The following is a 72089-nucleotide window of genomic DNA, read 5'->3' as shown; positions in this document are numbered from 1 at the left end:
CAAAATACTTTGCACCACCCATAGACTGACAAGGCATGGGCCCACAGACATCCGAATGTACCAATGCCAAGGGCTCACTCATGCGTGGCCTACCAGACTTATGCGTAGACCTAGTTTGCCTGCCATAAAGACAATGCTCACATGAATCAAAACATGCATAATCAAGGGGTGGTAAGTACTGCAAACCAGAAAGCATTTTCATTCCCTTCAAAGACATATGGCCCAAATGGGCATGCCAAAGAGATACATGTGGGATAGAACCCACAGACAAAACATGATCAAGGGAAAAAGCTAATACAATCAAGGGGTAGAGACTGCCAGCCTTGGCACCTCTCGCAATCACAAGTCTGCCACGAGTGATCTTCCATGCAGAGTCTCCAAAACATACATGATATCCTGCATCATCAAGCTGTCCAGCTGACATGAGACTGCATGTCAAAGCAGGTACATGACGCACATCCTGCATAACAAAACTGCTTCCAGAAGGAAACTGTAGCCTAAGATCACCAATGCCCACAATATTAAGAGAGTTGTCATCACCCAAGCACACAGAACCCGAAACAGTACGGTATGAATGAAACCACTCTCGGCAAGGTGTCACATGAAAGGACGCACTTGAGTCCAAGAGCCAATACTGTGCATACATAGAGTGTATCTCTGTCATCTGCGAAGCACTAGAAGAAGTTGCTAGGATATAATCATCATCATCAACATTCTCAGGCTGCATAACATTGATCTCTTCAATTTTAACACTATACTTTGTAGGTACTATGTTGTGATTAGAAGACTTATCCTACACTTTGTCTTTCCCCTTATCTTTGCACCTTTCATTGCGCAATTCATGGCATTGTGGCCTAATATGGCCCTTTTTCCCACAATGGTGACAAGTAACATCTGCATTCCTACCACGGGATTTGCTACGTGACTTCCCAAGAGACTTGAACCGAGATTTCTGAGAATCCCGTCCATGGCCACTACCACTGCCATGCTTTCCATATCCATCACTCCTGCCTCTAAGTGTCATAGCATGAGACACACAAGAGGCATCCAAATTCTTACGGTTAACCTCTTCCTACAGAAGAGCACTCTCAACATCAGATAATTTCAAGGTAGCAGTAGAGGCAAATAATGCAGTGCGGAATACATCCCATGACTCATTAACAGTACCAAGCAAGAAAAGAGGAGTGACATCCTTTGCAAAAGTGATGTCCTACGAAGTCAAGTTCTTGAGTATAGCATGGAACTGGCTCAAGTGAGCAGACATAGTCACATTCTCCTTTATGCACAGATCCATAAGCTGCTTCAACTAATACATCTGACTCGTTGGACTTTTCTTGTCATAAAGATTTTGATCTTTTCCCACAACTGCCATGCACTCTATTCTTCCTCAAAGACATTATAGTGAACCTGTTCTGTGAGAAACAATACAATAGTGGACTTGCATAACTCATCAAGCTCAAGCCATTCCTCATCTGGCATAATTGCAAGCGGATGCCCGCTTAACCTCAAAGGTTTGATCTGCGATTTCTACTCCAACACCTGCCAAATCTGGCTCTTCCAATAAGACTAATTCGTACCATCAAGCTTAGTGATGTTGAAAATAGCATGATCAGTGGTGGATGAACTCGCCATAATGCAGGCTGGAAGACTGTAGATAGTTCAAATCTGCTTGCTGTTTACTATAGAAAATGACCCAAAAATCACCAAAATCGAGGAAAAATGGCGAAGAAAGTGGAATCAAAGCTGCTGTCCACCAAGTACTAGTGAAAGTACATCATTTCAGAGTGTTTCAGCATGAAAAATCCATGTCAGTCCATACATATATACTTGCTGTAATAAATTTTAGATTTCAGTAAAAGAGAGCTAACAGTGCCAAAATCGGATCCCAAGGCAATCAGATACTACCAAGACCAAAGCCGGCATCATGCGGGCATAGCATACACATATGACGGTCGATAAGCATGAATCCAACACCCAAGTATGTCATACAAACATCTGCCAGTGAGTAGGCACATCCCCCAAGCAACGGGGCAAAGTGTTTGTGCCACTACCAAAACTTAACACAAGTAGGTGTCAGTTCACAAAGATACAGATCCAAAACTGAGACTTAGCTCATAAGCATACAGTGAACCAAGACATATGATGTATCATCCCAAACGATAAGAAGTCCCAAAGTCTCAAGTGTCTGTAACTGCTCAATAGCATGTAATGGCTCAATGCATAAAAGTACCACCTACTCAATGTCTGATAAGCATTCAAGAATGCTCCCACTGGCACAAAAGCCGTATGTACGAGCTCAAGAGCTCAAGTCAAAGCAAGACACAGTGCCAATGACATAAGTCTAAGACAATACATCAATAGTATATCCCAAACATGTAGGCGGTAGAGCATCCGTAAGCATGTAAGACATCAAATACATCCCAATCCAAACTCTGACAAGCCAAGTAACATCCAAAATTACTCCAGATAATCCAAAATTCATCCAAGGTGGAGCTTCAATGAGCACTCAAGCTCAACGTATGCATAGGGTAATCAACCATGACATGAGCATCAAGCCGTAGGCAACGGGTATACATAAACCCAAGAAGCATTACTGTCAAAGCATATACCAATGTCAATAAGTGTGGGCTAAAATAAGTTCAAGCTTCCAAAAAGCATCCGGATTCAATGACAAGCTCAAAGTCGTCCCTTGATGATCAATACATCATAGCATAACCCAAGACATACATCTGGAACCAATAGGCATATATCAAAGATGAAAGATAGCTTCAACCCAAGAATATTCAGCATGCATTTACTATTATAAACTGTGTATTTCCAGCCCCAAAATCAGGCCAAAATCATAGCATTACATGTAGCTTCAATCCCCCAATCAATCGGGATGCAATAGGCATCAAACCGGTTATGTAGTCATGTCCAAACAAGCATATGCATACAAATACATGCTGTCGTAGACCTAAAATCTGTTGCAGAAGATTCTGTCATCAGAATTTGGCAAATTTGATATCATCATCATGTTCGGAGCATGCCAAAACCCCAACTTAGACTCTTATCTTGCCTGAATCGGGTTTTGAATGCCCGAGATATGACAAAAAGAGTGATTTTTTGGGCCGGATTTTGAAACATGTGCCAAAAAAACGTGACTGGCTGGGAGGTTTGCTATCCCACATGTCAACAATGGGGCCCAAAGGGGGCACAAATGAGGGCCAAAGAAGGCCTACACCAAGCCTCAGCAAGCCTTGATAGGTTGAAAGCAAGATCCAGGTGAAGGAAGCTCCAAGAGGTGTAAGCTATGGCTGCCCACAACTTGTTTACAACTTGTGAGGCCTGAGAACTGAAGTAAAGCCTAAAGAAAATGATCAAATACCTCTGATGTAATGCCCTAAAGGTGCCCGACAATGTCAGAAAGGTGCTCGCGAAGTCGGGGAGTGACAGGAGCTCGAAGGAGTCGGATATGGCTGCCGGGAAGGAGACCCAAAAGGGAGTGACGGATTGAAGGTTGGACTCGGGAGCTATGGTGGGAGAGCAAGAGCAAGAAAGGGAGAGACTAGAAATGGGAACTCCAACAGTCACAATGTGTGACCGGGCCTTCCTTTATTCAAACTTCCACTAAAAGAATAAAGAATAAAGTGATGGTGACAGGCTCCTGCCACCTGCAATGTGTAGTGGTGGTGACTGTCAGTGTAGTAATACACGAGCGGCTAGACGGAGGTGCCTTTACCCCCAATAGTGGTGTCGGTTGGCACCGGCACGAAGGAGAAAGGCAGGGGGTGTAACAGTGACTTCCCCTTGCCTACGGTCATTGGGGCTACTCTCACGCTGCCACTTGCTTTGACCTCATGGTGGGGACTCAAGGGGTTGATCTCTCCTCTTCCATGAGTTTCCTCAACAGATCTAAGAGTGGCTTCTACCAACTCAGTCAGTTCTTTCACCTTAGCTTGTTGGCTTCCTCCTCCGCCCTTCTTTGCCTTTCCTCTTTTGCCTTTTTTGACTCTTCTCTAACTCTTTCGAGTTCTTCCTCCTCCTTCCGTCATTGCTCCTCCACCCTTCTTGACTCTCTTCGAGCCCTCTTCACCTTGGCCCGCTCCTCTTTGCTCAGTCTCTCCTCCTTTTTTTGGCTCTTGCTGGTCTTCATTTGCTTCTGTGGCTTGGCCGTTTGAGTGAGTGGTATTGCAGGCTCTCCTTCATCGCTTGCCGTCTTTTCGCTCGAGCCTTCTTTCTCATGGTATGGTGAGCTTTGGTGCTTAACTTGCTCTTCCTCCACACCGGCATCCTTAATAGCCTCGTCAATGATTGCAGTGAGGACACCTCCGTATTTGACTATAGAGGCTTTTGTGGCAAGTTTATTTCTTGTGGATCGTGCGGTAGAGGCTGGAGATTCCCCACCAGCTGGTGCTGTGGGCTGGAGCTAGAAGGGCGACTGAACTCCTGATAGTCTTCTGGACAAAGCCATTCCAGTCCACCTCCTCCGGAACTCCTACCGCAATGCGTTCCAGCAGTGGCACGCTGATTCTATTCATGAGTGCATTGTATCTGTGACCCGAGAAAAGAGCGTGGATCATCTTAGCTTGCATCCTCATTGCAGGGTCTGGAATGTCAGCCAGACTGATTCCATCGACCGTGTGCACGTCCTCTTTTCTGACTCCCAGCATGGCATACACATCTCTTTTTGGGCGTCTTTCTTTTTTGGGCACAAGTCCCAGGGCTCTCTTGACAATGTCTACGTTAAGGGGCACTTTCACCCTTCTTTCTTGATCACCCGCCCTCACTGTGACCGTGCCATAGCTCCGTCCTTCATCGGAGCTCCTTAAGAAATCTGCGCACATGCTGTAGTCTACTACCTGTCTGAGCTTCTCTATGTACTTTTGGAGGTTACATTTGTCCACCAGCTCCCTCACGGCCGGCTCTTCCAAGATGGCTTCATCTAGATTCATGGTATGCTTGAATGTGAATTGGCTAAATCCATGCGTCTCGATGTTGATTCCATACTTTGTCAACTCCACTTCAGTGAATGGGAGTCTACCCTCTCCTGCCATGGTAGGTGCCTGTCATCACCCAAGTCAACGTTAGAGTTATAACTTGATTCATTCCTAAGAAAACCCAAGAAAGAATGTGTGTGACAGTTTGCCGTGCGGATTCAGAGGAATGAAACTTAGAAATAATTCACAACCAACATCTATTTCCTCCTTGCATTCTTTCCTATTTGAAATCAGTTGATCACTTTCAGCTTTTATACCTCTTGCTACATCACCTGGTTCGTCACTTAGTTGTCATTTTCCCTTCCCCCCCTTTTTCCCAAGTATTAAGGGAATCCTTTTTAGGATTTGTGAGGGGAGGAGGAAGGCTCGCATGGGCTGTGTGGGGCGAGCTACTTGGCCAACATCCAAGTATAAAGGTTAGGGTTATATTCAAACTGGGCACGACGATCAAGTTCGCATGGTTGTATGGAAGCTTGAGTGATGTAGGTCAAGACATCATGAAAGATGTCCCCGGAGTTGAGGCCACTAGCAACGTGCAACTCCTCTTCCGTGAGGAACTGGTCAATGTATGGGTGGGCCAATACCTGATCATCTAAGTGTATGTTGCGTGTAATGGCCAAAAATCTAAATGAAAGAGGTGCCACATAAGTAGGGTCGCGTTCAATCATTTTGATTGCCCTCCTTTGCTCAGCATTGGTCATGATACGGCGCCCTTTTTTCTCTACATTGGAGTTGTAAGGCATACCACAGTTGTAAGAATGGAGAAGTAGAGCTTGCAAGCTGCGTGAGCTTCTCCAATTCTCATTCAGGTGTAGAGCAAGCAGGCTTGCGGTAAGAGGTGACTAGTCCTCTAAGAACAGCTTGCTCCTTTGAGATTTCTCCATTAGCGATTAGCTCGGCCGCAATTTTGGGAAATTTGATAGTCATAAACTTGTAGTCTTCCCAGGTGCATGGCAATGCGTGAACATCAGAAGCAAGGGGTTCATCAAGAAGTCCTAAATCAAGCCTCTCATAGCTCCTAGCGAATGTGGTGAAGGTGTCATCCAACTCCTTAATGCATGCTACTACATCATTCCCTGAGGTCTCAGCGAGATCCTTGGCTGCTGAAAGGAAAGATCTTCTTTCGTATGAAGGCTTAAGACGTGCTAGTGGTGATGGCGCAATTGGGTTGGACAGTGGTGACTCCATTGCTTGCGTCACAAATGGGACTTTGCACTCTGGAGCATTTGGAGATGGTGCAGCGGGCTTCCGTGGCATAGGAGGCATGCTGCATTCTATTTGAGCCAGCATGGGGGCGTGCAACTCCTCTAACATGGATGGTGCTGGGGCATCCAGCTTGGGACAATGAATGTGTTGGGGGTCCTTAATCATCACTGGTGCTAGTTCGGCATTCTTTGCAACTTGTGCTTTGTATGTGCCAGCCTGTCCAGCTGGAGTGGGGTTGCTTAGAGTTGAGCTTCTTGAGTGTCCACCCTTAGGCACCCATATCGAGGGGTTGCCCTCATAGTATCCTTGTGCTCCCAGGAGATCTTTCGATATCCATCGTGGTGTGGCATTGCGCCTATGTCGATAGCATCTGGGCTGCCTCTTAGGCTGGATTGATAGTTTTTTCATTTAGAAGCATGTTTCTGCAGTCTACCAGGAGGTGGCCCTCGCCATTTTGGAACCTATGTGCACTTGGGCTCTTTGGCCATGTGAATGGCTTGGGTGGGTTTGATTCTGGCAGTTGGAGCGTGGGGTGAGATATCCATGCCCTTCTCCTTAGCCTTGGTCGTCGGGGTCTCTATCGGTGGCTATGCAGTTGTAGGAGGCGCAAGATGGCCCTTGCTGAAAGTAGTTACTATGCGCGCATTGCCTACAGCAAGATGGATGCGATCTAGGTTGTAGTCCACATTGCAGTTTGTCTGCTTTTTGAAAGTGCGGCCTAGTAGTGATTTATCACCGGTCCCCTTAGTATTTGGTAACACATAAAAGACAACTGTGACACTTTCAGACTCGACGGAGACAACCACTTGGCATTTTCCTAAGAGAGATTAAGTGTTGCCCCCAAATGGTCTAAGTTTCGTGTTTGTGCGATGTAATTTAGGTTGATCGATGTGTGTTCAATGGTCATGTGTCAAGATATTATGGTCGGCACCTTCGTCCATCAGGGCATCAAAAGAATGTGTTCGTTCTGCGGTGACCATGATTCGTAGGTAGGCGGGTGCTACTACTTCTTCATCTTGATCTATTAGTTTGGTAATTGTGGCAACGTAGACGTTGATAGGAGCTCTACTTGGCTTGTGCAATGGATGGGAAGGAGGATAGTACTTTTTCATGCGACTGCCATTGAAGAAGCCTATTCCTTCCCCTTTGGGCGTCTCCAACTCAACATTGCCCGTTCTACTAATTGCACGCACCTGGAAAGGTCCCAGTCCTCGAAATTTCATTTTCTGTTTGTGACCTTTCACCGAGTAGAGTAGGACAAGGTCTCCTTGATCAAAGTTTCACTAGTTGACATGCTTGTCAAACCACATCTTTCGTCATGCCTTCTCACAGATCAGAGCATGGGTGGCTAAAAGTCGAGTCTCTATGAGATGCTCTAAATCCACTAAGCTGTCAGTCCAAGCTTCTCTTCCCTCCCAATGCTCTTGAGGTGCTATTCTTAAGCTAGGGACAAAGAACTCTAAAGGTAGAATGGCCTCCGTTCCGTAGGTCAGCCTAAAGGGCGTTTGTTCGACAGCCGTCTTATAAGCTGTACAATAGGCCCACAAGGCTGCCATCAATTTATTATCCCAATCTCTTCGTGATGTGGATACTATCTTAGTACGCACGTTGACTAGGATTTTATTTGTGGACTTTGCTTGGCCATTTGCTTGATGGTAGTAGGGAGAGGACCTTCTATGAATGACTAGGAAGGTTGAGAGCACGTGGGATATTACTTCATTAATAAAGTGTGTGCCCTGATCACTCACTAGTTTGATTGGACAACCAAACCGTGAAAAGACCTGCTCCCACAGGAACTTCGTAGTGGTTCTAGCATTGTTCTTTCTAGTGGCTCTTGCCTCCGCCCACTTCATCAGGTAATCCATTGCCACAATGATGTAGCGTGCCTAGGATTATTGCACTGCATGACTAATAGGTCCAATGAAGTCAATGCCCCATTTTTCGAAGGGCCGTCGAGCTATCATGGGGGTCAACTCCATCTTATCCTTGTGTATGGGCATCTTAGTCCTCTGGCACTCGCCGCAGTGTTTGACAAACTTAGCAGCATCATGGAATAGGGTGGGTCACCATAGTTGGGATTGTAACACCTTACGGACGGTCATATCCCCACTAAAGTGCCCGCTAGCTATCCCACCATGTGCCTCTCTCAAGACATCGTGCATCTCGTGCTCACACACATTTACGCAACAAACCGTCCTGTCCCAACCTATAGAGTTGGCCAGCGATTAGTTGGTATAGTTGGATTTTTGAGATAAGTCTCCTTAGCCTGGCTTTCTCAATAGGTCTCTCAGGCATATCATTCTCTAGCACTTGGACTACATCATCGGCCCAATATGGCATCAAATCAGTCCTAAACAAGTCTCCTTCGCTAGACAGGCCAAAGAGATGTGCGTCCAGTAAGTCGTTAGGTATGCCTTGTCCAGCAGCTTCTCTTGTGGGTATGCGGGACATGTGATCCACCATGTAGTGCTACTTTCCCTTACGTACAACCACCACAGAGAAATCAAACTCCAATAAGAGAAGTAACCATCTCACTATGTGACCTATAGCGCACGGCTTGTTCACAAGATACAGCAAGGCTTGATGGTCAACGAAAAAGACGAAGGGTGTGGCCAATAAATAATGCCTAAATTTCTTTACATCAAACACCATGGCTAGCCCTTCCCTTTCTGTAGTGGAATAGTTCATCTCCGTTTCGGTGAGCTATCTGCTGGCAAAGCTCATAGGGTAATCAAGATTATGTTCACCAGGCTGGCATAGAACAGCTCCGATAGCAAATTTAGAGGCATCTATGTGTACATGGAATGTTATACTCTAGTTTGGGGCTCGTAAGATTGGTGCAGTGGTGAGAGCCTTCTTTAACTATTCATACGTGTGCTGGCATTCCTCAATCCACTCGAATACGATCAAAAGCTTGTACAATGGTTTAGCAATCAGCGCGTAGTTCAGTACAAAGCGTCGGTAGTATCCTGTATGGCCTAAGAAACACTGAACGCCCTTGTAGTTAATGGGTGGTGGTAGGTCAACAATGACCCTGACTTTTGAGAAGTCGGTGGCAATGCCATTCCTTGACACGTGCCCTAGGATGCATCCATGCTTCACCCAAAACTGGCACTTCAAGGGGTTCAATGAGAGTTTGTATAACCCACATCGTTCCAAGAAAGCTCTCAACCTCTCTAAGTGTTCGGCCCAATTAGAGTGTATGCACAAGTCGTTTACGAACACCTCTAACTCGTGTCGTAGCATATCCTTGAAGATGGTGCACATTAATCGTTGGAAGGTTGCAGGTGCATTCATTAGCCCAAAGGGCATAACGATGTAGGCAAATACACCCCACTCCGTGGCGAAGGCAGTCTTGTGCCTGTCGTCAGGGTGCACTTGCACTTGATTATAGCCAGAGAAACCATCTAGGAAGCTGTAAGCTTCTTTGCCTGCCCCCCTCTCCAGCATGTGCTCGGTATACGATAAGGGGTAGTTATCCCTCTTCGTAGTGGCATTAAACTTCTTGTAATTCACGCACACTCGAATTTTACCATTCTTTTTCATAACGATCACTATGGGCGATACCCAATCCGTGTGCTCAATCTGATATATAAATCCCGCCTTCATGAGCTTATCGATTTCTTCCTTCACTGCATGGGCATGTTTGGGATTCATAAGGTAAGGTCGCTGCTTCGTTGGCACCACATCTGGAACCATTGGAATATTATGGGTCACAACCCTAGGATCGACTCCTCTAAGTTCCTCCAAGGACCAGGCAAACACATCGACATACTCTCGTAGGAGAGCAACCAGTCTAGCCTCCTCATCCTTGGTCAGGTCATCAACGATGAACACAGGTCGAGGCTTCTTGCCTTCCCCTGCCAGGTCGACTTCCTTGACCCTGGTGAGTCCCTCAATTGGTTCACTGGCTTACCCTTGTCTCTTTGTTCCTAGCAAAACCACCACTCTATCACCCTTCTTAAACTTTGTGAAGCGTTTAGGGAGGTCCTGCAGCTTCTTTTGCCTATTTGCTTTTGAGTCTATAGTTTGCTTTCTGGCCTCCTCCCTTAACCGTCTGTGCCTTAGGTGGACTGGCAAGTCCCCTTTAGTGCATCTGACCTTAGAGGGTTGGGGTATTTCAGGATCACTCTCCATGCTGACTTCGGACTCTAAGTTAAACTCACATCCCTTGCTTGAGAAAGGAGTTTCACCAAGGGGTTGTATTTCAGTAGGTGAATCCGTCTTCAGTACTGGAGCTACCAGTGACTGTGCCACCCCGGCCTACTTGTAATCCATGGCTCCCATGTGCTCCAGCTAGGTCCTATCGCACTCCATCAGCATGACTCCTTTTTCATCCCAGCCTGCCCTTTGCCTTCTAGGCCTAGAGTCTACCTTGATCCATTCGATTGCTCTCCCTTCAGTGTCATATTCTGTCATGTCTAACTCCTCTCCACTCTTGTCCCCCTTAGAGCAACAGTGCTCGTACCCCTCATCATCGGAATCTTGCCCCTCTGATTGCTCGTCATCCCCCAGGTTTTCCTCTCCAATATCCTCTTCATCGGTGACTAAAGCCCAATTGTATAATAGGTTAAGATCGTGAATTTTGGTCCATTTCCACTCAGGCCCAACCAAGAGATCACTTAGGGTTTTAGATTAGCCTCCTTCTTGCCCTTCAGGCACTCCACGATTTCTTGAAGCTCGAGCTTATTGGTGGGGATATGGAACGAGACTGGTCTCCCTGGGTCACATGAGTTTCCTGCCATCATGCTGAGTGGCACAGTGGGCTCCTTTGCTGGCATGCTTGGTGATTTAGCAGCTTGCTTATATAGCTCTTCCTCATCTAAGAATGGTAGGTCAACGGTTGCCAAGACATGCATCCAATCTCGCTCGTCCTCAGGGCAAGGGATGTACTTGGTCAATGACCCATAGGGTTTTCTTGCTTGGGCATCACCTTTTATGGTCGAGATAGCATCGACATTGGCTGGGGTAGTCTGTCCATCTCAACCCTTACCACTTCCATCCTATTCCCCAAGAAGATGAGGTTGTTTCCCCAATCTTCAATAACTCGCGCGTTCCTCATCTAGGGTCGGCCTAGCAGTATGTCGTAATCCACATCCTTCATGACAATGAAGTTTACAAAAAATTGCACTCGTGCATTTCTCATCCAGGTTCGGCCTAGCAGTATGTCATAGTCCACACCCTTCATGACAATGAAGTTTACGAAAAATTGCACTCCTACGACCTTCACTGGCCAGTTCTTTAGGACCCCGAATGGTCTAACCTTCATTCCATTGGCCAATATAACATTAAACCTAGCCACTTCCATAGGTGGGTTTCCCCAGGCCTGTAGAACTAAGTGGCTCAAGACACTGACCCTGACGCCGGTGTCTACGATTCCTTTTCGTGTTGCATCCCCCAAGGCTAAGATAGGTAGGACTGCATGCCTTTCTGTGCCTTCCTAGAAAATGTTGATGTGCAGTGACCTTGGAGCTGAGTGTAGCATTAGACTTGGAATTTTTGTGACTACATCCTGCTCTTGCAAGTCAGCGACAGTATGCTCCCCCTTTCCCTCCTCCCAGTGCCTTAATTCTTTCCATAATGGAGGGTGCTGCCTAAGTACAGGCTCACGATTACTGGGGTGGTTACTAAAGTGGTGAGGAGGTTGTTGGGTGGTTGGCTTCCTCCTTGGTCACCATTCTTTGGCCATATGTCTTGGTCAACTTGTTGACAAGCTTCTCCTTGGTCTTGCCTCTATGGCATCTCTTGTGGTGTGGGTGCATTCCCCGATTGAGGTCGCGATGGCGAAACGGGTGTGCTCATACTAGATAAGTCTTCCATTTGGTCTTTCAGTATGGGCTCTACATCTTTAAGGTGTTCCTGGGTGTCCTTGACCCACTCCTTAACTTTGGCTATAGCCTCGAGTTACCGTCTGGGATGGGGGTATTCCCCTACCTTGGCACTTCCTAGTTCTATTGTCTTAGGAGCTGAGGTCTCTGCCTCAGTATCAGTGACCCCCTTTCCTGCCACTAAGGTTGTAGCTTCCTCAGTCTAAAGGGTAATCTTTGCATCTATTCTCTTTCTCCCTCTCCTCTAGCTTTTCTTTCCCAATGAGGCTGCATCTAGGTTACTTGGCCCAGGCAACAAGATGCCTGTTTGTTTTGTGTGAGCTCACGTCATGACGTACAGTGGGATGGGTGTATCCTCCCCATCAAAGGTCTCCACACCGAATAGTCCCAAGGGCACGAAGGGCACGTTGGTAGAACTGGCTAATGGCTTCCGTCTAGGACAGTCAGAAAATAGGTGTGTGGTCCCACACTTGGTGCATCAAAGGTCAGCTTTGTCCCGGTTTGCATGTTCCCTTTCCGGGCAGCGTGATGAAATATGGCCTGGATGACCACAAGTCTAGCATGAAATTGGATCTTGACTTGGTCCTCCAAAGCCTCTACCTCTTCCTCTGCCCAACGCCATCACTGGTACCAGTCAATAGTCCACCAAGACTAGATTACCTTCCTCATCATAGGAGATGTATGAATTCACATAGCTTTCCTCTTCACTAGGTTCTTCCACATAGTGAACAGGAGCATCACTAGGTTCACATAGCTTTCCTCTTCATTAGGTTTTTCCACATAGTGAGTAGGAGCATCACTCGGTGGTTGGGTTACATAGGGTCCTGGTGGTCTGGGTATGCCTGTTGGGTTCATCTCTAGCCTAGGAATGGCTGGTCTTGCGTCATTTGGTGCTGGAAGCGCCAGCTAGGCTCCCCTGCCAAAGAAGTTAGGTGGCATGTTGCCTAAGTATGGAGGGTTGTATTGCTGCGCATATGGGAACCTCCTAGGAAATTTGCAGTGCAAAGCGTCATGACCGAACCTACCACAGTTCAAACACGGCCTAGATCTAGGATCTTGACACTCGGCTAGGAGGTGGTTTCTACCACAGTGTATACACTGCACGTGAGTCTGCGCAGGCTTCCTTATCTGTTCTTGCAATCGTGCAAGCTCCATTCTTACCTCAACCAGCTCCTGGCCTTGGTCAACACCCTTTCCCTTATCCTGTATGCTAGAGTTCTCTCTCTCTCCCAATGCCATTGTTTGCTTTGAAGCTCTCTGGCTTGTACTGTCCCTACTGGAGCTCCTCATGCTTCGCTCTCTAAGCTGATCGTCAACCCTTATTGCCTCTTCAAAAACTCTAGCTAACACGTCTCTGTGTAGGGTGGAGTTACTAGCCAAGGCCTTGTAGAGCTCCTTGCTTCGGATTCCATTTATAAACATGGTAGACACAGCCTTCTCGTTAGGCCGCTCATTCGTCGAGATCCTCTTGAAGAGGCTACACACATGAGTGACGTAGTCTCTTACGTCTTCCTTTTCCCTCTGGCTGACATTCATCAACCGGATGATGAGGTTGTCAGAGTACCCTGCCTCAGAGAACCTCTTGATAAAATGGCCTTTAAGATGGGCAAAGTTCATGCGCTTGGCTGCATCTAGACTAGTGTACCAAATTCTCCCCTTATCACCTAAACATAGCCCGAAGGCTTGAGAGCGTTGTGCAAGGTCTGTGAGACTGTTTGCTTCACAGACTTGTTCGAACTGCTCCACAAAGCTATATGGGTCATTTCTAGGTTCATACTTTTCTAGTTGCTTTGCTACAATAGGGATCCTAGATTGCCCCTTTGCCCCTTGTGTGACCCCTAATCCCGAGAGTAATGCTGTGGCTAAGGCTATTGCGCTCTGCTCAGCGGACGTGTTGTCCATGAGCCGCCTGGCTACAAGTTCACTCAATGATAAGTCAGCCTCTACTGCTCGCTCTCTCTTTGCATTTGGTCCTGCTTTGGCTGCTCCAGCCAGAGCTAGCACACGCTAGGCCTCGTACATGTCTACATCTTGTTGGAGTTTCCTAGCCTTTTGCTCGTGGTTATAGGCAATCATGCTCTCTAGCACCCTTCTGATCGCCTTTCTTTCCTCTTCTTGGGTTGCTACCACTTCCTCTACTGGCCTACCCTGAACTACCATCCTAGTCAACAAGTCATACTCATTAACTAACTCCTGCACTATGACTGGGAATTCTCCCAAGTCTAGCCTCCTCTCCTTGTCCACCTCGTGATCCTGACATTGCTCCCACTTACAACTCCACAAGGTCATCGATCAACTTGAGTAACTCCGGCAGCGTCCGATCCTCTATGTTGTCACCTTCTGGATCTTCTTGTCCTCTTAGGGTCCTACTGATGGGGCTTTCTAGTAGCCAGCTATGTTTTGGGATCTTCTCCTAGTAGTGGGTTCCTTGATGTTATTATGTTTCCTGATGAGCTCCTTGTTATTGGAAGCAGTCGTCAATCTTATCCACAACTTGTGCTTCCTGCTTTCTAGTGCTCAGTGGAAAAACAGGCTTTTCCTTTCCTTGTAGTACACCTTAGGTGATGAAATCAAAAAGTGAGGTGAGGATGCACGAAATGCTCAATTCAAACTCCACTCTACCCCTCACGTTCGTAGCTTGATGTGGCTCTAAGTGTAGGTTCTGGCTAATCTAAATTTTTACTGAAAGACGTTGTTGCATTCTCTATTCTGCTTCAGGGTTGGTTAGTTGGTTGGTTGGTCACCGAATGTCACATCCAATTCCAAATTTGGTCTACTCAGTGTCTAGCTATTCAGGATGAATCTTTGGTTATCCTGTCTGGCCTCTAGCTTCTAAGGTTAAACTGGGTTCCCTGGGGGATCAGAGATGTGACCAAGGTGGCCAGGACTGTGGGACAGGTTTAAAAACCTTCTATTCAAACTCTGGTGAACTAGTCTGATTCTGGGAATCGGATGAACTGGTCCGATTCTGGGAATCGAACGGGCTTGATCTTGGGACTCGGACAGGGTGGTCAAATTTTATTTAGGTCTGACTTCCCTAGTTGGACGGGGGAGGTCCGACTACTGCAATGGGTCGAGTGGTCCAAGTCCGAGACTAGGACATGTGGTCTAACTTTGACATCGGGTCCGATTCTGGGAATCAGACGGGCTGGTCCGATTTTGGGAATCAAATTGGAAAAATGGTCTGGTTCAATTCTAGAGATCGGATCGGAGAATCGGATCGAAAAAGTGGTCCAAAGTCGGACGGTCCGACTCCAAAAATCGGGGAGTCCTATTCTGGGACTCGGATGCACTGGTCCGATGGCGCGAACGACGGCCCACAAGTTTCGCATGATGCCTCAAAGTCAACATCTACTCCACCGAATCATGTCGTGCCTTCCAAATAGATGCAAAGCAACAGAGGGAACCGCTTGCCATACCTAGAAGCGATGTGGCGCTCGAATCGATCAGCACTTCGCGATTTCCCCGTAGCTCTCTCTCTCTTGCTCTCTCCCTGGCTCTCAAGCTCACTTTCTTCTCAGAAGGCAGAATGTCAAATGTGGTATCCCTAGTTCCCTAGGCCGCTTATTACCCCATCCCAGCCTGCTGTAGACTCAGAAATTAATCTCGCACACTCTTCAAGCCAGATGTTTGAATCTGTGCCCCTACTTCCCTGTCTCCAGCAACAGCAAAACCCTTTTGTTTCCTTCTTTTTCCTATCCTAAACTTAACCTAATGCAACGGAAATCAAAAACAAAGATAGAGATGGATGGTCCTACTCTAATCTTCAACAACAAATCAAAATACTTACTTGCTCCAGGGATTAAAACCTCCTAAATCTCCTAACTATCTCAAGCACTGGTTCAGGCTACAAACCCTACTACTATGCTCGATGCGATGCGCGTGGCGCTCAAGGCTCGATTCCGTCGGTCCCGACAACGGAACCAAAATGGAGGGGAGCTACGGAGCTCTACCCTGAGACCTATGGACCGCTTATTGATCAAGCATTTCAAGCTGAGCGTCCATGGCTACCTCTCACATAGCTGACGCACAATGCCTACCTTACGGGTGTAGTGAGCTTACCTTGATGCTTGATCAAGTTCCCTCCTCTCTCTTGCACTCCGGTAGCTCCACGATCCTTGTGGCAAGCTCAAGCAACCTCAAGCCCCCTCGGTCAAGCTCCATCCTCCATAGCCACGCAAGAGAAGAGAAGAGAAGAGAAGAAGACAGGATGAAGAAAGAAGATGGGGAGCTTCTTCTTCACGATCCCTCACTCTCACACAATCACTCCCTTACTCCCTCACACTCCCTCACTCCCTCACTCTCCCTCAATCCCTCACTCAAGCACAAGCAAGAAGGCAAGAAACAAGAGAAGAAGAAGAAGAAGAAACTTTGGCCACACACAAGAATGGAGTTCTCATTCACTTTTAAACTTTATATACATGCCCTACTTTTCTGGGCGATCATCCCTACTTTTTACATGGCCGGCCATTAGCCTAGGCCCTCTTTTCCTATTTCCCACCATTCTAACTTATCCCATTCCCACTAATGCATACAATTTGCACAGGAGTGAGCCCATTGCTCTTTTTACAAGGATTTGAGAGCGCCTTCATATTTAATGGCACGCTTTTACTCTTTTCTTTTCTCGAAGTGACACTGTCATTAAAAATTTCAGGGTGGTCTGACCTCCATCTAGGGCCCCTTTGTCCTGTGCCTTTTTTGTTATCTCCTTCTTCCATTTTTCCCGCACTTCTGCTCCATTTTCCGTTCCTCTGTGCTGCGGTAAACAAGTAGCTCCTTTGAATGAGAAAAAGAAGGAAACCTTTCTTTGGGATGCACTAATAGATTCTAGCTTTAACTAGTTAAAACGGCTTCTCACTTCTGCTCCTATTTTGGTACGCTCATATTTTTCTAGAGAGTTTATCATACAGTGTGATGCTAGTGGTTGCGGCATAGGGCAACATGGAGTTATTGCCTTTGAGATCATAAGCTTACTGATAAGGAAATGGCTATGAACGTATATGACCAAGAGATGTTAACTATTATTCATGTGATAAAGAGATGGCAGAATTATTTATATGGTAGTCAATTTAGGATTCAAAGTGACCATAGGGTCCTAAAGTACTTTCTTACTTAATCAAATCTTACTCCTAAGTAGCATAAGTGGGTAATTACTTTGCAAAATTATGATTTTGACATCACTCATACAAGGTGTAAGGATAATGTGGTAGCTGATTATCTTTCTAGAACGGAGACAAGTTAGGTTTTAGCTATGATTGAGCTACATAGTGATTGGATTGAGGAGTCATAAGAGACCTATTTTTTGGATGATGAGCTTAGCCATGTATTTCAAAAATTATAGTTAGATCTCATGGGGAAAAACTCATATTATCAGCTTAAAAATGACCTAATATGGCTTAATGGCAAGATTGGTATTCCCTTTACTTCTTTTAGGCTAAAAACTATTAAGGAGTTGCATTATTCACCTATAGCTAGACATTTTGGAGTATGTAAGGCCTACCATGATAAGATCAACAAAAGTTTCCATTGGAAATGATTGTTGAGAGATGTTAAGGATTATGTCATGACATGTATACCTTGTCAGATAAACAAAGATAGCATCTATAAACTAAGTGTTTTGTTGTAGCCATTGCCTATCCAAAAGGAAAATGGATACATATTACCATGGATTTCATTACTGGCTTACCTACTACCAAAAGAAATGGAATAGAATTTTTGTAGTAGTGGATAGACTCACTAGGGTAGCCAATTTTATTTCTACCAAGACCCATGATAGGGATTCCAAGTTCATAAGAAAATTTTGGTAGGTGGTATTTAGCTCCATGGCTACTAAATTGGTCCCTTCTACAACCTATCCTCTATAGATTGATGGCTAGACAGAAAGGGTAAATAAGTGTTTGGAGACTTACCTTCATCATTTCTGTCATAATGTGTAGTGTGTGTGGGATTCATGATTACATTTGGATGAGTTTTCCCATAATAACTCCACTCATGCTAGTATTGACATTTCACCCTTTGAGGTTATATGTTTACAAGGTTCCCTTACCCATAGTTATTTTCAATGAAAATATTAACCCTCATGGGAAAGTGGAAATGGAAAGAATGTAGACCCTTCTTCAAGATCAAATGAAGATATATGTTGATGAGAAGAGGCAACCTTTATAGTTCTAGGAGGGAGAGTTAGTTTCACTAAAAGTACCCAAGTCTCATTACTCCACTTTAAAGGATGGATCCAACAATAAACTTGATCAGAGGTTTTATGGAACCTATAGTAACTTGAAGCATATTGGAGACTTGGCATATAGATTGGAACTTCCCTCTTCCAATAAGATTCATAATGTATTTCATGTTAGTTAGCTCAAACCGTTTTATGGTACTCAAGTGGAAATAATTGATGAGCTACTACATATGGATGAAGAATGCCTTATTTAGTACATCCCTGAGGAGATCATATGTCAACATGAAAAGAATCTTTTCCCTCATTCTATCATTGATTATTTGATCAAGTGGATAGGTTTGCCACTTGAGGAAGCTTCTTTTGTAACCAGATTCAATATTGGATGAGTTTCCCTACCTCTAGGATGCAATAGTAGCTAAGAGGAATAGTCAATAGGGAAGCTAGTTATGATATAAATAGAGCCTAGATAGTATTCTATTTTAGAATAATTTTTATGCTACCTAAATTTCAAAAATATGTCACCTACATAGGGTCAAAGTACTCTTTATTAACTACATTTTGGCATGTGGCATGATCTATTTTGATACTTTTATCAAAAGATATGACTTTTTTTTCTCAACAAGGCTTGTTTTTACATCAAGCTATCTATTCATTAGAGTGTTTATTTCATGAGGATCCAAAGGCTTCAATTTGTTTTTGAAGTATATATATGGTAGAGGCTTTTCTTTATGTCTTCATTTTAGTCAATACTTCTCAATGTCTTCATTCATTTCTCATCTTTTGTATAGCTGACATAAGAGTAATATTTTGTTTCATTCATCCTTCTTTGCCATTGTAAATTTGCTTTTGTGGCTAAAAACCTTTAGGAAGAGATGGATTGTAAGAGGTTGGGAAGACATATGTTTTAGTGATAGATCATTAATAATACCTTATCACAATGGCATATGTACAAAAGGTGTGAGACATGTAATTTTTGACATCTTTTTATAATAATACAATTACAATCTCTCATCTCACTTACTTGTTCACAACTTTTATGGCTTCACTCTCTTCTTTCCTATCTTTCTATTCTTTCTTTCTCCTCGTCACTCATTCTCTCTTCTCTTTTCTCCTTTCTCTTACCTCTCATCTCTCAGCCCTCGCATTGATAAGTGGTATAAGAGCATTTCATAGCTTCTCTCTCTTATTTCCTATCTTTCTAGTATTTCTCTCGCATCATCACTCATTCTCTCTCCTTTTTTCTCTCTCTTTTGTTCTCCTTTCTCTCACCTCTCACTCACCTCTTAGCCCTCTCCTTCACTCACATGCGCATAGTACACACACTCACTCACTCTCTCTCTCACACACACACACACACTCACTCACTCACACACACACACACACACTCTCTCTCTCTCTCTCTCTCTCTCTCTCTCTCTCTCTCTCTCTCTCTCTCTCTCTCTCTCTCTCTCTCTCTCTCTCTCTCTCTCTCTCTCTCTCGTCACCCACTAGATGCTCATGACAAAACAAATGTCATTGCCACCATCATTGAGAAATGGTGCAATGATGCCTCTCTCTCTCTCTCTCTCTCTCTCTCTCTCTCTCTCTCTCTCTCTCTCCACTAGATGCCCATGATAAACAAATGCAACTGCTACCATTGAGAAGCACTGACACAAAAAAATGCCCTCTCTCTCTCTCTCTCTCTCTCTCTCTCTCTCTCTCTCTCTCTCTCTCTCTCTCTCTCTCTCTCTCTCTCTCTCTCTCTCTCTCTCTCTCTCTCTCTCTCTCTCTCTCTCTCTCTCTCTCTCTCTCTCTCTCTCTCTACCCACTAGATGCCCATGATAAACAAATGCAACTGCTACCACTGAGAAGCACTGACACAAAAAAATGGCATCTCTCTCTCTCTCTCAGGACAAAGAAAAACACCACAAACCAAATGAGCAAACAATAAAGGAGAAGAAGCTAACCTTTTTTTTGTGCAACTTAATCACATGTTTCTCTTCTCTCACCATTCATGTGTGAGGCACGGCCTCGATTAGTAAGATTATCTATCCAAGTTGAGATAAGCTTATCTAGAAAAGTTTAAAATTTTTACTTTTATTCTAAAACCTTGTGCAGAGAAAATGAAGACTTGGGTCCTTCTGAAGGAGCAAGACCAATAACATGGCCATGTTGTGGCCTCACCTAGACCAATATGCCAAAATACATGAAATCAATTGAATAAAGGCCATTTCAACATTTCAAAAAGCTGTTTTAGCTGGGCTAACTCATGGAGTGGCCATAAGGCTATAGAGAGGCCTAAAAGTGCAAATTGGCCATCATCAAGGCGTGTTTAGCCTACCAAATCCCAACTAGCCACCACCACCACCATTGGCAAAAACACACAAAAAACAATGTCAATGTACAAGCCAGTTTGGCCTTTAAAAATGCCAAACACTAATAATTGGTTGACAATGGGGTTGTCTAGGCTTTTCAAAGGACTAAAAAATCATTTTATTTAAAAAACAAGAAACAATAATAAATAAAGAAATAAACGACCACTCATTGGGCCTAAACACAAATGATTAGTTGAATGCAAGTTGTTTATGTGTATATATATATGTATATATGAATGGATGCTTTAGATTCTAAGACATAATCTATTTTTCATAGATGCCTCTGAGCTTTGTATAGGCCTAACAATGGGCCTTAGACAAGAAAAGTCTACGTCTCATAAGGACAAGGCCCTTGCAGAAGGAGTCCACTAATGACCATTAGGCCTTTGACACAGGCCTTAAAGCCTTGGATATGACATTTTTTCATAAAGAATATTAACCTCGTGTTGATTAGCGACCATTTGACCTTGAGAATGGGCTCCATGTTGGACACACACACACACACACATACGTATATATATAATCTATTTTTCATAGATGCCTTTAAGCTTTGTATAGGCCTAACAATGGGCCTTAGACAAGAAAAGTCTACTTCTCATAAGGACGAGGCCCTTGCAAAAGGAGTCCACAGATGACCATTAGGCCTTTGACATAGGCCTTAAAGCCTTGGATATGACCTTTTTTCATAAAGGATATTAACCTCATGTTGATTAACGACCATTTGACCTTGAGAATGGGTTCCATGTTGGGTTTTGACCACAAAGAGACTGACCTTTTTTTGTTTTAGAACGGTTGCCAAATAGGCCAAACTATTATGCAAGGGTGTCATTGGCTCATCTTAGAGATCGAGGCATTGTACAAGCGTTAAGATCTATCCATTAGACCTTAGGACCTTCAACTCAAACAAAGGGCCAAAAGGCCAATACACAGGATCCAAAGGCAAGGCCATGAGGCCTTCTATTCAAGTAATTCATTCATGAAGTGCTAATATTGACCATAGAGGTTTGCACTAAGGCCCTTGGTGTGGAACTTTTGTAAAGACTTCCTTTTGGAAGATTGGTAGCAATCTTGGAGCCTTGGAAGAAGATTGGAAGAGAGGTAGGTCACATTGACTATCACCATTTTTTGGCTGCTACACTTAAAACTATATCTCACAATATTTGCGCAAGGCTCTCAAACACCAAGACCTTCATGTGAATGTGCAAGAGGCTATCATAGCCACATTGATTGGACATAGATACATTCCAAGGGAGCCCAAGTAATACAAAACAAAGTAGTTCCTTTAGGCCTACAATAGCTTCAGGATGTACATTTGCAAATCTATCATCCAAATCTACTTTTAAGATCGTTTTTTATTCAAACATAATAGAAATCAAATTCTAAAAAGAAGAAATAATTAATTGGCAATGTGTCTAGTTACACATGGTTTATTAATAATTTATAGCAATGCCTAATGATTGATGCAAAATATGAAGGGTGGTGCCGAAATATGGTGGAATTTTTTCTTAATGGTAAACACCATTCCCAAAACTTCCCTCTCGATCTTGTCGAGTACGTTTCTGCATTTATGAGTTGTCTACTTACAAAAGCTTATAGAAAAGTCCATGTTGGGCTCTCTTAGTTGGCATAGTACCACTCCAATGGAAAATTTAGAAGCATCAATATACACATGGAAGATTATCGACCAATTTGGGACTCATAAGATTGGTGTTATGGTAAGAGTATATTGGCATTCCTTGTTCCACTCAAAGACGTTGAGAAATTAGTTTAGTGGTCTATCAATCAATCCATAGTTTGGTAAAAATAACTTGTAGTACCCTACATGTCCAAGAAAGCATTAAAAACACCCTAATTATCACAAATCATGTGATGGAGGGATTGCTTGAGCTATTGTGCTATATACACACAATACTTGCAAGAAGAAGCTCACTCAAGTACACAAGAAGAGAGGTGGAGATCAAAATGGTTTTTCTTCCTTCTTCCTCAAAAATACAATATACATAAAGTATAGATAAGATACATCATAAATGAAAGTGGTTCACTAAGTCAAACAATGCATAACTATCTACATTAATTGATTGCTATAACTATGCCATTTGTAGGAAGGTGTAACTAACCAAATACAATAAGTCAGTGGTCATATGAGGATTCATAATGACTACCAATGTGCTAAGTCTAGACATGAGGATCCATGTAACCAAGTGGTCCATCATTAATGTCTGCACATGTTGAGCTTGCCATCTCAATAATAATTGATTAGTGGTAGGAGTTCACCCTATCACCTTAACTTTTAAGAAGTCTATACAATTCAAATTTTTAACACAATATATCCAAGAATGTAGCCATATTTAACCCAAAGTTGATACTTTAAGGGGTTTAAGGAGAGACCATATTGGTAGTATCATTCAAAGACTTATCAAAGTTTCTCCAAGTCTTTAGCCTAGTTGTTGTAAACACAAAGATAGTCTACAAACACTTCAAACCACTTTTGCAATATATTCTTGAATATTGCACACATGAACATAGTAGAGATATTCATTAAGACAAAAGGCATGATATATGGTAAATGTTGTTTTGTGTTTGTTGCTTGAGTGAACTTGCATTTAATAGTATCTAGAGAGTTCACCAAGTTATATGTGTCCTTGCCTACCACTCTTTTTAGCATTTTCCCAATGTAAAGTAAAGGGTAGTTATTTCTCTTTATTGTAGTGTTAGGTTTTTTTTACTTGACAAACACTCAAATCTTACCATTCCTTTTGATTACAATGATAATTAACAATAGATAAATTTTACATTCATTAATTAGTTCATCTCTTCTTTAATATCATATGCATGCCTAGGATTTATGGCATATGGTCTTTTCCTTACTAATGTGTTAAGCACCATGGAATGTTATGTGTGATAATGTTGGGATCTATTCCATCAAGTTTCTCCATTGACCATGCAAATATATTGGAAAACTATTTGAGGTGATTGACAAGGTTTTTCTCTTCATCCTTGATCAGAACAATCATTGTTAATCCCTTTTAACAAGGTTTGTCTCTTCACCCTCAATTGGGTTAGTTGTTAACCCTTCTACAAAGGTGCAACCAAGGAGTGTGCAAAAGAAGGCAAAAGAAAAATTAGAAAATAACAGAGGCACAAGGAAAGCATAATAGAAAAACAAAATTAATGTATGCAATACCATGAGTCTATGCATACCCTTTGGAAAGTAGTCATGCCTTATAGTTCTTAATAGATCTATCTTGACCTTATAAATCCATTTAACCAATAGCTTTCTTGCCTTTAGGTAAAGGCACCAACTCCCATGTTCAATTTTTCATAAGTGCAGCTACTTCTTCATCCATAGCACAATCCCAATACTCATTACCCACTGCATCCTTAAAACAAGTGGGTTCCACATCTTGCACAACCTTAGCCATGTATGTATAGTGATGAGCTACGTAGCTATCATATATTAATAGTTGTATTGGCTTTCTCACTCTACTTAACCTGTATGGACCTAGATCACTACCAAGTGCTTTAGCATCCTCTTGTGCCTTTTGTACACTAGTGTTTTAATAAACAAAATCCCAAAGTCCTCATCCAAGCTCCGCTTAGAGCCATCTGAATCAGCCTCAATATGAAAGAAACCCAATGATGCATTTGTCACAATAGGTGGGTCTCCAACTTTCTCTTTATCTTTTATTGACATCTGTGATGTACTTGGCGGAGTAACTTGTGACCTCAATTTTCCACTCCAATGTCTATCAATAGAACCATGACTAGCAAACTCTTTTGGTCCACTCAATGTCTATGAATGTTGACCTATTTTTTCCATAGCCACACTCTCATGCTCATCGACCCTAACTGTATTCTATGCATTATTGTACCAACTACTCATTTCATTAAAAACAACATCCTTGCTAACTCTTAGCTCATGTGTAATAGGGTTATAATGTTATATCCATTTTACTCAAGAGAATATACAACAAATAAACATTATTCTGCTTCGGGATCCAAATTGCTACATAACTCATTAGGATTATACACATAAGTAATACATCCAAATACTTTTAGATGGGATAGATTTGGATTTCTCCCCGTAAACATCTCTTCTCTTGTCATACAATGTATAGTAGCAGTGGATATCTTGTTCATTATGTATACAGTAGTAGCAATTGCTTCAGCCCAATAGTAATGAGGCAAGTTTCTTTTTAACACCAATGCACAAGACCCCTCTACCATATGCCCGGTTTTTGGCTTAGCAACTCCATTTTGCTGCAAAGCATATCTACATGTATACTACCTCTCTATACCATTTTCTACAAAAAATCAGAAAACTCATTGGAGAGATATCTACCTCCTCCATCTGACCTTAGGTATTTAATATGCAACCCTATCTCCTTCTCAACCAAAGCCTCAAATATTTTAAAGTAAGTAAATACCTCACTTTTCTCATGCATAAAGTAAACACATACTTTGTGAGTATGATCATCAATGAAGAAAACATAATACCTGAAATCACTCAAAGGTGCAACCTTTGTAGGACCCCACACATGAGAATGTATCAATTCAAGTGGCTTATTGTATACATGCTTCTCATTGGAAATGCATGCCTTACTTGCTTTCTAAATTGATATGCTTCATATACTTTATGCATCCCATCAACTCTAAACTTAGGCAAGCTATCCACAATCTATTTTGACTGCATGTCTTTTAGCCATTGCACATTCACATGACCAATTCTCTTATACCAAATTTCAATATAAGCCACAATACCTAAACTTTGTGCAAACATAACATCATCCATTTCATGTAGACTTACATTAACAATAAACCATTTGCTATCATCTTTCCCTTTTGAAATCAACATGCAATCATTTTTTAGGTCTTCTACATAACAACCATCAAATGTGAATTGGACTTGCAATCCCTATTCTACCAACTAACCAATAGAAACCAAAGTTTTTATAATATTTGGTACATGCAATACATCAGCTAAGTACTTAGTTTTGCCATCCTTCATACTCAAAGGGACATTTTCAACATGAATAATAGGGTGAGTTGTATCATCCCCTATCTTCATCACTTAAGAAACTGTAGCAAGCACACCATAGTTAGGAAGTATTTGCTAACATCAAAAGATTGAACAAGTTAGGGAGTGCAAACCATATCAGGAGTCAATACAAGGACTAACAAATGTAAGCCAAGGGAATAGACCACATTTCTCTTAGAAAATATTGAGATTATACTTGACCAAACACATTGAATCATTGTTTAAGAAACCATGAATACTTAAACTGAGAGTCAATGAAAGAAAACTATAGAGCCAATTTGCAAGGTGTAAAACTAACTTCCAAATTAAAGGGGTTTTGTCAAGGAGAGAGCTAAAAGGGGAGACAAAGAAGAGCAGATGAGAGAGAAAAGAGCAATAAGGAGAGAGAAATACTAGAAAGTTAAGAAAGAAAAGAGAAAAGCCATGGGAGCTATGAACAAGGAGTTGAGGTGAGAGACAATAATTACTTTATTGTCAAAAAGATATCAAAATTTACATGTCTCACCCCTTTTATACTTATGTCACTGTGAAAAGTTATTGTTAATAATTCTATATTAAAGCATATCTTCTTCCCATCTTCTTACAATCTATCCGAGCTCAAAGGTTTTTTCCCACAAAAGCAAACTCACAATGGTTGGGAAGGAAGGATGAAACAGAGTACTACTCTAATTTCAACTATACCAACTACGGAAAAATTAATGAAAGATTGAAGATATATTGACTAGAATGAAGACATAAAGATAAGTCTCAACTGTATACATGATCCCAATGTCTTCAAAAGAGATTGGAACCTTTAAGTCTTCAAGAAACAAGCTCAAGAATGAATAGATTGCTTGATATAAGAACAGAACCTACCAAACAAAATCTACCATAACTTTTGATAGAAGTATCCAAATGAAGCATGCCACATGTCAAAAAGAAGAGTACTTTGACACTATGCAAGTGGCATATTTCTAAAAATTTGGTAGAATAAGAACTATTCTAAAGTACACTGCTATCTAGACCCTTTCTACTCCATAACTGGCTCCATTGTAGCTATGCCTCAACATCTCGTAGGTAAGAAAATTCATCTAATATAGTTTCAGGCCTCCAAGAAGCTTCTTTTGGTGGAAAAACTCTCCATCTAACCAAATACTCAATGATAGAATAAGAGCAAAGCTTTTCTTAGTCTAACTTATGATCTCCTCAAGGAAATAGTAGTAGCTCATCAACTATATCCACATGAGTACCATAGAAGGACTTGAGTTGACTAACATGGAATACATTATGAGTCTTAGTAAAAGAGAATGGTTCCAATCTATATGCCAAGTCTCCAATGCACTTCGGGATCTTGTCCATAAAACCTGTGAGTAAGCTTATTAGTGAATCCATTCTTCAAGATAGAGTAATGAAACTTAGGTACTTTCAATAAAACTAATTCTCCTTCAAACTCCAAAGGGCTCCTCTTCTCATTAGCATACATCTTCATTTGATCTTGGGCCCTCCTAAGATTCATCGTACATTGTTGAAGAAGGGTGTACATTCCTTCCAATTCTTCTTTCCCATGAGGATTGATTTTCTCATTGAAAATGAGTGTGGATAAGGGCACCTTATAACCATACATGGCCTCAAAGGATAAAAATCCAACACTAGCATGAGTAAAGTTATTATAATCAAATTCATCCAAATGCAACTAAGAACCCCATGCATGCTGCACATCATGACAAAAATGGCAAAGGTAAGTCTCCAACTACTTATTTACCCTTTCTATTTAGCCATTAGTCTATGGATGATAGGTTGTAGAAGGAGCCAATTTAGTATCCATGGAGTTGAATATTGCCTACCAAAAGTTTCTCATAAACTTTGAATCTCTATCATGTACAATCACCTGTGGTAATCCATGTAATCTAAATATCTACTCCATAAACTAATTAGCCACCTGTGAAGCAATAAATTATGTCTTGGTAGGAATGAAATGGGTTGCCTTGGTGAGTCTATCTACTACCACATAGATATTATTACATTCCCTTTTGATAGTAGGTAATCCAATAATGAAGTCCATAGTAATATACATCCACTTGTCCTGAAGCATAGGTAGTGTCTACCATAAAATATCTGGCTTATGGTGGGTGTTGTCATTATTTTTGCTAACAAGGCATACACATCATTAAAAAATATTTAACATCTCTCCATATTCCTTTCTAATAAAAGCTTTTGATGATCTCATCATAGGTTGTGAAAACTCCAAAGTGTCTAGCTAAAGGCGAGGAATGCAACTCCTCTACAATTTTTTGCTTGAAAGAAAAGATAGAGGAAATAATAATCTTGCCATTAAGCCAAATTAGGCCAATTTTAAGCTGATAATGCGAGTTTTTCTCCATGAGACCTTGCGATAATTTTTGAAAAACTTAGCTGATCTCATCATCCAAAAGATAAGCCTATTGTAACTCTTCAATCCAATCACTATATAGCTCTATCATAGCTAAAACTTTACACGCCCACATATTAGAAAGAGAATCAGCTACCACATTATCTTTTCCCCTCGTATGAGTGATGTCAAAATTACAATTTTGTAGAGTAGCTATCCACCCATGTTGCTTAGAAGTGAGAGTTGAATAAGTGAGGAAATACTTTAAGACCATGTGATCACTTTGAATTCTAAATTATCTGCCATACAACTAATGGTGCCACTTCTCTAATGCATGTAAAATAGCCAACATTTCTTGGTCATAGACATTCATAGCCATTTCCTTATCCATAAGCTTGTGATTTTCAAAGACGATAACTCTACACTTCTACAACAAAACACCCCATATGCCATGGCCACAAGCATCACATTGTATGGTAAACTCCTTTTGATAATTCTGGGCATAGTAAAATAGGAGCAAAAGTAAGGAGTGTTTTTAACTAGTTTAAGCTACTATCTGCAAGTACATCCCAAAAGAAAGCTTCCTTCTTCAACCTGTCAGTCAAAGGAGCTGCTATAGCCACATAATGCTTAATGAATCTACGATAGAATATTAATAGACCAAGAAATCTGCTAAGTAAAGAAGTGGTGGTAGGTGTTGGCCAATCTCTAATACACATCACCTTCTTAGGATTAGTCTGTATCCATTTCTCACTAACAATATGGCCTAAGTACTCCACCTCAGTCTACATACAAGAACACTTTTTCTCCATAAAGAGCTTGTGATACCTCAATACATCAAAAACCTTGTTTATATGTATCAAATGATCTTGTAGTGTCTTATTGTAAATCAATATGTCACCGAAGAAAGTAAAAACAAACTGAAAGAGGAAATGATGTAAAATATTATTCATCAAACTCTGAAAGGTAGCTAAAGCATTAGTAAGCCCAAATGGCATCACTAGAAAGCGGTATAGCCCCCTATCAGTCCTAAAGATCGTTTTAACTTCATCACCCTCTCGCATACAAATCTGATGATATCTTAATCTCAAGTCAATTTTGGTAAGGAACATATCCCCGTGAGCTCATCAAGAAAATCATCTAGTCTAGAGATTGGATAGTTGTTCTTCACTATGATCTTGCTTAGATCCATGTAATCAATACACATTCTAAAGGATCCATCTTTCTTCTTCACTAACAAGATCAAAGAAGCATATGGTAAAGAACTAGACTCAATGAATCCCATCTCTAGAAGCTCCTTGATTTGCTTAGCTACTTCTTTATACTCACATTTAGATTATTTTTTAGGGTGGCTCATTGTGATTGGCTTTGAATTTGGCTCCAAATCTATAGGGTGATCCATTGCTCTCTTAGGAGGTAATGGAGTAAGCACTTCAAACAAATCCCTATACTACTCAAAAAGAGTTTTCAAAGTTAGATGATTAGCTAAATTATTGGACTGATCTTCAAACTCTTTATTTAGGCATAAAAAAATTTTTTGAGAGCGCCTCTTGTACTCCTTGAGTTGTTTAATGGTGATAAGCTAAAAATTAGATTTACTACGCACCCAAGTACAACATCTATAGGTCCCATTTCCAAGGTAATCAGGTTTACATTTGCTACTTGAACTCTTATGGATTGCTATAAATAAGTGGGGGAAGACAGTTCAACCTATCTATAACTAACTTATTCGCAAAACTATGTATATTGCTACTATCTATCAAGATAAACATATCCTTTCCATGAATGGTACCCTTCATACAAAGTGTATGAGGGCTCTCAAAACGTGTCCAAGTATCTAGAGATGGAACAAATAATAGCAACATGTGTCTCATCAAGAATCCCTCCCGAATCAAAATGATTACTACCACCAGGATCAAAAGAAAAAGTTTCATTAGGATCATAAAATTGTTCTCGTCTAACTTTCTCCTCAATATCCTCATTTTTAGTTGTAGTTATAAATGCATTTGTCTCATCATTATCATCCTTTGAATCTTTAAAGATTAATATACTATGGACCTTGGCTTTTGCGGTCTTATATACACACTTTGTTGCATAGTCGGCTCTATACTTCTCTCCACATTTAAAACATAATCCTTTTTCTCTCCTTTCTTTATATAGGTCATATGAGTAGACTTTGCATTAACATTAGTTGAAGTACTTCTAAATGTTTTGTCTCCTTATTTGAAATCCAATCTTGGACTGTTTGATATTCTAAAATTTCCTTGAGATCTTAAAGCATTGAATGATGGATAAATCGGCACTCTAAAGCTCCCACTTGGTGCATGATTTCTACCATAAACATTGCCAATGTATCACTATTTTAAAACAATCCTTGGCTGTCCAAAAGTAGGCTAAAATGTAGATTCTCCTTTATAGTTCCTTCCATACCATTCTACAAGTTCAATGGCTTTGAAAAGAGTGGTGGGGTTTTGTGCCATAACATTAGTAATAAAAAAGGTTCTAAACCGTACATATACTTGTGGAGTTTAGCTTCATTACTTATACTCTCTACATACATGGTGAGGTTGAGGAACTAGTTTGTATAATCTCGCACACTTAGGTCTCTTTACTCTAGTCCATACCATTTTTGTGTCAATTTCTCTTTTTCAAGAGGAGAAACAAAGACCTCAATCATAAGTTTCTTGAATGTATCCTAATTCTCTACCAGTATATTCTCCTTAATGTATCTCCACCAAATATGTGCAAACCCTTCCAAAACACATAATGAGACAAAATGAATTTTCATATCATTAGTCCTAGGAAATATATCAAAATAATACTCTAATTTTGAAATCTATTCCTCTAGGTCAAATGGTGAAGATGACTATCCATTGTACTTTGCTAAAATTATTTTATATTTCAATTATCTCTCATGAAAAGGCTACTATCCTAAAATAGGCTAATCATGATTAATATGCATTGGATCTCCAAAATGAGATTGTACTCTTCCAAAAGGTGGCTAAGAATTAGTGTGGAGCTTTCCCAATGGTAGAGGACCTCTAGAAACTTAAGGATTTAGCCCATAAGCTTGGAGATTAGCAGTATTCATATTATTCAAATAGTCATCATGCCTTTGTGAAATCTCTCCTAATTCATATTAACTATTTGAAATGCCTATTTGTCCAATAATTCCCTAACTTTGATGATTAAGATTGGGTGGTTGAAGTGGGACTAATGCATCATTGTTTGATTGTGCTTTCTCTCTAGCATCCCTTGTTCCCATTTGCATTTTCATCCATTGAGAGAATTGAGCCATAATATGTGCATTGGATTCCACCAGTTTGTCAACTGAAGACTTCATTTGGATAGTGGAATCCACCAACTTCTTAATAGAAGACTTTGTTTGATGATTGGACAAAACCATTTTGCTCAACTATGGATAATAGCTCTATATGCCTTTGAGAATATCTATTCTCATGTTTACATATGGTATGATTAAGAGCACTAAGTTTCACTTGTATTTTGAGACTCTTCAAGGCTCTCATGAGGTGTGTTTTCCAATAAGGTACCTCTGATTAGTTGGGCATATTCATCCTAAGACTTATTCTTCCCTTTATGACCTGCCATAGTAGTGCAGTCCTATAGGATCCGTGTCAACAAATTGATTGGCTATAATTTGAGCTAGAAAATTCCGATTCCCAAACTTTTTTATTAAAAATGGAGTCAACAATGCTCTCTTTCAGATAAACTTTAGTACATTATATAGGTTTAGAACATAAGATTTTGTAACCCAATCTCTAAGGCTGAACTATCTAGGCTTGCACCTTGTTTTAACCTAGAAGTGACCTACTTTAACCTGTGAGAACAAAATGGTTGTATCTAAGGGCTTCCAAACCCTATAGGGATTTGGATAGGACTTGTGGACAACCTATAGTATCTGTACTTGTACCTCAATGATAAAGAAGATAGTTGTAATGACATGTTTATACCCAACACTATCTTATAATAGCCATGTTTCACCATGTTTAATCTTCAAGAGACTTGAATCTTTGGGAGTGCTTGAATCTTCAATTCTCCACTCATGGTACTTGTGTAAGGGATAAAATTGTAGGACAAGCTCAATATGCAGGCTCCAAATCAACAAGAGGTGACCAAAGTTTCCCTCGAGTGATTAGTTGATTGCACCGCTTGATGCTAGGATGCATATTCCACGGTGGATTCCATGAGACCACGATGGATTCCGTGAGTTTTTTATTCCATAGTGAATTCCGTGAGGTTTTGCGATGGATTCCGTAAAACTATATTTATTTGACGGGGCTCATACACAAGGTGGATTCCTTGTGTGAGAAGTTGACAAGGACGCCTGTCCTTTTCGGGCATCATGTTAATTTAATGTGCACATGGGTGACTCCACAGCAGGTGATTTTGCAAAATACATATTTAAATTAATGGATGTTTATGAGTTTAGAGTGCACTCATATTAAATTAAGGTTAGGATAGAGTTCCAACCTATTTATTTATTTTGTAGCTGAAGACTGGTAGGTATTCACTAATGTTTGTTTATTTTATTTATAAACAATTGTGAATACTTCAATTGATGTGTAGAGCAGGCAGCAATGGTGGCTTTGGGTAGCACTAGGTATTAGCATAAGTCCAAGCGTAAATTTCATTATTAAAATTATTGCTCTATTTGTAAGTTATAAATTTAAACTTCTTTAGTAATAATTAGATCATTGTCCTTAGTACTATTAATTTATTTATTTTTAAATATATATTATTTTAGAATATGAGATTTAAGATATGCTTTTATTGAAATAAGCTTTCTTTATGGAATACTTGTTATTTTCTTAATGTGGTTAAGTTTAGAAGGTTTCTCTAGCTTTCTTTATAAAGGCAACAGGATCGCGTGCAAAATAGGAGAACAGGGTGAAAACTTAGTTTTTTCATTTCTCCCTCATCCAGAATTGAAATTCAGAGCTTCAAGTGTTGCTTTGGGGATTTTGGCATGCTCCAGATGCGATGGTAATGTCAAAACGTTAAGATTCAAAGCATATATTTTTCTGTAGCAACTGCAGTAGATTACAGGATACCTCTTGACTCTTAAAACTTTGTATTTCAATTGATATTTGTACTTTTTTGTAATTATATGTTAGATATGTATACAAATATCCATGTAAAACTATAATACATAATTAAGGATGGCAAACCATGACTTTTGCCATGGGGGAGTTTGGGCCCAATCATGTGTTTTTCTCTTGTCTTTCTCAATCTATTGAGTTATTCAAATCCGCTTATGTATTATAATGTTTTTTATATTCAATAGTTGAGATGTTTAATTTATTATATTTTTTCACTAAATTCTTTGTTTATGATTGAGATTTGATTTGCTAGATTTTCCACATGTTTCGCTTCACAACACCGCTTCAAGATCTTTAATAGTGGGGGAGGGTCACCTCACTATTATCCCACTATCTCCCTTGGCATCCACCTTTTTCCTAGGTGGGAATCCCAACATGGCAGAGACATGTTACTCTAATCAATCAACATATATGCAATACTTAAATATCCATTTATCTCATTCCATGAGATACAATAGGATTGGAATTGGCAAAATTAGTAGGGAGAGGGTCTTAGCACACAATGACTCACAGCTAACTTACCCTTTACAATGGATTATAATATATTTTGCCATGAATCAAACAATCATCAGCAAGTCATTGGATTAGAGGAAACAATTCACTTAATAAATTGGTTCTTTAACAAATAGGATTAAATGTAATGTTGAAAGCTCAAGCAAAAGCTTCCAATTCACTATTTGAATCAAGCAAGCAATTCACTCCATGATAATTTGTTGGGAACTTTTCAGCTTTTAAATCTCTCAATCAAATGGATGAAGCTTAGTAATTGGATAGGTGAGAGAGATCAAGAATTGAAGGGAGATACATCTTGTATAGTTTGATGAAGGCTTGAATAAGCCTCCGGTTGATCAATGTTGACAAAATAATCTTCAATACTTGTTCTTTGAATGCTTGGGCCAATCTTTAAGCCTTAGTAGCTTGAGATTGAAACCTTATATCAGTTTTTCCCAAATCTTAAACCCATGGAAGTGTTTGAGGTTGAACCTCGGTCAAATCTTGTTCAATATTTGCAAATTCTTCAAAGAATCTTTACAAGGATGGATTCTAGGACTGAAATGATGAAGAATCTTCAAGAAATTTGAGAGAAGTTGAATCTTGGACTCAAGCTTTCATGGTTGCCATGGCTAGGGTTTCTCAAAAGTTGGAGAAGAAGAGAATGTCAATAATCTTGATAATTTATTGAAGCTTTTACTTGCTAATAACCATATGAAGAACCATAAGCAAGATGATAACCAATAGTAAGAGTAATCAGGCCTAAATCAGCTCAAAAATTGTACCGCAACTTTCGAGGCTATTTGCTACTCAACTTGACTAAAGATTGGTATTCAATATGTAGAGAATGAAGATCATAGTAAGATTCAAGTATCTAATGCTTGAGATAGACCAAGACTTGTGAGGTAGAAGGAGATCTTGGCTAAAACTCCATGAAGCCTATAAGAAAGCTTTAAAAAAGGGGAAAGAAAACCCTCTCTTTGAAAAGTAACCACAGTTTGTTCTTCTTCTAAATCTGGTTAACCCTTATTTTACAAAGTTACCTTCAAAATAGCATGTAATGGATACATGACTTACCATTTTAGCCATGGTTTGGCAAAATCTCTCCAAGATCTTTGTTAGAGTCTCAAGATTAGTCTCTACTTCAAGTAGAATGCCTGCAAGTACCTACCATGTGGCTCATGTACTTGTTGTCTAAGATTAAATGGTGAAATTTTGGAGAAAATATGTCTGAAAATGAGAAAATAAAATGGATCAAAAGACTAAGCTTTGATACCACGTGTAAAGGAGAGAACTGAGACATGAGAGAAAGAAGAGCAGAGGAGAGAGAAAAGAGTGATGAGGAGAGAGATATACTAGAAAGTAAGGGAAGAAGAGAGAGAAGCCATGGAATCTGTGAACAAGGAGGTGAGATGAGAGATAGTAATTGTATTATTATCAAAAAGATATCAAAATTTACATGTCTCACCCCTTTTATACTTACATCAGTGTGATAACGTATTATTAATAATTCCATACTAGAATATATCTCCTTCCTAGCTTTTTACAAGTTTGCAATCCTTGGACCTAAAATAAGCTCAAGTGCCTTGATTGTGGAGGCTAATGTTAATTTTTGAGTGCTACGTTATACATTTTTGAGCTTTGGTGATTGAACTAATTTTTGAATGAAAATACAAATAGCACAAAAATTAATTGAAAGGTTTGATTGAGCATTCGTCAAAGGAAAAAAAATCATGTTGCTTTCATTCACTTCCTTGAGAAATAACCAAAAGCCTATTTGCAAACTATTCATGGTTAATTACACTTATAAGAAAGGGATTTTTTGCTATGATAAGAAGCATATGTATGTGTTAAGTCATTCAAAAACCAAAGGGGAAGAATCAACCAATCACTAGAAACCAAAGACAAAAATGGAATCTAGAGACAAACCACAACAATATTGAGACAAGGGGGAAAAGATTATAAGAATAGACTCGAGAAGTACATAAGTTAAGTGAACCCTAGTGCAACAAGTGCCTAGACAAAGTGTCTCTTATATGTAAAATTGCTTCTCTAATGAACCTCATTAGTATCATCAAAACCCTAGTTGCACAAGAATAAAAAGTGACCATGTCAGCATGAGGATCAAATGCTAGCAACCTAGAGGCCCCAATAGAAGCTAGATTTTTAAAGCATGATTGGTATGCCTACCATGGTATTCAATGTAATTCCAAAACTTGCAATATCATGGCCAACAAACTTGCAATTACAATTAAAACATCAATGATTGCATCCAATGCAAAACCAATAAGACAAACCCATACTTAACAAATCCTTCCCTAATTAATAAGATAGACCCTTAGCTAACATTATCCCCTTCAATTAAAAATCAATACCGAGAATTTAAATACCCTTATGATATAAATTATTTCAAAATGCTAAAATACCTAGCTATTTAACTTATGGACTAAGGGGTGTCAATGTCTATAATCTATAATTATTCCAACCCTTTAGAAATCAAATTGCTCATTATGCGATGAAAAATTTGATAGAAGTGACCCAAAATAGTATGGAGAAGACCCTTGAAGGGTGAGAATGGTGAAACCTAATAGCTCTACATTGCAATGTGTTTACGAGTGAAAATTGTATCTTGCCGAGAGAGAGAGAGAGAGAGAGAGAGAGAGAGAGAGAGAGAGAGAGAGAGAGAGAGAGAGAGAGAGAGAGAGAGAGAGAGAGAGAGAGAGAGAGAGAGAGAGAGAGAGAGAGAGAGAGAGAGAGAGAGAGAGAGAGAGAGAGAGAGAGAGAGAGAGAAAGAGAAAGAGAAAGAGAAAGAGAAAGAGAAAGAGAAAAAGAAAGAAAGAAAGAAAGTTATATTAACATCTTCTAAAGACCAAAACTGGCCTATGAGACAAACTGTGACACAACTGATGAGGTCCAGCTATCCAAAATAAAAGTGCTAAATGAAAAGCTAAAAACTGGAAACTGAAAATACGGTGCTGTGAGTGTGATAAGTGTCGTGTATGTGTATGTGCGTATGTAGCTCTAGTACTCCAGATAATGGCTACAAAAGGGGAACAAATGTCGGCTGTGATAGGGGAACAACTGTCGGCTGTGATAAAGTGGTGCGATGTGTATATGTAACAGATGCAGGGAGATATACTATCCTGGGATGTAGTAGCAGTCGCCAAAGTCGCTAATAGTAGGTGATCCCTCCTGGATGCAGGATGTGGTACATCAGCGGTGGAGAAAGAGCAAACTGGAGGTCTGAAATCCAGTGTGTCGAGTGTCGTCGGATCTCAGTCTGATGTCGATGTAGATCAAGAATCCTCCGGATCTCCTGTCAGTGTGGCTGTGGGGTCCGAAAACCACGGATCCTCGTGCGGCATCGGGTACGCTGGTCCTCAGCCTATTGTAGTGTGAGCCCGGAGGTCTGGCTAGAGGCTGGTACAGTAGCTCTCACTCTGTCTGTCTGAAAGAACTGTGTAATAGTCGTCTGGGTAGGCTCCTCTTTGACTGGGACCCGCTGTGTGCTCTGCTCTCTGATGTGCCATGCCTCTCCCAGAAAATGGCCAAATGATCTCTAATCCATATCAGTCATACATCCCTGAAGTGAGCTGCTCAATGTGTATCTAGATCTCAACTCTGAGTATGCCGGGCATCTGAGAACAAAATGCTCCTCACTCTCCATCTCTGATCTGCAAAGGGGGCATATCCTCTCCTCCCGTGGGATGCCACTGGCTCTGCCACTCTCAATCATAAGCTGATGTGATGATACCCTGAGCTGTCCAATAAGAACTCTCAATCGATGTGGCATATAGATCTGCATATATCTCGGAATCTCTATGAATCCCTGCTCTGATATGCTCAAGAACTGTGTATAATAATGTGCCATCTTCAATGGCAATGGCTGTGCAGGGCTGACCCATGTCCTCTATATATAAATATGCCATATCTCCTGTCTAATGACTCTATTCCTCTCAGAGAGAGAGAGGGTGTAAGTGGGAGCCTGAGTATCATATAGAAGAGGTGGGAGTCTATCAATGTCCAGCCCATGTCTGTCAAACCAAGCTCTAGTCTGTGCATACCATGATGTGGTATCCCCCGCTCGAGCCATCTCCTGAGATGCCATATATGCTCTGTATGCAATGCGATCTCTGTCCATATCCTAAAATCTATGTAGGAAGCAGACTGTCTGAAATAGTGCCTCTACTAGCATGGGCGGTGTGGCAAGCTCTGCTCGCACAATGTCATGTGGAACTGAGGCCATGCTGTGAATCAATCTAGATATCATGATCACCTGAGGTCTCTCCATCAATGTCCATACATAATCGGCAAGGCCTGGCCCCCATATAGCTGCTCCATACATCAGTGCTGGAGTGACTAGAGTATCAAAGAGCCACCCCTTGGTGCGGGGCTCCTGGAAATGTGCCTGATGACACTATCGCTCCATAAGAGCCAATGCTGAGTATCCTCTAGTGAGGTGGTCACGAGCTGCCTGTGTCATCGAGAAAATCCCTGAAGCTGCTGTAAAGGTGACTCCCAAATATACATATGATCCAGTGACCTCAATACTCCCTCCTGCTGCCATGAAAATACTCTGTCTGCGTGAGAGAGAGAGAGAGAGAGAGAGAGAGAGAGAGAGATGATGTGTCAAAAATGACCCTTAAAAAGTCTATTGTTACAGTCTAAATTTTTAAGAAGATTAACCAATACTATGTTATGTTTTTTTTTCTCTCCAAATGAATTTATTGTGTGATAGTTATAAATGCAAACTATCTATGATGTCAAGTCTAAATTTCATTACCTTATGATTTTTTTAATAAGTGTTGCTCGATTTTTAGGCCTCATTCGAACACACTTGCTCAAAGAAAATTATAACTCGATGATATAGACATTATGTTTCCATTGTTTATTGAGATCGTACACTTTGAATATACTCTATCCTTTCATGTTGACTTTGCTACACGTGACTAGAATCAAAAGTTTAGACACTCATGCTAATAGGATATCTATAGGTTGGGAAAAGTACAAATTAAGGGACCTAAGTTGCTATTGTAGCCTTTTATCAACATCACATTGCACCTATTGATTGGTTAAGGAATGTCAAGCCATGTATTCTATTTTCTAGCAAAAATGTAGTATGATGATTTTTGTTGACTTTACATTATTTCATTATAATCTAAAAATCTTTATTATTACAATGTGAATTTCTTTCATTTCAAGTGTAAGAAAGCAAGGGAAGACTATCACATCATCTGCCATGCCAACACAAGCACAGAAGGAAACTTTTGGCAATACTTCTCCCCTCCATGTTATGCATGGATATGAACCTCATTCAAATGGTTCCATCAGAAAAAGAAAGCTTCACTTTGAATAGATTTATCAAAGAAACTCTCATTCCTCTTTTTGACATTGAATGTTTTTTGTATTAGTTGGACACAAATTTGACTATGGTTTATTAGTGTTGCTAAGACTTTTGCTACATGTTTCAATATTCATGCTTTGCTATATCCTTTATATTTTCATATATTGTAGGGTTAGATTTGCATGCAAGTAATACACAGGATATAGTTTTGACAATTTTTTATTGTTCATGTTAAGAATTTTGCTATGTGTTTCAAGATTTGCATGCAAGTAATGATTATGAGGTAGGTTTAGAGAGAGAGAGAGAGAGAGCGAGAGAGAGAGAGAGAGAGAGAGAGAGAGAGAGAGAGAGAGAGAGAGAGAGTATATTAACGTCTCTAAAAGGCCAATGTGGCCTATGAGACCAAAACAGTACATACAATGATGATGGTGTGTTTCTCATCTAGAACGAGAAGAAAGATGAAGAACATGCCTATAAGACTGAAAAGGAAATGAAATGAAATGAAATAGTGTCCCATAAAGGGAAACATGTCAGTGATCTGAAAGTGAGAGTAGAGAAAGGAAAACTCTCCATCAATGATATGTCTGTTCTCTAGGGAAGTGTATCTCTGCATAGCTAAGGCGTCTTGGCATCTGTCTCCTGTGGCGCTCAATGATGGCTTTAATTTGTCTGTGGTGTGGATGTCTAGGCCTTCGTTCGGGTGGACGTGGGCGCCTAGACCGGCTAAGTGCCACTGCTCTATCCAAAGGGACACCTATAGAAGATGAGGTCCAATGATGATGTATTCCTGTAGGCTGTGTGGCAGTAGTAGTGGTATCTGCCATACTCTGTCGTGTATCCATGAAAAAGTCAACGAAGTAACAACTTTTCTTCTAATGGCCTTTCAAAGTGTAAATAATACTATATAGTTCGTTGAAGATTGAGCCAAGCATATACTTGGGGGAAAGAAAAGAGAGAAATAGGGAAGATTGTAGGGCACACAACAAGGGTCTCTATCTAGAAAAAGTGAATAGGTTTGTGGATGATTGGGAAGTAAGTGATGCAATGATTTGCATGCGTGAGTGAGAGAGTGGCATGAAACGAGCTCCAAGTGATATTCTATTGACTTGTTGTTGTGGTACCCCTAGTGGCTTGCATGCAAGCCAAGTGTAGTAGAGAAGACACTATAGCAAGAGAACCCAATATTCTTACAATGATCAAGGCATGGATGCATACTCTTATGCTTCCCACATGAAAGACACGGATCCGGACACCTACAAGCCATAGAAAATTATTGTACCTTTGATATGTATAAGGTAAGCAATGTAAGAAGAACAATGCTATCCCCTAATTCTAAGGAGATACACAAAGTGGAAATGGAGCTCCCTATGGAGATCCTTTGCCAATGTTATGACAAATTTTCTTCTTCTAGACTTTACCTCTTCTTCATGGGGTGTGTCCCCACGGATGGTGAGTTTTGACGATGGTTTCTTACAAAGCTCAATGTAGTCTAGTCTATTTCAAATTTATTGGTAAATGTTTCTATTGGGTCCTTGTTGGCTCCCCAATTGAAAGGAATTGGATCCTTGCCTATTTTGTTGGTTTTTGTGGTAATCTCATGCATTGCTTACCCTACTTTTCACCTGAGGATGTGCTAGTCTTCGAGTGTTTATTGTGGATGTTATTTCCTAGTTTACATGTTTTGTTGAATGAGATTTGACCTATTTGCTTCTACCCTTGGCAAGTCCTTTATGTGCCCCCTCTCCCTTCTAATCTTGAAGGGGAGATGCATGCATGTATACTTTGGGATAAGAGGGTTGAACCTCTTGGTGTATTGGAGGGGTCTTGATTTGGTGTGTGAAGTTCGATTCTCAAACTTCCTAAATGTCCACTATTTTTGGTCATTTTTCCAAAGCTTGTCCTAAAAAATAAATCAAAGTGGAAGCCACAAATGATCCTACATGCAAGAATGAAAAACAAGTTGTACTTGATGTGGCCCAAGAAGGAGCTACTATCAAGTTGCTTATCAATGCCTCTAACAATATGATTAGAAAGGGCCAGGCTCTGTCAATAACCATAGGAGGTAAATGAGGTAGTAGTGAATCTGCTTCCAATAGCAAGCAAACTGCTGTAACCTATTGATTCTAACAAAGAGAGGTCTACCAAGCCTAATAAGACCCCTAGGAAGGAAAACTAGACCGTTATTGTTAGAATGTAGAAGCCAAAAACAAAAGCACCAATGGCAAGCTTTCCATTAAGAACCTTGCAAGAGGGGGCCAAACCCTTACAAATATGTATGCTCCTCTTGCTAATGTTGACTCTTCTCAATAATTTTTTTATATGGATAGGGTGTCTTGTAAAGTATCTATTCTCACTTGGAATGCTTGAGGCATGTACTTCAAAAGAAAGGCAGTGTGCCCTAGTTGCCCTAGTATGTAGATGCAACTTGGATGTTCTTGGAGTACAAGAGGTCAAGTTGGATGCAAAACAATATTGGGATGATCAACATCATGGGCTATTCTTTCTTCACTAATCTCTATGATAGGGGTAAATGAGGCACACTAATCTTCGTCAAGGACAAGCTCCATTGCATGTGATGGGATTGGGCATGTTGACTACTTCTCTCTCTATGCTCCTAATGTTTCTCACATGTGAGCTAACACATGACAATGTCTTAAGTCACATGTGTGTGGGGGCAATACTATCCTATAAAGTTTTTTCATTCTAAAATATTTGTATATATAAATATATAGGTATATTTTCTACCATGGATGTGGCGTTTGCCCTTTTGTTCATAAGGAGAAAGAAAAAAGTTGGCCATCATGTTGTCGATTTATGTTTTTTAATTTTTATTTTATACTTTAAAAAATGTAGTTTATTTGTTTTTTAAAACAAGTCCATCTTGTGATGAATATGGTCTTGCCATTATGTTTTTAAAAGGGATTATAATTTATATATAAAAAATAATGAGGTTTTAATGATTTTTTTTAAAATTCACCATTTATATCATAAAAGTATTGGGCATCATGAACATGTTTTAAAATAAAAGTTAGTTATGAATACTAAAATTGGTAACCAACTAACACTTGTTATACAGATCTTAAACGTAATAAATTTTTAAAACTTCAAAATTTCTTAAAATTTTAAAAATATACTCTTGAGGTTCAATAACATATTTGAAATTGCAAACTTTAATGTATACATATTGATGATAGAAATTTGAACTGTACAAGTCATTGTAAACTTTATCACATCAAGATTGAAACTCTTTTTTTGGGGGGGAATGCTTTCAAGTAGATTACATCTATTGAATACAGATTGAAATGAATGTCATTCTGGAAGAAATATCTCAAATTCTTTTTTATCCAATACACTAAATTCAAGCTTCATAGTACTACCGTAGAGTGAAAGAAAGATGCTTTTAAAGTCTCCAAAATTCATTCACTTTAAAATTCCAATAGTGTTATTATCATTGTACTAATAGCTTTTGGAGATTTCATTGCTGAAAATTGTAAGTATGATGCTATCCACAAGCTTCTAATGAGTTGCCAATTGTATGAATAGAAGTTTTCCAATGCATCAAGCATTTGACATGCATTGTTTTAATACGTAATATGTTATATGTTAATTTTATTAATAAATAGATATTAAAATATAAGTACTAATAAACATAGAGTAAATTTCTCTATATAATATGTTAATTTTATTAACTATCTATTTATTAGTATTTATATTTATTTTTTTATTTTTTATAAAAAATTATGTTTAATTTTCATCTTGTGTCCTTTTTTTATTAAATCTGCATATGAATGCTTTTTTTTATGTCTTATTAAATTTTTAACTTTTACATCATTAAATTGTATCCATTAAATTTTCATATGTTTATAAGTAACAACGATTGTAGAAATTCTATTTGTTCCATTTACAAGACCATCATCTATATTAATAATTACAACATAAATTTCAATTAGTATATTTTTTAATTTAATATTTCTTTTAACAAACCTCCTATTTTTTGTATTATCTTTCAAATTAACATTTTTACTTATATTAGAAGACAAAGTATCTTTGGCTTCTAAAATATATTCTTGTATTTTAAACTTTCATTTAAAAAATTGGGTGTTGTGTTTATATTACAAGATCTGTAAAATATAGTCTTAGTACTTTAACATCAAAATAAATTTTTGGTACATGTTTCTTAATTAAAGTTTCGACATCTTCATTTGTTTGTTTTCCTATTTGTATTCAGTTTAAGATCTTAATAAATGTTATATATATTTTTATGTATACTTTTATTAATTTCTAATATTTTATTTTAACAATTTGAAAAGTAACATTAAAAATATAATCATCATTTCCTTCATATATCTATTTATCTTTTTCATGTCTAATTTCATATAAGTCTCCACATATTAACACATTCGTACCTCCCAAGTGTTCACTGTAATTATATTTAGTAAATCTCATTTTGTTATTAGAAAAGTTACATGTCCTTTTTCCAATCAATAAAATTTAAGCAAATACAAGTGTTTAAAATTAGTTTGTATCTTTTGAATAACTCTTTTTTAAAAAATTATTTAAATATTTTATTCCTTTATCATTTATTGAGATACGTAATGTTGAGTGTATTGTTGTTCCACTTATGTTATAGCAAGCTTTCCTTGTATAAGCCATTAATAAACTAAATGGAACATATGAATCATGTTCCTTTTTAAATGTATGTAAATAAAATCTTACTAAAGCTTCGATCATTAGTAATAATAAGGATATTTTACTAGTTCTTGCTCGATCGCTTAAAAATATGTATATTGATTTATGTGATTTGTTTTAATTATACAAAGTATATTGTCTAATATTAGTGGTTTATTATTTAATACTCAATTTGTTAAAATAAATCTCATTTTCAAGTAAATAAATTATTTATATTTTAGATAATATGCTTCTTTAAGTTTTAGCTAATGAAAATGTTTGAAACTGTGTTAAGATATCACAACTTTCAATATTTCATGATCCTATTTTATTTTTTGTATGTAGATGAAATTCTTGAATTTTTTTGTTTTTACAATTTTAAATATTATTGATATTCTCATAAGTTTCTATAATATAGATTTTTGAATTTATCAATATTAGTTATTCATTGTAATTATGGTCAATTTGCCAATTTTGATGTTCTTCTAATTGTTCATATTCATATGTATAAAAATATATATACAATAGTATATTCTCAATATAATATTTTTTCTTTTTTAAATCTATATATGTTGTGCTTGCTACTTTACATGAAAGTGTGAATTTTAAAATACATATTTTTTGTAATTTTTCAAGATATTGAATATATTTATCAATGATCAATTCATAATTATATTTGTGGAGATCAATGGTCAAATTGGTAAATTTTTTTAACGTTTTAAAATATAAGTTGTTTGTTCATAAGGAATTATATTAACAAAAGCAAAATCTCTACTTGAGATAATGGTAAATTTAATATTGAACAACTAGTTAATTGAGAAACCATTTCGACTGTATTTAAAAAATAATTTTTGAGATATGTTAATGTCTCATAAATATTATTTTTCTAATTGGTATGTTTGTTAATAATTTCTTTCAATGCTTTACTTAATGTATTATCAATTTTTGTATTGTATGTTTGCATTTCCATTGCAAAGCATACTTTTGGACTAAATGACTTTCTATATATATATATATTTAGTCATTCACTTTTTAGAATTGAATCTTTTTTAATATAAGAATTTATTACTAATATATAATCTACTATATTATATTCTATAATTTTCAGCTCTTCTTCTTCAAAGCTTATATCGATATTTGTACTTAATGTTTTTATTTGATAAAATGTTTCTTGATATTTTAATTTATCATGACATTTTTTTCGATTTATTTGTAATTGAAAGTTGAGTTAATATAGTAGTTTTCTCTGTATTAAAGTTTTGGTTTTTTTTCTACATTATGTTATTACTCATCCTATTTGACTTGAAGTACACGTATGCATGTTTGAGGTAATGTTAATATAATTATAATATATCTTTATACATGTATATACGATGTTGTTGTAATATTTTACAAATAATACTTTCATGATTTATTTCCAAATTTTTTAATCTATTTTTTATATTTCTTTTAATATCATCTAGTTGTAATATATTTTATGTATCATAAAATATAATAATTGTAACTTTGCGTTTTTTATAATATTTATAACTTACGATGGATCTTTTTTTATTTTCTAGTTTTGTCAAGGTTATGTACAATGTATAAAATTTTGATAAATATTATAGTATAGAATCTTCTTACAAACATTTAATGTTTGGATCTATTTGCATTGTATTAGTATTTTATTTATTTATTTATTTATTTCTTTTTCTTCATAAACTATTTGCAATCTAAACATTTTGACATAAACTATTTATGAAATATAAAACAAGCAATTTTCTTAAACTAAATGAGGTTATGTTTAACACTAATATACCATCAAACATCATATTGTAATAATAAAATATATTTTATATAATCTAACAAATAAATTGTAAGTTTTATCCTTTTTTGCATGCATATACAAACTTATTTTTGTCCCCCCCCCCCTCCCTTTCCCCTTTTCTTTGTTAATGTACTATTTAGTTTTTAAGAACGTTATTAACTCCCCCTAACCAACTTGGAAGCATCCAAGCATATTCAAAGTTTGGCTTCAAACTTGTATAACTTTGAAGCCAAACAATTCATCTACTAGTGTTCCACTCACTATAACCCACATTATTATTTTTGTTACCTTGAATAATTCCTTTGAGTTTCATTCATAATGTTAATGATATTTTGTTATTTCACTATAAACATGTTGTAAAACGTTGTTCTTCTAAGTATTCATCGCTTTCATAATTAGAACAAATTTTCTTATATATTATGCTACCAACCTCTAAAAATTTCAAAACTTCGATTATCTATAAGATATAAAGTATAAATAAGTAAAAAATGTAAAAATATTTTTTATTTTTTAAAAAATTATCTAAAGTTTTTGGACTAATAAGAAGTGTTACATTGGTACCTTCCCAAATACTTGAAGTTATAACATCTAATGATGTATACTTGTAGGCTCCCACATTTCAGAAGATGTAATATGCTTTATGTAATTTTGAGAAAGATTTTAATAGTTTTTGAAAATCGTGCTATTTTGGTTTCCAAAAATATCTCTTTGAATTTTAAAATATGCTAATATTTAAAATAGATATATATGTAATATTTTTTTAATAATTCATTTAAAATAATTTATAGATTTATCATTATTATATCTTCTAATTCACTTCCATTAACAAACAATAATCAAACTATAAGTATTTATTCTCTTTTGTAAAGATAAAACGATGATACCAAGTGTTGATGCTTGACATTTTTTGTTTTCATTATCAAGAAACCATTGCGATACAATATTCATGTAATTTTTTATATTGTTTGAAGGATAGAAGAATGATTGTCGATAGTTTAAAAGATAAAATATATTCTTTGGTTCCACCATTTCTTTGGTTCTTTTTAGGATAAAGCCTAAATTTATAAATTTTTATACAATCATCCAAGTTGATAATATCTATGAAATCTTTAAAGTGAAGTTCCATGATAGAAAATGTAATTGATCCCTCTCCCCACGTCTATAAGATCAAATTTTAGTTGTTTTAGATAGTCAACTAGGATTGGAATACCATATGTGCCATATTTTCCTAGACCTCTTCCCAAGAAAAGATCATTTTTGAATCTTCGGTCTTACATCACAAATATGTAAGATACTATTATTTGAAGTACAAGTGATTGTGATATCATTATCATCAAGACTCATGTATTCGTTATCAATGTCAAATTTTTTTATTAATTCTATTTCCATTGGAGATGTTTTAGAAAATATCATTTTCATTATCTTTCATAAAACATTTACATTTGCAATTTACCTACTGTGCACTTTCATCAATGCAATCAAAAACATGTATTTTTTGGGTACATGAATATTCTTCTGTAAGGTCCATTAGAAAATTTTTTATCTATTAATTTTTTAAAATAATCATTACAATCTTAATGCATAATATATACATTTGTGTCCCTATATTGATACTTTAGCATCTTTAAATTATTTGTTTTCTATGTTTATTCTAATAAATTCAATATATATCCCAATTTGTTGTAATCTAACTAACTAAATATTTCATTTTTAGTTATATATTTTTAAACAAAATTTTATAAAACAAACAAATAAGTGAAAATCTATCATTTGTGATTTATTTTTTAAAGTGAACATTTTCATGTCTTACTTTTTTATTTGGTATTTTATATAAAATTATAAATCAAACTTGAGAATATAAATACATACCAACAAGCATCCATTTTAAACATCAAAGGAGATGTTATCTTAAAAGAGATATGAAAAAACAAGAAGTTTTTTTTTCTTTTTGAAATAAGAACTTTACTTTATTTGCTACACTCCTTTTACTCTCTACATGTATACACATGTACACATACATTTGACACTTTTTTAACATCTTTAAACAATTGATTCTATATGTTTATTCTAAGAAATTCAATACAAATCTCAAATTTTTATAACTCAAGTAAATAAATAACTAATTTAAAATATTAATATTCTTTTATAAAATGTTTAAAAAATAAACTTAGTATATAATTTGTGATTTTATTTTTTTAAATAAAAATTTTACTTTATTTGCTACACTGCTTTATCCTTTACATGTATATAGATGTACACACACACTTACACTCCAACATCTTTAAACCATTGATTTTTGTATGTTATTTGTACGTGTGTGTGTGTGTGTGTGTGTGTGTGTGTGTGTGTGTGTGTGTGTGTGTGTGTGTGTGTGTGTGTGTGTGTGTGTGTGTGTGTGTGTGTGTGTGTGTGTGTGTGTGTGTGTGTGTGTGTGTGTGTGTGTGTGTGTGTGTGTGTGTGTGTGTGTGTGCGTGCGTGCGTGCGTGCAAGCTCGCGCACGCATGTACATAGTTGTATGTAATGTAATAGCTAGAGATACTTTTTGTCTACCATTATATTATAAAATATAGTAAAGTATAATTTAAAAAAAAACTAATTATACCTATTATAACTTTAATACAAAAATATATAGAAGTATAAGTGTATTTACATTATACATGTCTTATAGAAAAAGCATCTAAATCAAAACTATTTACAAATAAGGATCCATTTCTAATATTGGTCGCATTACAAGATGAGGCTTAATTCCCCATGTTTCAAGTCTATTTTTAACATCTAGAAGCATATAACGGCGATTGATATCTTGAATATACATTTCATTTTGTACTAATATCTTGAATTTTTTTATGATGACTGCATCTTCATGATTTTTTGGATTTGTATGATACAAAAAGTACATACATTCCTTTGAGAATTTAGTACATATTAGCAATACTATCCATCCCAATGATGCATAAACATCAAATGCTTTCGTAAATACAATTTTGCATTCAAGATCTAAAATTTTTGGTTCAAGCCACATCTTGAATTTCATAAATGAGATAACATTGTCTTTTCTACCATTTTGCTTCTATTTCATTGACATCCTTCTCTAGATATGCATATGACACTTTTTATTCTCCAACTTGGATAGATTGACCCCAATCAATTATACCTACACAAACATTATGTGTTTGTGTAAAATCACCATCATATATCTAGTGGTAACTATGAGCAACAAATATTGCATCTACTATTGCATGCAACACATTTGGTATAGATTTTATCAATGCACAGTCTTTCCCTTTTTGCACAATCAAGCACAATATCAAACCCTAAGTTTCTAATTGTACTTTTAAACTTTTCCCAATCTTATAACCTTGTTACATGTCTTTTGTATGAACCTTTAATATTTGTCAATAACATTAATATATTGTATATTGTTCCTTCATTGCAAAAAGTAAATACTATTATAAACATTCGATATCTGGTAAATGATATATATCTCACTAAGAATCCATGAATTCATTGCACATTTTGTCCATAAAAAGAGCATATATTTTTGGATATACTTCCTTTATATTTTTTTCTACAACATATCTCATGAATTGAAAATTTTGGAATTCCCATACTATTCACAACATAACATTCTCCAAAAGTACAAGTGTAATGAAGGGGACCTAGGAGAGAGAAGGAGAGAAGGGAGAGACTGCAGAGAGGAGAGAGAAAGAGAGAGAAAGAGGGTGACGAGGAGAGAGAAATACTAGGAGTAGAGAGAGAAATACAAGAAGAAGAGAGAGAAAGAGGGAGAAAGGAAGAAGAAGAGGAGGAAGAAGAAGAAGCCATGGAAGCTTGAGAAGGTGAAAAGAGAGTTTCTTGATAATTTCTGTGATGCCTCAAAATACCCTCTTACACCTTATATACCATTAGTGTGATTGGTATGTTCTCATGCCATGTTCCCGTGATCCCCGTTCATTACAAACCATCCTGTCTCATAAAGTTTTTGTCCTAAAAAACAAGGGATTTACTCATGGACTGTAAGGGTGTGCTGTAGAAAACCGGCCATAACTTTGTGTGGGAAACTCCGAATGGGACAATTGAGGTGTCATTACGGAGCCCATGAGATGTACTTTCAGCTCATGTAGGTGGGGCGGGGCTACAATCAGGTCAAGACTAAAACTGTTACAAAATAGAGGGCTGTCCAAGAATTACTAGTGTGTTGTCCCAGATGGAGAAAAATAGCCATACTTCCACTAGGGAACTCCAATTGGGGCAAGTATGTCAAGATTGTGGGAGAGAAGGAAGGAGTCTCACTTGTAGCTTTCTTGCTTGCACAATGGGGGAAGACACACAATGGTGGAGGCTGAAAACTGTTTTTCTCTTCTTAGTTGTGGAAGCCAAAAGAACTCTCTTACAAAGAAATAGAAGAACCCTATATGGGTCTCAAAACCAAACTCAACTAACTAAGGTGGCATACTAACTGAGCCACGAACTAGAGTAGATAAGGATAGCTATCATGTAGCTATTATTCATCGGCGGTGTACCAACCGCGTCTGCAACTGACAAGTCGGTGACATAAGTACTCAACGGTCACCCTGGCATATCACGAGTGGAGCTCGATATCTCAACACTCCCCCTCGAGCTCAATCCCAATTCCTGCACACCAAGCAGGTCTCTGAACTTGCGCAGCTTCTCTGCGCCCAATGCCTTCGTGAATATGTCAGCTACCTGATCCTCTGTGCTGACATAAACTAGATCAATAAGACCTAGTAAAACCCTCTCTCGCACATAGTGATAATGCACCTCAATGTGCTTTGTTCTAGCATGATAGACTGGGTTATTTGCCAAGTGTATACTACTCATGTTGTCACAATAAATGACAACTGGCCCATCTGTAGACTGATGCATATCATAAAGTAGCTTATGCAACCAAGCTACCTCACATGCAGCCATTGCTGCACCCCTGTACTCAGCCTCTGTGCTCGACAAGGCAACTGTAGGCTGTTTCTTGCTGCTCCAAGTGACTGCAGCACTCCCAAAAGAGAACACATATCCACTCGTAGATCGTCTATCAGAAATACTACCAGCCCAATCAGCATCAGTGTATCCATGCAACTGTATTTGAACCCCAGTCTCATAAAATAGTCCATACTGCAATGTGGACTTCACATACCTGAGTATGCGTCTAGCTGCATCCAAATGCGGTTTCCTTGGAGCCTGCATAAACTGACTTACCAATCCAACAGCATAGCTCAAATCTGGCCTGGTAATAGTCATATAAATCAAGCTTCCTACTATGCGTCTGTACATAGTAGGGTCTTCCAGAAGCTCACCTGCATCTGCGCTTAGCTTCACATTCTGCTCCAAAGGAACTGAAATAGGCTTACAGCCTGTCATCCCATATTTGGACAACATGTCCAATCCATACTGCCTCTGCAAGAGCTGTATCCCACTTGGTGATCTAATCACCTCAATGCCCAAGAAATAACGCAGCTCTCCCAAATCCTTCATCTCAAACTTCTACTTCAATAGCATTTTCACATGAAGGATATCTTCATCACTGTCACCTGTCATAATCAAATCATCAACATAAATGACAAGTAGCATAATACCTTTCTCTGTTTTTCTCACATAAAGTGAGAAATCTGCCTTGGAAATTTGAAAGCCAATAGTGACAAGATACTGTCCTATCTTGTCAGACCATACTCTAGGTGCTTGCTTCAAGCCATACAAGGCTTTCTTCAACCTGCAAACAAACTCAGGATGAACAGCATGCACATAACCTGGTGGCTGCTCCATATAGACCTCTTCTTGCAAATCACCATGCAAGAAGGCATTCTTTACATCCATCTGATGTAAAGACCATCCCTTTGATGCAGCCATAGCAATGACTGCTCTTACAGTTGCCATCCTTGCAACCGGACTGAATGTTTCTTCATAGTCAATGCCATATGTTTGTGCATACCCCTTGACTACTAATCTTGCCTTGTATCTGTTCACAGAACCATTTGCATTGTGCTTCACCTTATAAACCCACTTACAGCCAATTGCATTCTTACCTTTAGGCAAAGGTACTAACTCCCATGTAGCATTTGCTTCCAAGGCATCCATTTCTTCATCCATGGCTTTCTCCCATTTTTCTTTTCCCATGGCTTGCTCAAAAGATGTGGGTTCTGGTTCCTGTATCACTTTGACCATATATGCATAGTGAATGGCTGTAAATCCATCATATTTCAGCCTATCCACAGGATACCTAACTCTGGTAGACCTGCGCAAAGTGGGTTCACTCCCAGGTGCTCTCAAAACATCCTTGGTCTTCCTTACTCCAGGTGTAACAATAGAAGGAATACCCAACTCATCATCAATGCTCTGTTCTGAGCCACTGGATTCACCATCCACATAAGAGTGACCTGCATTCCCATCAACCATGGACTGATCAACCTTCTCTTTTCCTTTTCGTGATACCTGCATACCACTATCTGCATTACTTTGAGAAGATTCTCCTGATCTCAATCTTCCTGTCCATGGTGAAGAATGTGAACCACTACTAGAGGGCGCTCCAGGTCCACTAATATTTTGTGACTACTGCTGTGAATTTTGTGCATCTACATCATCAATCACATTTACTGGTTTATACCAGCTACTCATCTCATCAAAAACAACATCTCTGCTCACTGTAAACTTACGAGTAGAAGGGTTATAGCATCTATACCCTTTTTGCTGCAGAGAGTAACCAATAAAGATGCACTTCTCAGCTTTTGGATCCAACTTGGATCTCAACTCATCTGGCACATGTACATAGGCAATGCAACCAAAAATTTTCAAATGAGAAATATCTGGTTTCCTAACAGTATACCTCTCCTCTGGAGTCATTCCATGTATTGCTGCAGTGGGAGTCCTGTTCATTATGTAGACTGCTGTAGCAACTGCTTCAGCCCAATAAAAATCTGGCAAGTCTTTTTCATTGAGCATGGCACGAGATACCTCTCCAATATGCCTGTTTTTCCTTTCTGCAATTCCATTTTGTTGTGGGGTATAACTGCATGAATATTGCTGCTTTATGCCATGCTCCTGCAAGAACTTTGCAAACTCATTTGAGAGGTACTCTCCCCCTCCATCTGACCTTAGGCATTTTATTTGCAGTCCTGTTTCTTTTTCAGCCATAGCTTTAAGGGTTTTGAAATGCCCAAAAACTTCACTTTTCTTTTTCATAAAATACACCCAAACTTTTCTGCTATAGTCATCAATAAAACTGACAAAATAATGACAGCCTCCAAGGGATGTAGCTTTAGTAGTCCACACATCAGAGTGGATTAATTCCAATGGCTTCTTACTCTCTTGAACATGTCTAGGAAATGGTTTCCTTGCCTGTTTTCCAAACTGACAGGCTTCACATACCTTATGCATTTCTGCAACCTTGAATTTAGGCAATCCTGCAACAATGTTTTGTTCCTGCATTGATTTAAGTCGTTGTACATTAACATGACCAATGCGTTTATGCCAGATATCAATATCTGCAACTACACCGGTCCCATGTGCAAACATTGCTGCACTCAATTCAGACATGTCTGCATCCAATGTAAACATTCTGCCCTTCTTCTTTCCTTTTGCTATCAAGCGACCTTTATTTTTCATATCCTCAACAAAGCATCCATGAGGATTAAATCTGACCTGCAAGCCCTATTCAACCATTTGACCAACAGAAACCAGATTCTTGGTGATATTCGGGACATGAAATACATTGGACAGGTATTTCTTTTTCCCATCTTGCATAGACAAAGGAATTTTTCCAATCTGCACAATAGGATGTGCAGTATCATCACCAGTCTCCACAAATCCTGGTTTTTCCATTTTCCTTGCATCCTCCATCCATTCTGCATGACCTGTCATGTGGTTTGATGCACCTGAGTCAACATACCATACATCGTTGCTTTCTTCTGCACTTGTCACAGAATTGTTCATGTGCTGCACCATGAACAAATGCTCATTTCTGTCATCACCCTGTCTACTAGAAGATGCATAATTCCCTTGTTGCAGTTTTCCATTCATGATGTCATTCTGCTTTTTATAGCAGTCTTTAGCCATATGACCCATTTTACCACAATAGTAGCATTCAACATTACTGTTTGCATTTTGACCTCTTTGCCATCCACCACGACCTCTTTGGCTCCCCTTGCCTCTAGAGTTACCACGTCCTCCTCCATAGGACTGGTTTTCTTGAGTTTGCTGCATATTCTGATTTCTACCACGGCCTCCAAATCGGCCTCCTCTACCTCTGCCTCTACCTCTTCCAGCGTTTGAGTAGAAGACAGCTTCTTTTGAAGTTCCTCCTGAAGAAGATGCACCACCATTTCTCTGCTCCTCAGAAATTAGAAGAGCAATCAACTCCTCAAAGTCAGGAAATCTTTCACGAACGGAAATGGATGTTCGAAACTGTGCATAATCCTTTCCTAGACCATTCAAGGTCACAGAAACTAAATCATCATCTTCCACTGGCGACCCAATGGAAGCAAGTGCATCTGCAATCTTCTTCACCTTCATGTGGTAGTCATTGATGCTCATATTTTCTCTTTGCACATTATGCAACTCTTGCTTGAGCTGCATTTTCCTGGCTTGAGTATTTGTACTATACATTTTTGACAAAGTATCCCATGCCTCCTTTGGCGTACTTGCATCCTGAATATGCACAATCATAGAGTCTGAAATACTGATAGACAGCCAGTACATAACTTTCCTGGCTCTCTCATGCCATGATTTGAATGCCTGCATTTGCTGTTGATTGGGAACATCAGGAAGAACTGGTTCTTCTTCATTTCCTGCAACAAATTCCCAATATCCTTTTCCCATAAGGAAATTCGTCATTCTAAACTTCCATGCCTGGAAGTTGTTCTTGTCAAGCTTTTCAGTGACAATCTGTGAAAGAGAATCAGATGCCATTACAGAATACTGCAAAAAATTCTGTCACTGCAAAAAACACAGCTTCACCCTCACAAGGGCAAATCTGTAAAACTGGCGAAAGTGGTATTTGACCACACAGTCACTTCCTAGTGACGATTTTGCATAAACAGGAACCAATGATGATTCTGAAACTCCCAATGTCTCTGCGCACAAGCATACGATGCAATCTCTACAGTAACTTTTCACCGACCTGTAGAACAGTGGTCGCACAGCATAAAATAGGATCTTTTCCTGAGTGCGTGCAGAAAACTTCCGCCTTCAAAACAGGCCCCGAAATGGCCTCAAATCAAAAAAACAGGGTCGCCAGGAGCTAAAGCTCTTTCCCGCAGCATATACTGCCCTCTTGCTTCAGCGCGAAGGGCGTCTCAACCTGAGACAATGCACTCCTGCAATTTCCGGCTGTGCTACCTGCAGAGATCTGCTCCCAAAATAGAAAATGAAAGCAACAATGCTCCTCTTACCAGAACACCGCGAGCTTGGCTTGCTTTCTTGAGCTCCTTACCACGAACAAGGCTCTGATACCATGTCAAGATTGTGGGAGAGAAGGAAGGAGTCTCACTTGTAGCTTTCTTGCTTGCACAATGGGGGAAGACACACAATGGTGGAGGCTGAAAACTGTTTTTCTCTTCTTAGTTGTGGAAGCCAAAAGAACTCTCTTACAAAGAAATAGAAGAACCCTATATGGGTCTCAAAACCAAACTCAACTAACTAAGGTGGCATACTAACTGAGCCACGAACTAGAGTAGATAAGGATAGCTATCATGTAGCTATTATTCATCGGCGGTGTACCAACCGCGTCTGCAACTGACAAGTCGGTGACATAAGTACTCAACGGTCACCCTGGCATATCACGAGTGGAGCTCGATATCTCAACAAAGTAAGGTGTTGGCACGGAGCCCTCGAGGTGTACTTTCAGCCCATGTATGAAGGATGGGGCTGAAAATGGACCAGGACCCAAACTGGTACAAAACAGGTGGCTGTCTAGATGCAAACTGCAGCCCAAAACATGTGTCATGGTTAAGTTCCAGCCAATACAGCCTCCTTGAGGTGTGGAAATTCATCCAAAATAGATGCTGGGCACCAAGAGGCTTCCTCTATTGGTAGGCCTTGCCATTTGATCAAGTATTCATGTATGAAACGGGTGCGGAGTTGCTTTTCACATTGCCCAAGTCAAAACAACCTTTCGGACTGACCGTGGCTTGTACAATTTCCTTGTCATGCCATTTGGGCTCACTAATGCACCCGCCACATTTTAGAGCTTAATGAACAAAATATTGCAACCATGGCTTTTCTAGTTTGTGTTGGTATTCTTTGATGATATACTCATTTACAGCAAGTCACTGCATGAGCATCTGAAGCATGTCAGTAAATTTTTGATATACTGAGAGAGCACCGACTATTTGCCAAAGAAAGTAAGTGTGTCTTCATGCAAATAGAGGTTGAGTACTTAGGACACATTGTTAGTGAAAAAGGCATCCAAGATGATTCTAAGAAAGTGCAATGTGTATGGGAGTGGCCCACCCCTACTACTACTACCTCCTTGCATGGTTTTCTTGGCCTTTCCTCTTTTTATCAGAGATGTATTCGCCATTATGCCACAATTGCAGCCCTGTTAACAGACAGGCTGAAAAAAGAGGCTTTCCTTTGGGATGAATTGGCTGATCGCAATTTTCAGCAGCTAAAAGACTTGCTCACTTCAGCCCCCATCCGCGTATGCCCCGACTTTTCAAAGGATTTTACCATCCAGTGTGATGCTAGTGGACAGGGTATTGGTGTAGTCTTGCTGCAAGAACACGGGGTAATAGCATTTGAGAGCCAAAAATTGGATGATAAAGAGAGAGAGTTGCATGTCTATGATCAGGAGATGTTGGCAGTCATTCATGCTATCAAAAAGTGGCATCACTACTTGTATGGCAGCAGATTTAAGGTGAAAAGTGACCACCGTGTGCTCAAATACTTCTTGACTCAGCCCAATCTCACTCCCAAACAACGTAGATGGGTGGCTACCCTACAAAACTATGCTTTGAGATTACCCACACCCGTGGCAAGGACAATGTAGTGGCTGATGCACTCTCTTGCATGTGGGCATGCAAGGTTTCATCCATCACTGAACTCCACCATGATTGGATTGAAGAGCTCCAAGAGGCATACTTGTTTGATGCTGAATTCAGCCCTTTTTTTCGGAAATTACAACAACGTGTCATGGATGACAATTCCCAATATCAGCTCCACAATGGCCTCATTTGGATCCATGGTCGTATTGTGATTCCCGTGCCTCTCCCTTCACCCAAAGGATCCTTGAAGAGATGCATTCTTCACCGATTGCTGGCCACTTAGGGGTCTTCAAAACATATGACCGAGTTTCAAAAAGCTTCCATTGGAAAGGCCTATGGCGGGATGTTAAAGACTTTGTGTCTAGATGTGTGCCTTGTCAACAAAATAAAGATAGCACTCTTAAATCGGGTGGATTGTTGCAGCCTTTGCCTATCCCTGAAGGAAAATGGACCCACATTACCATGGATTTCATCACTGGTTTACCTACAACCAAGAAGGGTTGGGATAGCATATATGAGATAGTTGACCGACTCACTAAAGCAGCCCATTTCATCCCTACAAAATCCCAATTTATAGCATCTCAAGTTGCCACTCAGTTTATAGAGCATGTTTTTAAGCTACATGGCTTACCCCACGTCATAGTACATGACCGGTACACCAAATTTATGAGTCAATTTTGGCAGACAATTTTCAGCTCCATGGGGACCAAATTGGCTCCGTCTACAGCCTATCATCCCCAAACGGATGGGCAGACCGAGAGAGTCAATAATGGCCCACACAAAGTTATGGCTGGTTTCCCTACAGCACACCCTTACAGTCCATGATTACATCCCTTGTTTTTTAGGACAAAAAATTTATGAGACAGGATGGTTTGTAATGAACGGGGATAACGGGAACATGGCATGGGAACATACCAGTCACACTGAGATGGTATATAAGGTGTAAGAGGGTATTTTGAGGCATCACAGAAATTATCAAGAAACTCTCTTTTCACCTTCTCAAGCTTCCATGGCTTCTTCTTCTTCCTCCACTTCTTCTTCCTTTCTCCCTCTTTCTCTCTCTTCTTCTTGCCTTTCTCTCTCCTCTCTCTCTTCTTCTGCAGTCCTTCTCTCTCTCCTTCCCCTTAGTTAGGACAGTTAGGTCTCTTTCATTACAACAAGATGCAATTTTTTCCCTGAATCTAATTGCATCATGTGTAACACTTGTTAAACAGATTGTTTCTGATATCTTTGCAGTGTTTTCAAGATGGCTACATGCAATTATTTTTTCTTCATGGTCAACTTCTCTTTTATGAAGAGTATCATTTGTTTCTTTTTGTTTTGTATTTGTAACATCGACTTGAAGTTCCAACACTCCTGCTCTTTTTTATCTACACTTATAATTGTTCGAAATGTTGTCCCATTGTTCCAATTCCAATATATCAATATCTTTTGGAACAATATCACCAAGATCTATATAAGTTTTTTTAGTATCTCCAATAATACTTTCTAGTGTTTATTTATTTATCTCGAGTAGTGAAATAAACATGGACGATATTTCTTCTTCCTTCTTGTTGTAGTATCCTCAATGATTTTTCAATATGCAATCTTTAAAGTTGTATACATGAGCATTATCACTAATAAGTTTCACCATTTCATCACTTTCAAGTTTATTCAAGTCACATATCATTGTACGTATGATTGCATTTAATGATTCTCTTTTGTCTTAGATTATATTTTGAATCCATTTAGTTAAAACAAATAAGCTACATATCTTAAAGCTTAAAGATAGCTTGCAAATGTATATGTGAATATTCTAACAATTTAAAAAATAATAATATGGTTTTTTATCAGGAATAAAGATTTTATTAAAAATAATTTTATATATACATATAAATACATATTTCTTAACTTTAAATATATATTTCTTTTATTTATATATATGTATTTATATGTGCACATGTACAATACATATATATGTATATATACACACACATATATAATTCCATTTTCTCACTAATAATACATACTTCACGATATTTATCATAATATTTACTAGTATTTCTATTATAACGTATGTAAATTTTCTATCATGTTGTTTATAAACTATTATTTAAAAAGTATTAGTATTATAATATAAAATAATATCTTAATAAACTTTTTTAAACAAATAAAAATTATGATATAAATCTTAAAACAAATATACATTTACATATATACAAATAAATATTTTTAAATTAAATTTTGTTAGATTTTTTTTAAAATTATTTAAATATAATTATACCTATATTTATTATTGATACTTTACATAATAATATCTAAAATATTCATTGTATAATCTTTTAAATTAAAAAATTATTTAATTAGTATGTGTGTGTGTGCGTGCGTGCGTGCGTGCGTGCGTGTGTGTGTGTGTGTGTGTGTGTGTGTGTGTGTTAACATAAAAATTTAAATGAGAATAGTAATTTTTAGAGAGAGAAAGAGAGAGTACATGTAGGTACTTATGAGTGTATTCTTATTAAATTTAGATGGTTTTAGATTTTTTTTTAAAAAAACATAAACTATTTTCACTAGTTTAGAAATAAAAGATTAAATGTATTGATATTTAAGTATAAGTTATATGAGCATCATAGAAAATGTGGAATAGATTATAATGTGATCTACCTTCTACCTTAAGCTATATGATAAATAATTAAAGTTACTACTCTAGAAGTAGTATTTCTTAAAAATAAATAAAAAATTAAAAATATATAAAAATATTATAAATAAAAATAAAATCAAACTAGAAAATATAATTAAAATTTTTTAGATTAAAAATGAGCAAAAGCTTACAAATATTGATATATAAAAATTTTATGTGCCTTTAATAAAAATGAGTTGAGTGAGTGGTATTAATTATACATTATGAAAAAAAATTATTATATGTGTATGATATGCTTTAATGTATAGGTTAATGCGCTATGATTAACATGCTTCAAATTGCTAATAAAGTTACACTTTGTTATCTTAATAGCATTAATTTTCAGAATGGTTGAGGATATATTCATTATTTGCACAATTCATGTGTTGTAGAAAATATAATATCAAGATTTATCATCTTTTATTACTTTCTATAAAGGATATTTATTCAAGGTATGGAGATTGTATAAAGCATCATTTGAACATATTATGATAAATAAAAAGAGGTTGAAAAAGATAGTACAAATGCATACAATAGTTTGGGAATATTATAATTAAAAAAATTAATGTCTTTATTATTTATATCAACCTTTTTCAAAAATGTTAAATATATCATGTGCAATTTGTAGTAAAAGAAGATGGAAATATCCATTAAATTTTATCAATGTTCAATGAATGAATCATATCTTCTATACATTGATGGAATGGGAAAATAACTTTTTAAAGTATTGAATTCTATACTTTTGTGTCTTGTAAAGTAAAAAAGTGGATAAAAAGAGAAAAAAAATTTGATTTGGAGTTTGCAATCATTGATATAAAACAATGCACATTCTATACATAGAAAATAATTGTGTATGTGTGTGGAGAATTATATGTAGTTAGGAGATATGACAAGGAAGAGAGGAGGTAGTAAAGAGATAGTAATGAGGGAATCAAATGGTTGGTATACTTGTCTTTTAGCACACATTGTTACAAAGATCTTGGGCCTTGGTGACTTATTTTCTTAAACCTTGAGTTACCTATATGTTCATGACTAAATCTTGTTGATGTCATATAGTCAACTCTCAAGTTTATGATAGCCTAGTGTAAGAGATGGGGAATAAGGGAGGGATATGATAATAAAATAATGGAGGAAAATACTTGCTACACTAGCAGATATATAAGATGTAAGGGACTTGACATTTAGACGCTCAAATGATAATAATATAAGTCTCCTTCATCTTCTCCCTCTCTCCAGCTTTCATGGCTTTCTTCTCTCTCTTTATGTCTTTCTCTCTCCTCGTCACTCTCTTTCTCTCTCTTTTGCAATTCTTATTCTCTCTCTTCTACAGTCTTCTCTCTCCTCTTTCTCTCTCCCTAGTCCTCTCCTTGACAATTGGTATCAGAGCCATAGGTTCTTGATCCAGTTGGCCAACATTCCATTTAGTTATCCTTTTCAGTCACACAAATTTTTAGAGCCACATGTACACATATACAGACATGACATGGAGTAGCAGTGGAGTTATCAAGGATTTCTGGACCACAAGGACTATAGGTCTAGAGCATTAATGGAGTCTTGGACCAAGTTTGGTGATAGAAAGGCTGAAGTTAGCAACTCGTTGGTCATTTTAGGCCATTTTTTGAAGGTATTTCTCTTAAAATAGTGGTAACAGGAGTTAGTGGAGGATATAGTTACTATTACTTTTCAAGGAGAGTCTTTCTCTCTCTTTCTTTTCAAGCTCCTCTCAAGCTTCCATGGAGGATATCGGCCCATTCTTCATTCCATCTTCTCCAATCCAGCAATAACAGGCTAATAGAAATAAGGACCAAACCTTTTCTCATATTATATTGAGGAATAGCTTATCATGGATCTTGAAGACCCAAAGTCGGTGTGGCCACAGTCTGCAATACTATACATAAGCTTGTTTCTTCAGGAAGTTCTTCCTTATGACCTTAAGAATCTTGTTTTACTGTAGCATCTCACAAGATATGTTCAGAGGCAGGTCCTCGGAATCAACCACCCCCTTAATGAAGCTAAGATACATAAGAATAAGCTCCTCACAGTTATCCATGATGAAAACTCTGCGCACATAGAGCTTAATGTTGTTGATCTTTTTCCTTGTATCGAATAGATTAAATGGAGCTCTCTTAGGTACAAATAGCACTGCCTTAAATTCTAGCTGACCTTCCACCAAGAAGTGCTTTACAACAAGATGCTCTTCCCAATCATTGGTCAAGCTCTTGTAGAAGGCAGCATACTCATCCTTGGTGACCTCTTCTGGTTTCCTCATCCAAATAGGCTTTTTCTTGTTTACCAGATACCTTCCCCACCTCTAGAGATAGGTGCCATTCTTCCAATGATGTAACTATTTCGGAGAGAAATAGCCATCTATAAGCAAGAAAACCAACACCTTTCAAACCATGCAAAACAGTGCTGCAACCCCTTCCATGACAGGTGGCCACCCAAGCTATGATTAGCAACTGATAACTTTAATATTAAGACCAAGTTAGGACAGGGAGGCTTCGATGTTGCTTACAAGGGGACATTATAAGACGAAAGGGAAATTGCTATAAAGAAGCTATCCGTGGCAAGCCAGCAAGGCAAAGAAGAATTTCTAAACAAAGTTAAGCCTTTTTACGACAATGCAGCATCGCAATCTTATCGAATTCTATGGCTGTTGTGTGGAAGAGTATGAAAGGATCCTTGTTTATGAATAGTGGAGAGCAACAAAAGCCTCGACAAGCATCTTTTCGATCCTGTGGTGGCGGCCACAAATTGTGTGTTATTGAGGAGTCCTTGTCCTGCTCTATCATTATATTTTTATAGTCTGGCAGCAAGTCTGGTAGCTCTAGCTGAACAATTGAGGCTGTTGGTGCTTCTTATAGTGCAAACTCTGTTCTTGGCCTTGGTTAATTGATGTCATTGTCAAACATGCAAAGCATGGAAAATATTGTGGTGTTATTCCTATTCCTGAGGATTTGATTGATTTCATTCCACAGGTGCAACAACTTATTGCAGAATTAAATGAAATCTTAGCACATGGTAATGTTGATGAAGATGGTGTTTGGAAAGACAAGCTTCAACCTCAACCACATACTCTTTTGACTTTACTGGCGGCCATGTGGAAACAATCAAGAAGTATAATGTTGTCTCAAACAAGGCATTGTCCAACACTCCAGGCCTGAATACATAAAAAAGCTTGATGAAGAAACATATGTTTTTTTTTTTTTCCATGAAAGAGTGTTTGCAAATCTGAAGAAGAATTCTATCATGAAAGCTTGTTTAGACAAGAAGCTTATTTAGGCACAACTTGCAGAACAAATTAATGAGAAGCCTCAGCAAATAAGACCAATGCTATATCTTGACTAAAGTATCCTTGCCAAAGCTAATGCCTCCATTAAGGTTGTTAATAGAGCAACAACCATGGAGCTTATTGGAGCATAATGGAGCATCTTGGAGCACTCAAGAAAGGCTGATCGCCATCTTCATCAAGCATCATAAGGTACTTGGTTCTTGAACTCTTATTCTCTCAAATTCATCCTCTTTCTGAGCCATAACCAATTTCTTGAGAGAATGCAAGAGCTCAAGTAGGAATTAGGAGATAAATTTTATGCTTGTCTACTGTCCAACTCTTCACAATCATTTTGCCTCACTTTCATTGCATGGAATGGGTAGATTCATGCTAAAACTCATTGAGGATTATTGCTTCTGCTTACCTTAACCAATTAAGTTGTTGTTTCTTGACTGAGCTACTTGAATTAAACAAAAAAATCCATTGTATAATGGTAATTCAATAGTGAGTCAATGCTTACTAAGCCCCTACCCTTGATCCCAATCGCTCTTTCCATTCCATGAATTTCATGAAAAGGTTCAATTCCTACTTCCGAATGCATCTCATGCTAGGTGTTTAATTAATAAATGTTTGCCATGTACATTCTGGGTGAGAAAAATCCCAATGCCAACCGAGGTGGCAAGACAAAAGAGGGTTCACCCCCCCTTTCCATCAAAGACCCTGAAGGGGTGCACAACTTAGCTCGGGGGGAACTTTGCCCACCTCCTAGTGATATGGAGCCCAAAGTTTCTTGCAGGTACATGTACTCTCTTGAAGAACCAAGATATTGACTTGGCATTGCTATATGAGATGTATATGCTGATGTATGGATGTATTATTGGTTGTAAATTTATGGGAAAATACTAATGAGGATGTATTTGCAGACATGAGAATACATATGCAATCAATGGCAATGAATACGATGCTTGGAATGTATGGGAGATGCCTATGAATGGGAAAATTATGCTAAGAGATGTTTATGACATGCTCAGTTCTGGAATAAGGTTGCAAATAGTGAATTTGGGTGATTAGGCAATCTATTATGCCATGTGGGATGACCTTTCAGTCATGCATTGACAAGTTGATCCCTTGCAACCCCTTTTCTTGACCCCCACAGGGTGCTATAAGCAATTTGCTAGCATTTACAGAAGTACACCTATTCCCAAGAACTAAGGTGCAGGTCTTCCAGAGTACCCACAGGTCCTACTAAGGGCCTTGATCTATTTTGGAGCTCTAGTTGAACCCTACAAGATACTTACAGGTCAAAACATGCCTCATACAAATATAGACACAATACATCAGTACTTTTCCTATTATAGAATTTTCTGTATAAAACCTAGGAGTCCATGATTATGCTCAATTTAAAGAGGGAATCCTTGGCTTTGAGTTCAAAAAAAAAAGGGTCAATCGAATCTTCCTAGCTCAAGTTATGGGTAGAATAGTGACCGATGGTCTAATAAGACTACACCTAACCATGGCAGGGAATAGGGGAAAAACCAAGGCCAATGAAGATGTTCAGCAATAAATCAAGGATGCATGAGAACCAAGGACTGAGAACAGCCCTGAAACAGATTACGAGGAGTGTCCTCATGACATTGGAAGCCTCAGTGCTCTTAATGACACTCTATGCAGGCATGAGACAAGGCATAATCAAAGACATGAGGCTATTTTGGAAAGATAAGAGGCTATACTTGCAGGCATAGTAGCAAACAAAAAAAATCATACTAAGATGATGTTGGAAATGCGTCAAATGAGATCCACCATGGGCACACTTAATGTCAATTACTCTAAGTGGTTGGAGATTCAACTAAAGGGAAAGGAGCAAGAAGATCGGTCACATGTACATGCTGAAAGAACCACCTTCCCATCAGTTAATGCAAATGCTCAAGGCATTTTAGGAAGAATGGGCATTCCCAATAGTAGCTTTGAGCTTGGCGAGCCTTCTCACAGGCAAGAGGACCCATTAGGGAATGCATCACAAGGAAATTCTCAGCTTTCAACAGCCCCCATGCCTTCAACAAGGTTTCAGCAGTCTTTTGGCAAGAATCACTCTCATATTAGTACCACTTTTGGCACTCAAAATGATCAATTTCAGTTGGGACTGTTTGGATAAGCCACTCCTCATGAACAAGAGCTGAGAGATAAGATTATCTTCTTCAAATTTAATGGCCAATCCTCTTCCCTAGCTGAATTGGAAGAATGGCTTTCAAAGACTACTTTGATATTTTTCCAAGAAATGATGGCCAAAAGATCCACTTTGCCACGATCCACTTGGAAGGATTTACTCATACGTGGTGGCGATATATTAAGAGAGAAAATCTGCAAGTTGATACTTTGGATGCATTTAAAGCACTTATGGTTCAAGTTTTTGTGTCCTCAATAGAGAAAGAGAAGCTTGCCCGACAGTGATATAGCTTAGAGCAATGTGGCTTGACAATTCGGGACTACACAAATCAATTTCTTCATCTCGCGATGTATGTTGAGTCCATAAGTGATGATGCAAAGCTACATAAGTATATATATGGCTTGGATCCTCAGTTATCAGCTGATGTTTCAGTGCAGTCACCTTCTTATTTGTTCAAGTCTATTGAATTGGCTGAAAGATACTCTCGTAAGTATCGTAGGGATACTTCAGTTCAACCACAGTATGGACAACAAAGAGGCTTATCTCAGCCATCTTTTGGGTAGCCTACAGGGCCTACACAATCCAATTTTGGATAGCAACCAGCTGCTGTAAAGCAAGGCCAGTTTGGTGCCAATTATGGTGGTGGAAATATGCTATTTAGCACCCTCATATCCCACCTTCAATGCCTCAAGAAAAATTGGTAATTTTAGGGTAGTAAACAATGGCAAGGCTGAGAATAAACAAGGGGACAGCAAGAACAAGAATGTCTCAGTCTTTGGTGGTCAACAGTCCATTCCCATGGATTTGTACAAAGAAAGGAAAGAAAAAAGACTTTGTTTCAAGTGTGGGAATAAGTACACAGCTGAACATGCTTCCAAATGTGCTTATAGAAATGCAAAGGCAAGAATTCAAAGTATGTTGATCTTTGAAGACTCGAAGGATTAACATGAGGATGCAAGTGCCTTTGTAATTACTGCTAAAAATGATGAGGCTGATGAAGACGGCAAGAAGAGTTCTTTGACCTTGAAGACACCTTTCCTTTTGATCCCGGTGGTCACGTATGTGTAGATATGGGTGACAAGAATGACTCACATGTTGCTACCACTATTTGTACTATCTCCCTGGATGCTTGGACAGGATCAAAGAGTCCTAACGCCCTTCGCCTTCAAGGCAAGATTCATGGGAAAGATGTGTTTATCTTGGTAGACAGTGGTAGCACACACTTTCATAAATAGAGTAGTCATGGATAGGCTGAAATGTTTTGCCACTGATTTATAGCAACCACTGAGGGTGCAAGTTGCCAATGGGAGTGAAGAAATTAGTACTCAAATATGCCCAATTGCATATTCAGCTTGCTAAAAATTGTGGGCAAAATGTAGACTTAATTGCACTTGACATGGGGCCAATAGACATTGTGTTGGTTTGTGATTGACTAAAGACTTTGGGCACCATTTCTATGGATTTCTATTTACTGTATATGCAATTTTTCAGTGCTGGGCAACTTTTTCACTTGTAGGGAATCCAAAACAGCAGTGAATATCAACTCATTACAGCCAAAAAACTTTAGAAAGTGTTCAAGAAACCCTCTCAAATTTTTGTATTACAGTTAAATAAGAAAAATAAAGATCAATCTAGCAATATGCAAAATAATTCAACTTTAAAGGCTCTTCTTGATGAGTACAGTGATTTGTTTTAGCTTCCTATAGCACTACCTCCCAAGATAGCTATTGACCATCCCATTGATTTGGAACCACACTACAAGCCGGTGAATAAGCCTCCTTACAGGTTGTCCAAATGTGAAAGAGAAGAAGTGGCCAAGCAGGTCAAGGATCTATTGGATATGGGTTTCATAGAGCCTAGCTCATCTCCATATGCATCACCTGTCTTGTTGGTAAAAAATAAAGATGGCTCATTTAAAATGTGCATAGACTATAGATATTTGAATAAGATCACTGTGAAGAACATATACCCTATTCCTAGGGTGGATGACTTGTTAGATGAGCTGAAAGGGGCTAAATATTTCACAAAGATTGATTTGAGATCTAGCTATCATCAGATATGCATGTGTGAAGGGGATGAGATTATGACAACATTCAGGACTGATCGTGGGCTTTATCACTTCTTGGTTATGCCCTTTGGTTTGACAAATGCACCCACCACTTTTCAGAGCCTAATGAATAAAATACTTCAACCATTTTTATTCAGATTTGTGTTGGTATTTTTTAATGACATTCTCATCTACAACCATTCATTAGAAGCTCATCTATTGCACATGAGGTAGGTACTTGATGGACTTAGACATCATAGACTCTTTGCCAAGGAGTCAAAATGTTCCTTCATGTAGATTGAGGTAGAGTATTTGGGCCACATTGTCAGTGAGGCAGGAATTAGAGCTAATCCAAAGAAAGTACAATGTGTCAAAGATTAGCCTACACCCGCAAATACCACCTCTTTGAGAGGATTCTTGGGTCTCTCTTCATTCTACCACAGATTTATTCGACATTACACCACTATTGCAGCTCCTCTCACTGATAGGCTGAAGAAAGAAGCATTTTTTTGGAATGTCATTGCAGATAGAAGCTTTAACCAACTTAAATGTTTGCTTACTTCAACCCCGATCTTGGTTTGCCCTGATTTCTCCAAGGAATTAACCTTTTTGTGTGATGCCAGTGGGTGAGGTATTGGTGCAGTATTGCTGCAAGAACATGGGGTAATAGCTTTTGACATTGACCTTGATGTAATTTCTCAAATATATTGTTGAAATCAGCATCCAATAGGTAAGCCTCCTGAAGCTTGTGTATCCAATCACTATACAATTCCATGATGGCAGAGACTTTACATGCCCACATTCTAAAAAAGGAATCAACCACTACATTGTCTTTCCCACGAGTATGGGTAATGTCAAAGTCATAATTTTGCAATGTGGCTACCCATCTACATTGCTTAGGAGTAAGGTTGGACTGAGATAAGAAATATTTGAGGACCCTATGGTCACTCTTGACTCTAAACCTACTACCATACAAGTAATGGTGCCATTTCTTTATGGCATGAAGAATAGCCAGCATTTCTTGATCATAGACATTCATTACCATCTCATTTTCAGCAAGTTTTTGGCTCAACTTAAAAATAGGTTTTTATGGCTTAATGGCAATATTGCTATCCCTCACACTTCCCCATTCAAGCAGAAGATCATATAGGAAATGCATTCAGCACCTATAGCTGGTCATTTAGGAGTGTTCAAAACCTATGACAAAATTGCCAAGAGTTTTCATTGGAAGGGCCTTTGGAGAGATGTTAAAGAATTTGTCTTGCGTTGCATGCCTTGTCATCAAAACAAGGATAGCACATTAAAGCTGAGTGGGTTGCTACAGCCATTGCCTATTCATGAGGGCAAGTGGACTCATATAACCATGGATTTTATTACGGGTCTACCTCTCACCAAGAAAGGGTGGAATAGCATCTATGTGGTGGTGGATAGGCTCACAAAGGAAGCTCATTTTATCCCCACTAAATCCCAATTTATTGCATCACAAGTAGCCAGCCAATTCATGGAACATGTGTTCAAATTGCATGGTTTACCGTAGGTCATTGTGCATGATCAAGATACAAAATTTATGAGCAATTTTTGGCTCAGCATGCTTAGGATGCATGGTTTCATTTGGCTAAGTTTTCCTATAATAACTCCACCCATGCTAGCATTGGAGTCTCGCCCTTCGAGGCTTTATATGGGTATAAGGTCCCTCTTCCCACGGTCATCTTCAATTATAAGATCAATCCTCAAAGCAAGGAAGAATTGGACAGGAGGCCCTACTTCAGCAATGTAAGCTGAACTTAAAGAGAGCTCAAGATCAAATGAAGCTTTATGCTGATGAGAAAAGGCAGGACATTGAGTTCCAAGAAGGGGATTTGGTTTTGCTGAAGGTACCTAAGTCTAGGTATGCCACCCTTAAGGATGGCTCCAACAACAAGCTAGCTCACAGGTTCTATGGACCCTATCGAATTATCAAGCGAGTGGGTTACTTGGCTTATCAATTGGAATTACCCCCTTCCACCAAGATTCACAATGTTTTTCATGTGAGTCAACTCAAACCTTTCATTGGATCATCAATGGATTACTTAGAAGAGCTCCCTCCTATGGATGAAGAGGGTATCATCCAACACCTTCCAAAGGCAGTCATAGGCCAAAGGGAAAAGAAGTTGCACTCAAGATCAATCATGGAATACTTGATCAAAATGGCAAGGATTACTCCTTGAAGAGGTCTCTTGGTGACCAACTTCAATCATGGAAGAGTTCCCTCATCTTATGGATACTAACTTGGCTAAAATGTAGTCAACAAGTAGCCTATCCCAGTTCAAACAGCCTGCAGACAACTCTTTATTTTCAACTAGATTTGATTCTGAATTATGGGCAGCATTTAATGCCATACATGGGCTGAAATTACTCAAAGTAAGCTCAGTTTCTATGTGACAAACTCCCCGATAGGAGTTACCTATCAAAAGTTATTGCAGATTTACTACGATAGGGTCCTGTAGTAGATAGCATGATGTCCACTGTCTACAACACTCAATTCCTCACTGAATATGGGTCAAATTTGGATTTTTATTATTCCCCAATCATCCCATACATCATATTGTATCCACGACCCAATATACATACATAACCCCCCACATGATTTATTGAATAGCCCCTTGTGATCATGCAGTAGAGTAATACTCTGGATTGGCCTGCCCTGCCCTACCATATTGTGTAATAAGTGCCCATCTTTTTTTTAGGGCAAAAAACCTTTGGGTGGGGATGGAATGTAAGAGATGGGGAATATGGGAATAAAATATTGGAGGAAAATACCTGCTACACTAGCGAGTATATAAGATGTAAGGGACTTGACATTTAGACGCTCAAATGATAATAATATAAGTCTCCTTCATCTTCTCCCTCTCTCCAGCTTTCATGGCTATCTTCTCTCTCTTTCTATCTTTCTCCATTTCTAGTCTTTCTCTCTCCTCATCACTCTCTTTCTCTCTCTTATGCACTTCTCTCTCTTGTGCAGTCTTCTCTATCTTCTTTCTCTCTCCCTAGTCCTCTCCTTGAGCCTAGGCAAAGGGCTCTAATGTTAGAACTATTAGAGATAAATATTTTCAAAAAATAATTATATCTAGGAGAGAATTTTCTAAGAGATAAGTAAATCACTATTACTTAATATAAATGTAATGTCTAATTTCTTATTAATATCGGTTCCTAAATTGCTTGTAAATATAACTTGATTGTCACAAGGAGCATTATATTTTTGTGCTTGCTATTCTCCTAAAAGGCAAGGTAAATCATTGTGATTGTGCTAATCTTAGCTATAGTTTATGTTATATAGTGAAGTTTGTTACTTTTTTTCCTAAAATAACTGAAATAAAGTTTAAATCATCTTATCAGGTTTATGTCGTACCATATATATAGTGTCATTATTGCTTATGTGAGAGGGAAATTTCCTTAAGTCTTAAGGAAAAGATACAAAGATGTTAAGTACTATCATGCATGATTTAATTAAGGCATGTTGAGTTTTAAAACTAATTGAGTTTTCTTATGAGTTTTGCATAAAAATATCATTGATCTAATGGGTCTAGTGGTGGTAATATATATCCATTTTCGTAAATAAACACAAAATCATGTCAATCATAAAGATTTAAACTCTTTGAGAAATTTAATACACCTATACAATTATCCTTAGATATAGCCAATATATATGAAGGAATCGCACTTTCTTATAGATACCATTGGTTATGTGTTGATTTGTTCCCACATATAATTTCTTATTTTTAAACAAATTGAAACATGTTTGATTTTTGAAAGCACTTTATATTTTTCTGGTTATAAGTGAAAATATTAATTAAATAGATATTATAGCATGTTTTTTATAAGCATAACATTTATATAATAAACATTTATGAGTCATGACATACTGTTTATGCATCCTTACTTGGAGTGATACTTTTCTTTTACTACGGTAATTTTAAATGAAGTATTTTTTGTGCCATTACTTTGAGCTTTAAAAGAAAGAGAATAGATTTTACAATAAAGTACAATGGATTTTTAGGATATTTTTCTTATTACCAATTTGCATGAATAAATTTTTCAAAAATAAAAAATAAAAAATTAGTAAAAAATATATTATCCATTTGAAATATAGTTAGATAAAAGTACTTTAGTAACTATCGTTGAGTGCAAAAATTTAAGGTTACATAATTACTTATATTTCAATGGACTAAGTATTTCTTTTCTAAAACATACCAATCAATTGATTTTACATTTACCTAATGGTTTCAGTCATTATGATGTGTATTTATTCTTATAAATAAATATAAAAGCATAGCAATCACAAATATTTAAACGATCCAATAAATTAAAAGTAAGCATACAATTATCCTTACATATGGTGACCATATATGAAAGAATAGGCATGCTTTCAAAAGCACTTAATTCAAACTTTCTTTGAAAAAAGTTATTAACAATCTTTTGTTCGATTTCTATAGTAGCATGATTTATAGCATACTTTCTTGCAGATACCATTGGTTATGTGATGATTTGTTCCCACATACAATTTCTTATTCTTAAACAAATTAAAAAACATTTCATTCTTGAAAGTAGTTTAGATTTTCCTAATTATAGGTGATGGTAATAATCAAATACAAATTGTAACATGCTTTTTCATAAGTGTAATGCTTATATAATTAGTATTTACGAGTCATGACACACTATGAAGTGAACATTTTCTTTTATTATGGTCATTTCAAATGAATTTTTTTTGTGTAATTACTTCAAGTTTTTCTTTAAAAATAGCTATTATGGTAAATAACAAGGGATTTAAAGGACATTCTTATTTAATGTCAATTTGCATTAACAAATTTCCCAAAAAATCAAAAAATTAGGAAAATCTATTATCCCTTGAAATATAGTTGGATAAAAGTACTTTAGTGACTATCATTGATTGTAAAAATTTAAATTTATATGTTTGATTATATTTGAAATGGACTAAGTATTTATTTTTTCAAACTTACCAACCAATTGATTATACTATTTCACATTAAAAATCCTAATATGCTATAACGTATCCTCAAATGCAACAATAAAGGTAAATTATTGTGCTTTTAAATGTTATGTATAGAATAAATAAATCAATAATATATGAGTTGCCTTTTATTTTATATGTTATTTTTAAAAGTCAATGTTGATATATTAAATACTTTAATCACATGCATGTGCGCGCACGCGCGCACACACACACAACCTTTAAAAAATAAAAAATTGAGCTAGAGTTTATATATATTTAAAGGTTGTGTGTGTGTATATATATATTTAAAGGTTATGCAGATTTGCTATATTGTATGTATACACTCTCTCAGTACAAAAACCTTCACTTGTAAAATCCTCTCGACCCTTAATATCATAATGCCAATTTTGTTATTGATCTATGTAACATTAGTTTGTCACTTTTACTACTAAGTTTATTGTTAGATACTAGATGATGATTCTTAATCAACTTTGTAAGTTATAAATGCATGTATACAATGATCTTTTTTATATTGAATTCTATTACATATTCAATTTCTAAATAAGTTATTGAACTTTTTTGTACAAATATATTGAATTTAATAAA

At 38.0% G+C, this 72089-nt stretch overlaps 1 protein-coding gene across 1 annotated transcript; it reads right to left on the bottom strand.

Moving 5' to 3' along the window:
- Positions 1–60956: 60956 nt before the first annotated feature.
- LOC148030581 (heat shock protein 82-like) lies at positions 60957–61280 on the bottom strand. The gene has a single exon (XM_087687398.1). The coding sequence runs from the start codon at positions 61278–61280 to the stop codon at positions 60957–60959; it is 324 nt and encodes a 107-aa protein (XP_087543524.1).
- Positions 61281–72089: the final 10809 nt, after the last annotated feature.

The sequence above is a fragment of the Lygodium microphyllum genome, chromosome 10, assembly GCF_053477565.2.
Source record: "Lygodium microphyllum isolate KBCC chromosome 10, Lygodium_microphyllum_v1.1.10, whole genome shotgun sequence".
Classification (NCBI taxonomy): domain Eukaryota; kingdom Viridiplantae; phylum Streptophyta; class Polypodiopsida; order Schizaeales; family Lygodiaceae; genus Lygodium; species Lygodium microphyllum.
Note: the sequence above shows the minus strand (reverse complement) of the source record. Positions and strands in the feature narration are given on the sequence as shown.

Coding starts and splice junctions, on each gene's coding strand:
- LOC148030581 (XM_087687398.1), bottom strand. CDS start 61,280: ATGAGGAAACCAGAAGAGGTCACCAAGGATGAGTATGCTGCCTTCTAC.